Genomic DNA, 60,880 nt, shown 5'->3' with positions numbered 1-60,880 from the left:
TAAAACTTGAATGAATTGATGCGTAATACTTTATCCTTTTTTTTTTCATGACAGACATGGCTGAAGTGGATTAACTGCCACACTCTGCTCTCATTTTGATAAGATACAATCTAACACGATGGTGATCATGAACACTGCACATTATTATTCTTTCTCATCCACTACAATGGCACTTCAGCTCATGAAACAAGAGTCTGCCAAATGTCATGTGAAGATGGATGATTATCGTCAGCTCCACTGTCATGGGAATATGTCTATCTGGTGTAATTTGCAGGCTGGAGCAGCAATGAGCACAGATAAGATCAATATTTAATGAAAGTGTAAGTGAAGCTTAAGGGTTGTCACTTATGCCTCCGCTGTTAATGACATGTCACATTATCATACTTATCAGATCGGGTCAATCTTAACTGCAATTACTGGCCTCATATCTTTTTAATTCTTTACAAATGTTGAATCATTTCAGTCGTCCATTTCTGTGCAAACACACCAGGAATGTACTCTCCGTATTATAGTGTCAGTGGTCTGCACAAACTTTCAACTAAAATCTATTAATGGGAGAGTGGATTGGTATAATTCAATCAACACGCCTTAAATGTGTTTGTAACTTGGAGGAAAAGTGTATTTCATGGCTGAGGAAGCCCCTATGCTTGGTGCCTCACTCTCTCTGGTAATAGTATCCTACAGTGAGCCGCTTGATTGTTTTAGTCCTGGATCACTGGCCGTGGGATAAACCTGAGAGCCCAGCCTGCTTTTCATGTCAAAGTCTTCAAGGGAAAGCGGCCACAATCCAAGAGCAATCACACTTGAGACATCAAAGTGCCAGAGAAAAGAGAGGCGAGAGACGGTCCACATTTTTTCCACGCAAGCCAAGTGCAACTCAAGCGTGGAGGAAGAGGAGATGATCTAAGGCGAGGGTGCCATTGAGAGGAAGACGGAGAGCAGACAGATGTGCATGGGCAGGTAGCGGCACATCGGGGCCCCTCCTCTTGCTGGGAGAGACACCAAGACGACTCTGCTGGTCACATTCCTGCTCACTGCTCCCTCACTGTCCACTCTCATGGGGCAGGACAGATGACCTGACACTCATGACCATGCGTCTGCACTGTGAATGAACAGTGTTCCACATTATCACGGTCAGTCCTGGAAGAACCCCTGCTCAAGTTCAAGCACAACTGATTTTAGTGACTAAAGAAAAACAAGCCACTGTGCAGAGAATGTCTCTTGTAATGGTGATGAAAAATGATATTAAGTGGCATTTAGTGGTTTTAGCTTTTTAGGATGGAGCTAATTTAAACGATTACTGTAGCTACAGTTTGGTGTTTTAGTACAGGGTTTCCCTTCCACATGTTCAGTCCACTTTCAAAAAGCTCAAAATCTTAAGTTTGGGAGATGTTAGGCGATTAATGGGGAAGCAATTAGTTGTTGTATACGACATAGTGACAATATTTAATGTTAGTTAAAAAGAACAACTTTTTGGTTTCTAAACCAAACAATCAGAGGTTTTTAGAGTTGGAATCTTTGTTTGAACTGATGAAAACCCGAAAGAACTAGAAAAGGGGGAAACAAGTGAAACACGATACAGGGCTCATAGACATTGTGTTGGGTATGGCACGCTAAAAGGGTTGAGAACCAGAGACAGCGCTTTTTTTAACAATATTAGCAGTGGTGTAGTGCAGGGTATACACAGATATACAGAGTACACCCACTTATATTTTAGGGTATAATCACTTCTAAATTTCCTCTGATTCCCAATATTCAGACGTATTCTGCAGTTTGTTTTCGCTAGCATGGTTTAAGGGACGATAGTTGTCTCAGCCTCTAGTCTGTTTGCCAGTTAAAATGATCAGACCTCTTCTGTGGTTTATGTTAATGTCATAACAATCCCTACTCCCTTAAGTCAAGCAGAGGAAGTTGAGTGTTTATGTGTAAATACAAAAGGCCCTTTTGGAAAAAATATGCAAGAGTAGTCTTATACAAGTCAGTGTTTATAACAGAGACCGATTATCCTCTGCTGGAAAGGCCTCTTAAAAAAACATTTTTGGGAAAAATTAAGAGTATACCCACTTTTTCAGGCACCGCTACACCACAGTGTTTTAGTATTTTTAAGATGTGTCATTAGCTCATAATGTAAGATTAATATAGAGAAATAAAATGTTTAATATTCCCATTTGAAATCAGAAGAATGGAAGACATGATCACAACAAGAGATACTAAGTTATAATTTTATATCTGCACTTGAATAAACATGTTTGTTTTTTTTCATCTGCTGCCCATGGTTACTTCAATGAATATTTACTTTAAAGGTATTTTATTTTAGTGTGAAGCACGGACAAATTAGCTGATAGCTCTTAGCAGCTGCGTTTGATGGGCATCCAACCTGGTATGATGAATAAAGGCAGAGGTTGTTAACTTGTCAGTGGTCTGTCACACTATTCAGCAAAAGGGGAGCGCCCCCTCCTCTCCCTTCCTCACACCACTTCCTCGTAAGCTGTCATTCATCTCTGTTCCGCCTCACTGCTGCCCAGCCAATAGGATGCTGGCGCCTGACCAAGAGCACCAGGCTGCTTAGACTTGTGTAGTACGTTGATTGATAACCACAAACAGAGCTTTCCACTAGTCATAGGACACCATACAGGTGCAATTAACACATCAGACAGAGGCAGCGGAGAGAAAACAGCAGGTATGACGCATGATGGGTAGGACATGATTGGGTTTGAATATGAAGATGTTAATTATGGGAATGGATGTGTGGATACATATTCATCATATTCATTAAAGGGGATTTGGAGGCATCATGGAGGTCAAGAAGACAAAGGTTAAATATGTAATGAATACACAATGGCTTAGATTTTAAATCAGACCTTGTCACTCAGCTTTTTCTTATCTTTTCTTGCCTAAATAGATGTTTCTATTATGTTTTTTTTTTGTTTGTTTTTGCAGACTGAAACTACAGAGAGACAGTTGAGAGACTTTAACTATTTGTGATTAAAAACAAAAAGCTGCACTGATGTAGTACGAGGCAACGTGCTGTCAGCGATCCAGTGTGTATCTTCCCAAAACGGCTGTTATTTTCTGAGTGACAGATTCAACTTGATGCACCAGTGTGGGCACGTCTCACCCTCACAAAGTATCCTTAACCGTGCTGATACTTCATCTTCATGTCCTCCTATGTAACAAAACACCAGCAGCACTCTGCTCTGTTAAAAAAAAAAAAAAATGTCCTGCCCACATCACATCCTCAAAGCCCCCTTTTGGTCTGTGTGATTGAACAATTACCGCCATGGTTAATTTGCCATCAATAGGGACATACACTTGCATAGTTTACCAGCATGCCTACACAATGTTTACTTTGTCCCTTTGACTCCATCAAGAGGGTTTTCAGATGAAGTCAGTAGCACCGGGCAAAACAACTCACACTTTCATGGCAAAATGGTTTCCATCACAGCATGCGCATCACGCCTTTAATTTGTCTGTTACACGCCAGTGAAGAGCGAGCGTACCTAAGACAGCTGTTTCCATTTTTTTATCAGGATCCACAAATTACTGGAATGGAATGGAAAAGCCACAAAGCTTGCACCATTTCTTTTTCAGAATCCATCTAGTTTTACATGCTGGAATATCATCCTGGAAGGTAATTATTGGTTCTTGTGAAATCTGTTTTTATAACTTTAATGCTCACATGCTTTTTTTTTTTTTTTTAAATCAAACATCGATTAATTGTCTCCATCGAATTCTTCAACTACAGTTGTTCAACGCTGATATGTTCGCCATTTACTTTCCATCAGGAAAAGCCGGGTATACATATATTAAAAAAAAAAAAAAAGAGAGAGATATTACAAAAGTCTTTTTATTCCATTCACATGAAGTTGGCTCACAGATTGTGTTAACAGTAAAGCAATGTGACCTCACCTGAAGTGTCAGGTTCTTTGAAGCTACTGTAAATAAAGCAGTGAAGGGATAACACATTTCATTGGATTTGCCCCCCCGGGACAAATAAAGTTTTTTGAATTGAATTGAATCCTTTTCTCCACCAATGTATAATTAGATTGTATAATGACACATTATTCTGCCATACAAAGTTATTGAAATGTAGCTTGTGTGCATGACAACGTGGCATTACTAAGTTTGAAAACTCAAGATTTAGAGGAACATGACAGTAAAGTTGCTACCACAGAATATTTCTAAGGTTTTAACTAAAAAAAAAAAAAAAAAAACTCAACATAAACAGTCAATTTTTAATGATGTAATGATGTAGATATCTCAATTGAATTTATAATAATAAAATAAGTCAATGTGAGAGTGCTGTTTCTTTTTAAATATGACACGAGCTCTGTATTAGTAATAATAATACACTGAATCATTTAATAACTACTGCAGTGAGAAACTCCCATTGAGGTGTTTGAAAATTAAATAATTGTATGTAATGTGTTTAATTCCTGATGTAATGAATTACTTTTAGATTTATATATATTTTTTGCTTATAATATTAATTTAAAATGAATTGTTTTAATGACCGGAGGTTATATATTCTTTATGACGAGAACGGATTATACATTATCCTCACCTCGTAATATTCCAATTCTTGTTATCTCCCTCCATTATTATTTCATTTATAATTACATCATTGGTTTCAAATAACTTGATAAGTAATTAATGCACTAATTGTGGAATTAATACAATGACAGCAATTTACCACTTTTAATTATGACATTTTCAAGTCTTCAGAGGGAGTTTCATTCTTTGAAGTCACTAAATCATCCTGAAGTTATTACATTACTGGAGGCTGCCAGCTCACTGCAGGACCCTTTGATCTGTTACACTGAAGAGCCAACCACTTCTGCAATCGGCCACAATCTAATTAGAGCGATCTGTGAACTAAAGACAATAGAAAGAAATAATCGTGTAGCTCTGGAATGCAGAAAAAAATGGATGACACTGTTTTCAATCAGTCGTGGGGTTCTGTTTGAGGTTATGTCGTTGCTTCCATGTGTAGGACTTTCATGGACTCTGCGATCATTGAGCTGGTGTCAATCTGTCCGTAGATACCCACTAAAAATGCTTTGTGGAGCAAGATGTCTGCGTGTTCTGTGAGGGGGGAAAAAAACACATTACAGCATGAAGCTGTGCTTCTCTGACTACAGTATGACTGAGCTTTTAAAAATCAGGCTGATAATACTGTGTGGTTATGTGTCAATAGAGAGAAACATGGGCTATAAGTACTATAGTCTTACCTTGACAGAGAAGCACATACTCTGGAAGATTGCGGAGAGCAGTTTGTACCACGTCAAAGTTACCGCTGCCCATACAGTACATGAAAGTTGGCAGGAAGTCTGTTGCTAGGCTGCAGCAAAGAAAACATACACTGTTATACGTCGAAATGTAAAAGGTGACAGATATAGACAGATGTGAAGGAGAGTGACAGGGATAAAGAAGCATTTTTTCCCTCTCAGTTCCAGCATGCTACCTGATGGTCTTTTGTCCCAGAGTTATGGACACTTACCAGGGATTGTTCTGGATGCAGCGCAGGGCCAGACTGAAGGCCATGTTTCGACACAAGTCCTCAGACGAAGCCATGAGCCTCTGCAGGTCGTTCTACAAACAGTGACATGAGGCGGTAACAGACATGACACACACACACACACACTGATAGGTACAAGACTGTTTTTTTTTTTTTTTAAGTTGTTTATGACTCACAATGAAGTACTGGATGATCTCTGGGCTCCTCCTCGACTTCTCATCCACCTCTGTCAACACCTCCAACACATCTACAGCAGACGAGGGGGAAAAACAGCATATTACTCATAATGATGCAGGATTTATACATTTGAAAATTGCTGTAGCGGTATATTACTCACCCTCGACTGCCTCTCCTCTCGACATCTTTTTCAGGTACGTTGTCATGTCAGCAGCGCTCAGGGAAACCGTGGCAGATATGTTGACGAGGGGGAGGGAACCAGTGGCCATGTCGTCTGAAAAAGAACAACATAAATATTTACTGAGATGGAAAAAGTGCAACATTGGCTTTTAACTTAATATGTTACTAAATAACTTCAAGGTTGTTTTCTACACTTTAAATAGCGTGGATGTCATGAAATACTCAAATCCTCATGCACTTACCTTCTCCCTCTTCTGGTGTGACCTCTGCAGACGAACTCCTAACAGGCAGAGTGAGTCCGGCCAGCAGAGACTTTAACTGAACCAGGTCCGGGTTTTCAGCACACAGAGTCCTGGCAGGAAAAAAAACAAACAGCAAGATAAATAAATAAGCATTAATGCTGAAAACACAGTGAGCACAGTTTCCTGGTTGGTAATTTAATTGTCACATTTTTATCCTTATCTATATTTAAAAAAAAAAAAAAAAAAACTTACTGCAAGATGCCAGAGTGCTTCTGTAAAAAGGGAATGGCAGCTGCTGCATCATGGGTAATGTACTTCTGTGTGAACTGCAAAAACTTGTTAATGAAGAGGAACGGAGACCGAGACCTCTGGAAGTTCTAAAAGAGGAAAAATGCGGAAAAATGTGTAAGCATGATGAACCTCTGATTCATTAAATCCACTCATTATAAATCATACTCTGATGTGTGAGGTTCTACCTACCTGCAGGACTTTCATAAAGGACAGAAGGCAGTCTTGAAGCGCCCTCTGGTGGTCGCTGTGGAAAACAAGGGGCTGCAGCAGTTCCAAAATGGCAAGTACATTACTAAAGAACATCATGTGGTTCTGCTGCCGAAACTCCTGCAAGTTGAGGTGAATGCGACCGCGTAACAGCCCTGCAATCATGGGCATGTGTCTGCAAACAAAAGAATGGAAAAATAGTTAGCAAGATGAAAACAGAAGATCTGGTGTTTGTAAAAAAAAAAAAAAAAAAACGAAATGAGAAAATAGTTCCGCATTTTATACCTGAGCAAAAGGACAGGGTGGGACACAGCCAGCTTTCTGCATGCCAGGTTGGCATCAGAGGCTCGGTTCTCAGCAGACTTTGAGTCTCCGATATCAGCGAGGAGTGTGACCAGCCGATGCACCAGGACATCGAGCTGAAGAGAAAAACAATGCAGTAAGAATTATTCTTAGAGTCGTTCTTTAAGTTGTACACATTAGACAAAATTATTTTTGAGAAATCCCAATTTTCAGAATGAGGATTGATTCCTGTGGAGGGTGGATGGATGCAGCTCAGGTCTTTCATTACTTTTCACCTACTTAGTGATGCAATAGAACACTACAGTGTATTTTTACTCCTGCTTTTCCCTAATGGGCTTCACTTTCACATTTCATGTATTTAAAACCAGATATTTAACTTCATATTGGGACACTTTCAACGATTTTCCCTTGGAAGCATGACTTACAAAATGGAATCACATCTGCATGCTAATGGATGGACATGTTTACCTTGCAGCTGCTGCCGTACGCGGCCCCCCCGCTGCTGAAGGTGCCTTCAGGCAGGGTAACGTGCTGGATGACCTCCGGGAAGTGCAGATAGATCTGCAGCAGCAAGTTCTGGCACCGCTTACTCATCGCACTGAAGGACAGAAAGAATGAGCGAAACGAGATGTATGATACGGGATAAAGACGAGGCATCAACTACATGAATTAGATTTTAGGAAATACATTTCATTAATGGCTTAAGAGAGTGTAGCTGTCCATGGTAAAGAGAAAAGCTTAGTGGCAAAATAATCCAGAATGTAAATCCCTGATGTTGTTGAATTGTGTAGTTTGAAGGGATGTAAGTGACAGTGATTGGTTGACCGATTTTGTGTAGCTATAGAAACTTTGTCAGCTCAGTGATTTTAATTCTACAGTCACACTCCTGTTATAAAGCAAACAATGTTCTTAGTTTGGTCAAATTCACTCCCTCCCTCCCTTTGAACAGATTCAAAACACTTCAGATATCACTGAGCTGAGATAAGGGAGCACCATAAAGCACTCCTCTATTGTTACAGCCTCAAAGCAACATCATTAATGTACACTAATACAAACTAAGAACATCAACAGCGTAATGTAATTCACAAGCGTTTTCCTCTCAGTCACTGTGGTTTCATATAATCCTCAGAGGCTCTTGTCAGGCTTCAATGACGCGCTCTTTGCTAACTTTGGAGTTTATTCAAGCTATGAATTAAGAAAATCTGAACGACCTTGACCAAGAGGAGAGAAGCTGCTGGTTGCTCAACAGTTTCTGTGTAATTGGAATAAACACCAGCTTATCTGGGAGCAAGGTTGCACAAGAAGAATGCTAAACATTCAATCAAGTGTGTATTCAACACAAGGCCAAACCCCTTTACTCTCAACATGTTTTTTTTTTATTTTTTATCCCGCCATGTTTTTTTCCGCCAGCAACTATTTTACCAGGCAGCTTAGCTGTACTTAAAATACTGTAATTCGGGAGCTAATTTTGCTTGACCTTGGCCAAAGTTTCCTCATTAAAGTGGTTTAATAACCAGAGACATGTTCATGAAAGGAGGGTTTGACTCCACAAAGAGTTGCACCCTGATCTCTGACAGCTAAGTCAGAGCAGGAATTCACAACACAGGCAAGTTTAGAGCTTCAGCCTTAATCCTCTTGGCTTCATTATAATGCACTGAGCTTTTAAAGAGATCACAGTACAGACGACTTCTGCTGGTTTTAATTTCACACCAATAGACCTAATTATCGAGTTTTCCCTGGTCCACAGCAGTGCGGCTGACAGAGGAAGTCGAAAAAGTTCATCTGCGCGGCGAAAAGGAAATCTACTGCGATCTCCCCCAACTTTATCAGCACATGGTTTAGGAACAAAAAAAAAAAAATTACTTTCTGCTAATTAGAAAGAACAATGCGACGTGTCCGAATGGAATGGTGAGCACTATAGTGAACCTTACATGACAAAATGTGATGAGCATATGTGTGTGAATGAAAGAGGAGTCTTCAATCCATTAATACACTACATGGAAAAAAAAACGCCTTACCTGTCCTCCCATTTCTTTGTGCAGTTGATGAGGTACTCCGAGACTTTCTTGATGTTTTCCAGCTCCCCGCTGCAGTAGGAGTGAAGGAGGGGCAGCCTGGACTGGATGAGGGAGCAGGAGGTCTGGTCCAGGCTGCTTTTGTCATCGTGCGGCGAGTCACGGCTGTGGAGCTCCGACTCCGACAGGATCAGGTCCACCAGGCTGATGAGCTCCTCTGAACTGAGCCGCAACACAAACTTTTCGGTTTTCTTCTGCACAGACAACAACAAAAAAAAAAAAGGAAGAAGAAGAAATAAATCAGAAATGAACTCCCACAGACTTTAATCACACCATAAACACAGGGAAATATTTGTGAACACTCCCATGAGGGATTTGGATCTTACTTGGGGGATCTTCTGGTCACGTCCTTGCCAGATACGCGGGATGTGGCTGCACGCCCACAGAAAATCCAGGGCAGATGACGGGTCAAGTCTGAAAAAACATAAACACACACAGTTCTCATAATCTCTCATGCTAAGAAACAAAATGCTCAATGCACCCTCAAAGGAACTAGAAAATGTTCCTCAACTAAGAACTGCACATTGATCAATTAATGTCATAAAATAACAGCTAAGAATAAAGGTGTTGTACTTGTAGTCTCTGCGTTTGCTGAGTAGAGCGCTGATACACTGCAGGAGGGTGGACCAGTTTGACTGATGTGTAAGCAACGCTAAAAGATAAGGCCTGTATGCAGGGGTCCCCCGTGCCTGGAATAATTGGAAAAGGATGCATCAGAAATGCAGAGCACACGTTTAGTAAGACAAGAGAACAAAACATTATCTGCAGGTGCATGTTTGTCTTACCTTGTTGAGGGCAAACAGAAGTTTCTGCTGAAGGTCTGGACACACTGACGTGACCTCAGGGTCCAGATGCTCCAGCCAGTCCACCAGCAGCCCAGAGCTCAGTCCTGACTTTGTCACCTCAGAGCTGGAGGCAAAGATGAAACCGAGAGGTTACAGATGCAACATCTTTTACATTCTTATTGCATTGATCTAGATCTAAAAACAACACATCCACAACACAGCTGAGCTTCATTTTTCACCCCGCATTCATTAAAACAGGGTCAACAGAAAAAAATGTGACTGTGACTCAGATGTGAATCTCAGCACTGTATGGGTAGGCATGGTAACACAACATGGACAAATGATTCCCCTTCTTGCAAAAACTGAAAATCCCAGAAATGTAAGAGGACCGAATCTAACAAAGGACTCATTATACACCACAAAGTCAGTGAAGTTGCAGTCCTGTTCTCTGTGTGTGCGTTCCCCCGTTGTTAGACTAGAGAAAATTCATTGTGCTGCTATCATACAGTCTTTGGCAGCTACCGGATATTTAAAGGTGGAGTGTTTACTTTCAGCGCATGAGTTAATGTCACTGGATTTATCGAGCCACCTTAAATGTCAAAATAATAACTGACCACTTGTGTTTATTTTTAACGTCTCTCCTGCATGACACCTTCGTGATGGTTGGATTTTCAAGCGCTCAAAAAAGTGTATATATATTTCAGCTGTATTATGATTATTACTGAAAATATTCTATTTGCGTGCTCAGGCCTGATTGGGCCTGCAGGCAAGTGGGGAAGTGGGGATTCAGGAGTGGGGACAATCAGGCTTTCACACGGGAAGGGGCTACTGGGCCTCGTGTGAGTGCATCCTTAGAGTAAGAAACGTATTCTACAAGCATAAACCCTGGTGGAGCATTATTTTAAGGTAAAGCCTTAATAAGGCGCAAATCACAATTCTTAATAAATCACAAATACAGGAAGCAGCTTGTTGAGCTTGTTGCTGAAACACTGAGCCATTAAATACAACACGTTTTGTAAAATCCATTTTGGTTCTACAATTCCAAGTTAAAACTCGTGGAGACATCCACAACTGTTCTAACTTAGGAAACTGGACCTTCCGTGGTGCAGCTGAATGCAGCACTAAGCCAAAAGTTAATGTTCAACAAGTGCTCAATGTTCTGGTTCATCAAAGCAAACAGATGCAAAGATTTGACCAACAACACTGATTCACTTGAAAGCTATCTTAATGATACAAAAGGCTGACATGAGTAGTAACATGGCTTCTACAGTTTAAAGTAAACTCTCTTCTTAGAGTACACAGACAGTGTTGAACACACACACGTGCAATCACTTCGTCTAACTTGTACTTCTTAGAACAGAGCTTGTTTGTGTCACTGAACAGCCTTTCACTATTTACCAGCCTCACTGGCACAATGAAAAGATTCTGTAATCTGTTCTGATTTTCACTGGATATGAAATGAAGTAAAGCTGCAAAACCAATTAAATCTTTCTGAACCAAATCAAATACCAGTTTCTGAGTACACGGCCACAGGCGGCATGCAAAGCTTTGGTATATTTGTCACCAGCAGACCCTCTTTTTTTTTTTTTTTACTTTTTTTTTTTATTCTTTCTGTCCTCTCAAATGTAAATGCTTCTTGCATGACTTGGAAGGGAAATAGAATTGCAGTGCTCACTTGTTAGAATCAGGTTCCTTTTTCACAGCTCGCTCCTCGCTTTCCGGAAGCAGCAAGGAAATCACCGTGGCAACAGGGCCAGCTGTCCCGTTCTGTGTACCAACAGTCATCAACAGAGACAGCAGCTCCTCCAGATATGGTGACCTCACCGCCATCAGGCCCTGTAACACTGGGAGACAGTCAAAACAGCACGGTTAGAAACGGCCCCACTATGACGGATTCTTTTCTAATAAAAGTCAATGATAAGAGTGGCAACATCTGTTTGCTTTAGTGACAGCGAACCTTTTTAATCACAACATTCACAACAGGGTTTTATTTTTAATTCAAGCTACCTCTTCTTTATTATATCAGTTTATTTTGATTGATCAGCACTTTTTGTCTTGTGTTGTTTATGCTGCTGTAAAAAACCCAAAGTGGTGCTGGAAGGAATCAATTGTAGGATTTCAAGTCTCAAAAATATATTCTTAAAAAAAAAATGTGATTTTAAATTTTAAAATTGAGCTTGATTAAAGAATTAAGTATTCTTACATTGAAAAATCGATTTGATTCCCAGACTCTGTCAGTTAATGAACTATTCTCCTAGTGTTTGAAACGTTAAATCTGATCTATAGTTCTATCAAAATCAAAGCACATTCACTTCCACACAATGACTCTTGTGAATACCTTTTCCGATGAGCTCCCCTTCTGCATTACATCGCTCTCCAGCTTTCAGCATTGCAATAATGGCTCTGAGTGGCACTTCAGTGTCTCTGTGATAAGCCAGCGCCTCAGCCAGGTGGAGGAAACCTGAGCGCACTGTATGCAGGGTAGACACAACGTGTCACTCGCTGTGTTTACAAAGGAATCTTCATTTGAGAAGATAAATGGATGAAGTGCTTACCATCGCTGTGCCTGTGTTTCTGAGAGTTCTGACCAGCGAAGGTTTTGAGCAAAGTCTTCAGTGGTCCCGCCTCCACAGTAGGGCTGTCTAACCAGAGCGACAACCCAACAATGACCTTGGAGAATAGCGAGGAGAAAGCAATGTCCTGCGGGACAAGACGCTGGAAGGACATCAAGCAGGAGAAAACAGAACATATGTTTTATATTTCAAGATGGAAGAACAGAAAATAACACATGCACTGACTGTCAGTGAGGCTTACCTGGTAGAGGTGAAGCTGACGCATCAGAGGACAGGACAGGGCGTGGTTGTGGTGCATGGACATGATAATAGGCCCAGCATGAGCGGATGCTAGCAGAGCTGCAATGGCCTGTAGGAGCCTGAAAGCCAACCCGGCCTGCTGGATTTGTCCCTGCTTGGCCCGCATCAACTCTTTAGCCAAGGCTTGCTGCAGGGCCAGAGAGAGCTGGCTGGGAGGGGGGCCATGCCAGTGGGGGTCCACATTTACGGGGAATATCTGTGGAGGCAAGGGTAATAGAAATAAGACGGTTTGACAAAGAAGAGAATGTGAAACAAGAAGAAACTCTTTCCATAATGGAAGTGGGAGAAAAAAAAGAAAGTTAATCTCACCTGAAGCAACATGCCAGTTAGATCATCGTCAGGCCCGACCGCAGGAAGCTGAGCGGCTGTTCTCATCTTCACAGAGCTTTGGGGCGTTTCCACGGTAACTTTGGCCTTACTTGTTTCAGCAGAATCTGTCAGGGAAGATTCAGTCAAAAAAAAGGAAATGGAATCATCAAGATTACGTTTTTGGAAGATTTCCTTTTTAGTTTCTTGAAAAACAAATATCCCTATGGCACAAGAGCTCAAGAGTAAAAATTAAAACCTTTTTTAGTACATTTAAAAAAATAGTGAGTAATACATTTTTTTTTAATTAAAACATTTTACAGAGAAAATGACTCAAATAAACAACAACTTGGAAGCTGAAGTCACCAACCTCTGTCTGGAGGAAGAGAAGAGCTCAGCAATGAATGAAAAGTGTGCCCCCCAGTGGCCCCTCGCTCATGCTGCACTTCAACCAGGTGGGCCATGTAGTCTATTTCAGGATAAATACGAAATGGGATAAATCATTAATATTTTCAAACTGTAAGTCTCAATATGAAACCTTTACAAATGCTTAATATCAGCACTCTTACGCTTGTCCATGATGCAGTCTTCCAGCGTCTGTGGCTCATGGGAGACCGCCTGGTCCAGGTACTGCAGGAGTTTACTCATGCTGGACACGGGAATGCCAAAGGACTGGACAAACAGCAGCAGCTGCTCAGACTCCAGATCGTGCAGAGCTAGGCAGAAACACATGTTTTTTTTCCATTAAAATATAAACATTGATTATAGGGTAATTACTGCAGAAATTCTTGTTCTATGGCAAGTCATACCTGCATCAACCAATCGAGAAACCTCTGATCGGATCATCCTCAGTTTCAACCAATCAGGCAGCAGTAGAGCCTCTTCTGATGTGTCCACCAGGAAGGCGGTGGGCAGAGGTTTTTTGTCGGGAAACCAAATGTCCAAAAGAGCGTAGAAATCACTCTCTCCTTCAAAAAAAAAAAAAAAAAAGAAACACCACAATGGTAAAAAAAAACAAAAAACATGTTCTTAAAGCTCATTTAAAAAAATTTGCAAACATGGATCTGTGATGTAATCAGGACTACCTTTGGGTGGCCCAAGAGTCAGCAGGATGACCATGGCATGGACTACAAGAATGTGCATCGTAGCAGTCTCTCCTGTGGTCCAACGCAGGAACACCTGGTCCTGAGATTCTGACTGAAAAGAGACAGGAAAAGTGCTCGTCGTGTTACAAATATTCTTAAAAGCCTACAGTGATTATCTTGAGTTCAGTTTTTCACCAGCAGATGACATTTCAGTGGAAGGATCAAACTGAGTGAGTCATGTTGTTAATGATACAGTTAAGTCAAGAACCCATCTATGGCCATTGCTCACCCAGCTGTAAAGATCCTCCCCCTCTTTGGTCTTCCTCATCCTTTTGATGTACGTAGAGAAGATGGTGAGAAAGGCACTGAGCACAGCGTCAGACTCGGGCCTGCACGAGTGTCTGGAGAAAAGGCTGTTCATGATGGTGGAGCGCTCGACGATAAGTCTGGCAACATCCTGCGGGGGAGGTGATTTTTAAGATTAACGTCAGGGCCGCTCCACAAAAAGAAAAACAAATTCAAGAAAAGCGCGCCGTGTTAATATCATTTACAACAACTCAGCGTGATTACCAGAGCCAGGTCGTTATGAGAGGACTGCTCCTCCACTGGTGCATGCTGGGATAGGTAGATGAGATAGGCACTTATAGTCTGCGGATCCGTCTCCATGTGGATGGCCTTAAAGAGAGCAGATGTATCTTCATGAATATTTTTTTTTAATCATAACAGCTTTGCATACAGTCACACTTATTGACCGTGTAATCACACACTTACCTGTTGCAGAGCAGTGGACGTCATGCCTCTGACGCTGTCAAACAAAGGGAGCTTGGGCAGGTCTTGTAGCAGCCACTGATATCCCGGCAAGAGTTCGGCATCTGCGGAGTCTTCTTCCATCGGCTGCTCCCGCTCCTCTCCGTCTCTCAAGCCTCCTTCTATCAGCACCAATGACAAACCCTAAAGACACACATTAAATGTAAGTGGATTCTCGCTTTGTAATAATATGGAGCTGAAGAGTTCTGCTTCCAATTTAAATACCTTTATCGCTAGCACTCGTGATGCCACCTGAGAGGAGCTGAGGCGACGAAGAAAGTAGTCCAGCACTTCACACGTCGTCTGCTCGTCAGCCTTAGGACCCAACAAGAGATCCTGCAGCCGCCCGAGCAGCTGCCTCTGTTTTTGTTGTCTCTAACGGCAGCAACAACAACAAAAAAGTCAGGGTTAGTCAAGACTCACTTTAGAACAGATAAAAGCAGCAAATGTGTGTGAATAGATAGCGTATCAGTTTTGCAATGTAAGCAAAACAGCGATCGCAGATTAGTCGTTAAGAAAACAGGACAATTTGAGTAATTAGTGTGAGCAAATGGTAAGGTATTGTCTTCTGTCAACATACTTGTCGCTTCTTTTGTTTCTGCTCTTTGCTCTCTCCCTCTTCATCGTCCTCTATCGGTAAACTGTCATCAGCAGCGTCATGCAAAAGAAATTCGCAAAGGCACTGCACTGGAAGCACATCCAAGGACCCCTCACTGGACTGGACCAAATCAGCCAACCACGGCATGGACTGAGACGAAGCCTGGGAAGAAATCAGAATGTGCTTTAGTTACAGGAAACACACTGCAGGCAATAATAAAGAGGATAAAGGATTTTTTTTTTTCCATCAAAGTTGTTCCCTGTTTTAATCCAAAGTAAATACAGAACAAGCTCAAAGATTTTCGAGACCCAAAAAGGGGGGCCTGAAGAAAAAGTCTCAGAGCAGTGTCGCTGATATTTTGCAGCTTGCGAATTTTAAATGGTACGCAGGAGAAAGATATGCGAGTAGGTTTGAGGCATTACCTGTCTCTGGATGATGTTGAGGAGGAAGTCAGGGTTGCGGCTGCGGCAGAGGAGATGTCCCAGACGCAGGGACTGGTTTAGAGTTTTTACCTGCTCCTGGATCTGAGGAGGAGGTCGGCGAGAAGGACCCCTGAACACAAACACCGAGTCAATCTTCCACTCAAGCAGCTGTTGGCATTGACAGCTTCCTTGCTTTATTCAAAACAGTACTGTGCAAACTCACAAGTTGTATACAGTCTCAATGAAATTGAAGTCAGTTTCCCCCCTTCTATCTAATTTTCTGCTAGAGAGAGTGTGTTCATCTAATAGCTACAAGTTGCATGAAGTCATTGGTCTTTCTCTCTTACTGTGGATCCAGACTGGTAAGCTGAGACAACAGCAGGCTGTTGCTCTCTGTGATGGTCTGTTTGGTGGAGGCTGCAGCCAGGTGGCTCTCAAAGGCCAGGATCTCTTGTTTCTCTCTCTGGGAGATCTGCAGCTCCCTGTTGATCATCTCCGTCTTTGTGTCCTCATCCGCAACCGTGCATGGAGGGTAGGTATAGTTACTGCAGCGGCAACATACAGAGATGTGTGTTAGCTGATCAGCAACGTCCACTTTACTTACTTTATTTACTTGATTGTAAACTAAGATGTTCACCTACTTTGTCATAACCATCTCCATGAGCATCTTCAGTGTAGGATAGCCATCCCATGCAGCCATACCTAAAGGGAAGAAAATGAAATATGGTGTATAAGTACAAAATGATTAATATCTTAGAGCAATTCATTATATAGAAACAATTAAAAGGGATCGTTGTACCTATTTTCTGAGGATTAAACGCAGCCACCACAAGCAGCAGCAGCCATGCCTTCCAATACAGTGTAGATATTGCCAGATTTGGCGGTTGGTACCTTAATATTAAGATCCATTTGTTATTTCAGGTTGTAAACTGTGATTTAAGAGCACTTTCAAAGCCAGAGAAGTCAGATGTGTTACCCTGCAGGCAGCTGGATGTTCTCTGGGTGATGGTATGTACACAGATTCAGCACTGCGTCGATGAGTTGGATCCTCTCCACTTTCACGACCTCCAGATCTGCTCAAACAGCAACAGTCAGCGTTACTCAAATGTATACATCAACAACTCCTGCGAGGGAGTTCATATTAAATATCTAACTTGTGATGAATGACGTTCACAGTTGGGAGCACAATGGTCACACACCGTCAGACTGAACTCCGGCAGCTCTTTTAACCAGGTGATCTGCCAGCTCCATGGCGTCGGCCGGGCCCAGGGGCAAATCACGGGACAGCCCGATCACCAGGATACGCATCAGTGTGTCCTCCAGCAGAGGCACCTCGGAGCAGAGGCGAAGGAAGAAACTGTAGAAGTAAAAAAAAAAAACATAGTAAGGTAACAGTTAAACTGCAGACAGAAAAAAGGACAATTTATTTTGAAGTATGCAAAAAAAAAAAAAAACTCACTTTCTGTCACTCTCTGGAGGCCAGTTGTCCCACTTGTAATATGTCTCAGGTTGCTCGGTGAAAAGCACTTTGTGAAGGCTGAGGACATGGAAAAGAGTGATTATATATAAAGTACCTGGACACATGTTTGACCTGTGCACATTTAACACATCAGAGATTCACAGTAACTGACCAGTGAACGTAGTCTTTTGCGCCGACTTTGCTGATCGTAGGAACGACAGAGTGAAGCCACCATACAGCGTCTCTCTGGATGGAAGCTATTTGATTCTGAAATGACCTCAGGGCCTCCAGATCTGGAACAAACCAATCATGTGTTGAAGGCAAAGCTGATTCTGCTTATTGTGGTTAAAAAAATATATATATTAATAAAAAAAAACAAAAAAAACAGCACTAACTCTTCTTCTCTCCTTTGTCCCAAGCGACGCCAGATTCTTTGACCTGAGCGGTGATGCCCAGCATCATTGAGACGGTCAGTAAATCTGTCACCTGGATGACAAAACGCTCCTGCAGAAGAGACGAGGATGAACAGTTCAAAGTCAAGTAAAAAATCATGAAAGCAAAAGAAAAGAATTGGGATTGCTGTTGAATCTAGATTTACTTTGAACTCCATGTCCACATATGTGGCCTCCTTTCTCTCTTGCATCAAACCAAAGCAGAAGGACTGGAAGTTGATCTCATGTTTGGTCTGTTTGATGATTTCTCTCAGCAATGCTCGGGAGGCGCGGAGGTAATCGTCCTTATTTGTCAGCAGGTCCTGGAACACCATGGCCAAGAACTACACACACGATGGGAGAGGGGGAGAAACAAGTGGTTAAAATCGTAACATCTATTCTTAGCCCTCATTATTCCTCATAACTTCATTCATTTCACCTTTGGGCCCTGCTCGGGGCTGTGCTGCAGCACTGTGTGCAGGACTTGCATGTTGTTTGGATTCCGGGCATTGGACAGCTCGTTGAAGATCACCAGCTTCACCATAGTGCCTAGGTTGTCTCTGTGTGCATTCAGCAGCTCTCTGGAGAATCGACAGCCGAAGCACCAGTTAGTGTGAGTCACTATGAGTCACAGCCAGTTCACGGTCAAAACATGAAAAGCTCCACAGACCTGACACACAGCATGTAGTGGTTGAGGAGGACTTTGGGTTTGAGGCGGATCTTGATCAGGTTGGAGATCACCTCCATGTCGTCCGCTCCGTGGCTGTTGCTGTTCATGCACAAAGACATGAGGAGGTCTTGAGCGGGTCGCGTCAGCTGTTCAAACACAAAAACAAAGAAAGTGAGTCTCAATAGAGTCATCCCAATTCCTCATTATTTCATTAAAATTTACCATCAACATAAAAAAAAAAGACAACGCACAAAATGTTTAAGACAGATTTGAGTGTCTCTTCCTTTTAATCTGTGATTCATAGTTACAAATAATGTAATACAATGTATCACAATGTTGATACCAGTGTAGTAAAAGTATCAAATGCATCTACAATTAAAAACCACTGAAATGTTTAAAAAAATAAGCATTGTGAGTGATTTATTCCAGGACTATCTGGTACTTACCTTTGGGTTCTGGAGCCACATCTCCAGCCTCTGCACGGCCATGAGCCGCGCCTCTTTGTAGCCACACGTGGCCGTGAGCAGACGCAGCAGGTTCCGGGACACGTTGTCCATCGGCTGCCTTCGGTTCAGCTGATCCCTGAGGACATCCAGCACATAGTCCTCCACGCTTTCTGCCAGTTCTTCATACCTACAGCGCGCCAGAGGGGAGAAGAAAAAACATCACCATCCAAGGACACTTAAATAATTAGTTATACTGGTAAGATTATCAAAATATCAAAAATGATTTCTTCTAGAACAAGGAATGCAAGTTGTTGTTTTTTTTTTTCTCAAGAAGGTAAAAGTTTAAAGGTGTTTCAAACTGTAGCATCCCTCGTTTCTATTGGGTAGAGTCCGTACCGAGGCATAACCTGTCCATCATCCTCAGGGCTGAGTTTCTCCTCTGCTATCAGCAATTCAGTTTGGCTGTCGTCCTCATCGGGGGTTGAGGGATGAGGGCTGCTTCCTACAAAAAGACAAAACAGACAACACAAACGTAGTATCAGTAATTGCCTCCATTAAACAATCCTGAGTGTTTTTTACAAAGTGACTGTACCTGCACTGAGATCTCCACCAGAGCGGCCAGTGTCGGCCTGCAGCAACATACTCTTAGGAGGCATCTTTGTCCCAAAAGCTGTCTGAATGTTTTCCACAAAGATTTTACAGTGAGAACTGTCTACCCAGATTCTTTCCCCCAGAGAGTCCTCAATGTACACCTGTAAAAAATTTTAAAAAAAAATTAAAAAATAAAAATAAAAATCAAGATTGATTGATTACAAAAATGTAAAACTTAACAATAGAGGTTTAACAATAGCAGTACAAAAGAATGAATTGATACTACTTTGAGTGTCAGAGAGATTCTTACTTTCACAAAGATCTCTGGCCAGTTCTCGTCCTCCTCGTAGGCCGCCATCAGCAGATTGCATGCAAGAACGGACACAAGGCTGTTCCCCTTTGCTTTGAAGTTGATTGAAGCATCCCGGCGCAGGAGGCTGCACAAGGCCTAGAAAATCAGAAAAAAAAAGTTTAGACTAATTCCAACATTTGTAAGGTTCCCTTTTGAGTAGATATGCAAGGCTGAAAATGTGATTTACTATCAATTCCTCTAGTAGTTAGTTACACAACTTTATAGCAAAGGATTCCTAAAGACATCTGTTGCGAATAGTTTATTGTTATGCACCATTAAAAATAAAGAACGCTCTAAACTGTTAATGAAGCAATGATTGAGTTTCCTTTTATGAAGTGAATCATTTAACAACTTTCTTCACCTTTTACAAAACTGCCAGCTTCAATTGCAAAATAAAAATGAAGATAAGGAAGCATTTTCGCTGCAGTGATATTATATCTGTGTTATACAGCATCCCAAAACACACCTCAATAATTCCTTCAGTTGCAAAAACATTGGGCTTGATTTTGGCCAGGAACATGAGGCTGAGGTACAGAGTGATGTCGGGCTTGGCTCGGTTCAACTTGAGTTGTTTCACTGCTCCACACAGCAGTCCCTCGATGCGATCGTCATTTCCTTCTGACTCCGCAGCTTCAATCTCATCCAGCAACACAGCAGGTGACACTACATATAAAAAAAAAAGAAAAGAAAAAAAGAGAGAGCAACAAAGATGAAATATAAACCTTCTTTGTTGTGATCGTTTCTATGTTTCACAAGTTTTCCGAAATCAAGAGTTTTTTTTTTCCATTTACCTTCGATAGGTACGACTGACGGCTCTTTTATCGAGGGTGATATTGCCCTCTTGTCCACAGCGGCTACATCAGCCAGTCGTCCCAGAGCACTGACCGGAGGGGTGGTTGAGAGTTTGGGTCGCTTCGTGAGGCTCGACAGGCCCGATGAGGAGGGCAGGGCGGAGGAAGTGTCTCTCTTGCGATCAGTAGGTAGACCTGATGCTGCTGGCTTCAGGAGGACAGCGGGGGCTTTGGGCTCTCCACCCTGGCTCTTTGATCCAAGAGCAATAAAATCTCCAGGTGGTGGGTGACCTTGGAAACACAAGATGTCACAGAAAGTTGTAATTTGTTTTCTTATTTACCACTAAACAACACTAAGATGAGGCTGGTGTTGATGTTGTACCTGATGGTTTTGCAGCACTGGGGCGCCTGATAGTTGTAGGCTTTGGGCGATTCATCTTGACTTACAAGCACAGGCTCAAGCACGTTGAAAGGGGGGGGCATTTCCTAACCTTCAATTTTCTGTGTAAGGAAAAAAAAAACAACCAGATAATTCAGAATGAGCAACCAAAGTCAGATCACCGAGGATGAAGTTTGTAGCAGCATTATTCCACTTTCTGAGCTCTTACAATTGAATAACTGATTACATGGCAAGGGAAACAACACTCGCGTTATATGAGTAACAAACACACTTTGTTCAGACTCAGCTGTCAGCATTAATGTTGTTGGTAAAGAAAACAAATACAGCAAGAGCTACGAATGAGGCTGCTAGCTATTTTTTGCTAGCTTTAGCTTTTGTCAAGCGCAGCACTGACAGTTTACAGGCGTTAACAAGCCTAAAAGTTACCCAATTTTAATGAAAAAAGGTGCCTTACATGTTTATTCAGTGACATCCGTTTGATCATTATTGGCGTGGATAAAGCACTTTCAACAAAAATCCACGTTTGCTGGCTCTATGCCTTCAGACAACAATGATGGTTTCTTCTTCTCTGAGTCCATGTAGTTCACTCACAAACACTGAAGTGTGTAGCGCCCTCTAGTGGTCAGATGTAAATATCACCAGACCACTAGAGGGGAAATATCTTCGTTTCGTTTTAGCCCTCCGTTCGTTACAGACTGACTTAGACTTAGACTTTCTTTATTGTCATTCAAACTTGTACTTTACAGTGCAGATAAGAACGAAATTTCGTTGCGTTTGGCTCGTTGTAGTGCAGGATAAAAACAGCAGCATGTATTTACATATAAAAAATAAAAATAAGGTGCAGATATAAATAGATATAAAAAGAAAAGAAACTAAACACCTAAACACCTTCAAACTAAAGTTGTTGCATAATTTCCCTCAAGATACCAAAAACTGATGAGTCATCTTTATTTCTGATTTAAGTTTCTACTTCGCCTCGTCTGTACCTTCCTCTAATATTTCATTTTGTCTATTTAACTTAGGCTATGTCTTGATGTTTCTGCAATTGATGGTTTATTTTAATAGCTAATTGCAATTCCCTGTTGTCAACCAAGACTGCATTGGGCCAACCAGCCTAACTAATTCTTCTTTTATAGGTTATACGTTTTAAATATTGTAGTTTTACGGAAGTATGTTTGACACACAGCCGTTACCTACAGTAATTTAAATAATGTAGGATTAACTGGCGGGTATTTTCTCATTGGAGGCTTGTCACGATTATTATTATTATTATTATTATTATTATTATTATTATTATTATTATTATATCTTGCTAATGTTAATCATTGGCATTATGGCCGATGGCCACTGGGGGGCAGTGTAAGCAGTCACTGAGTAGGCTTAAACTACAAGCGTAGGCCACTTATATTTATTCTAAAGATAGACATAACAGAGCCTAGCATTAGAAACCTACGGAAGCGTATTGCATTCATGTGGAGAATTATTATTTTTTGCCTGGTTTCTTGTTATTACGAGATAAAGATAAGTGATAAAGATAAGTGATACGTTTATGAACAAATTGCACTTTCAAATTCAAAGCGGAACTTTAAGAGGAAGTATTTAGAGCCGGCATAACTGGACCCCCAACTTTAACACTACCTTTAGAGGGTCAATTAATTGAAGGTAGAACGCTCCTGAGCATCGAAATACAATAACGACATGAAGAATAAGTACAAAATCTCTGGCTCCAGTTTCTTCAAAGTGGAACTGTTTTAGTGCAGGGGTGCCCAAACAGTCGATCGCGATCGACAGGTAGATCGCTGACTGATTCTCAGTCGATCGCGAGATGTTTAGTCAATATAAAATACAATTGTAAAATAGAAAAGTGATTTCAATTTCATCTCATTGCAGTGTTTCCCACACACGATACCTGTGTTGGGAGCCCAAGTATACTTCCGACCTGTGTGTATTTAATTTTTCATTTATTCATGAAATTGCTGCGTGCATGAGAGAGCGAGCGAGAGAGAGAGAGAGAGCGCGCAAGAGAGAGAGTGCAGGCATGCGCAATGACGTGCAGGTAAAACCGGGGGGCTAAATGTTTTACAAAAAAGTCATATATAGAAACTATGCAACGAGTATTAAGCGCATTTGATGAAGCTGCAGCTACTTTTCTCTGCTCCTCTCTGCTGTCATGACTGTGAGCATCGCGGGGCACGAGACACACCAACATACAACGCAAACGGAAACGCACACACACACACACACACACACTTGCACTGGAGCGCCAGCCACCACGCGAACCTTTTTACTTTTTACTTTTAGTGCTACAGCACACAGTTGATCCGTGATCCGTACAGACCGAGGCGGGAACACACGTGACCCGGTCAAACGGTCGGTTGGACTTTACTCCGTTCACTCTCACCGTGTCTGCAGCTAATTTAACAAAAGCAACATCATCTCACAGCAGCCTGCTGTAGTCTGTGAACATCTCCACACAGATTAAAGTTGTTTGTTGTAAACTAAATTAAGGGAAAAACATATGTGATATAAATACAAACGTAATATTAAAATGTAGCCTACCCTAAAATAAGAGTTTTAAAAAAAGTATGTCGATATTGCATTATTTTTTACAGAACTCTCATTTATTATATCTGATATTTTGTTGTTTGAGTATTAAATGCGTTTGTAGGCTGTCGGTAAAGGCTATGGCTCACTATGTGGACTGGTAGATCTCTGCAGACTGGCAACTTTAAAAGTAGATCTTGGTTCAAAAAAGGTTGGGCACCCCTGTTTTAGTTTCTCTACCCCTCTATGACAGAAACATGGATATCTTTGAGTTGTGGACAAAGCAAGACATTTGAGGACTTTATCTTTATCTTTAGGAAACCGAGAATGAGGTTTTTCACCATTTTCAGACAAAAAACAACTCATAGATACATTTTTTAAAAAATCAACAGATTAATCATTAATGATAGTAATTGTTAGTTGCAGCCTTAGTGTACTTATTATACTATACTGCCCTGCTACTACCCCAAGTCCTAATCACAAGAAAGAACACCCAGAATTATAGTGACTAACTACAAATTCTGTGCTTTTTTCATAAGCAGCCAACCTACTTATAGCTGAGAGCGTATGTAACCTCGTAGGAAGAGATGAGTTTGGATGGAGGTTGTTTTCTGCCATGGCTAGGCAACAAATGTCAAAGACTGTCTTATCACATGGATATGGGCCTCTCAGAAGGCATTCCTCTCTGCAGATCTGAATCTTTTGTTGAGACACCTCTTTGAGGGAGTGTGTACAGCATCAGTGGACGTCCACCAGGAGACAGCTGTAGCTGTTCCAGAGATGGACAACTTCCTGCAATTCTCTCTGGGAAGGACAAAAAAGGTTATCAACTCAAATATAACTCAAACTCAAATTCTGTATTTGTGGTCCGTAATGTTGGCAGACAAATATCTTACAAAGTTTTTTCTTTGTCCTGTATAGTACACCGTATAACAAACCAGAATGAGGCTTATGCCGAATGGTATTCCTTACTAGGTTATTGAGAGGAATAGTTTGAATCACTTTTTTGACGCTGGTGAAGACGCATGGAGTCAAAATGTTATTATAATGAAAAAGTTTGATGCCTTTAATCCGTGTGCTCCACTATACTTTGGACCAAATATTTAAAGTTTTTCCCGTTATATGAATCCCTTTATTTGTATTGCCAAATTGAAGTAAATCATACTTTATTGATGAAATCAAATCTATGACTGATTTTATTGCTTAATTTAGGTCACACGAGGTAAACACGTTATGGATTACAGAGTAGGCCTACCTGCTTAAATTGTGATGTTCATGTAATAATGTTGATTACTGGAACTCTCTAATGACCTGTGATAACCTGATTAGTTGTAGGCTAGTTGCTTAGTCTCCGAATTGCGCAAAAATCCGCATTCAAAGAACTTAAACTGTAGATCATTCGCCTCCGCAGGAAAATCTGTCTCCCCAGCAATGTAGCCTACTTGTTTGTTTGTTTGTCTGTTGTTGTTAAATAAATATACAATAATAAGAAAATATGGAAGGTTATGCATATCACAGTATAGTAGACTGTAGCCTACTTTCCAAATAAGAAGTCTCCCCTCCTCGATCAGTATTTTCCTTCTTAATGAGACGCGGATACAGGCAAGCAGGTAAGCACATCATTTTGTGGTATTGAAATGTGCGATGCAACATCAGGTGGACAGCGCCTGGTGCTGAAATTATAGACACATCAAGCAACAGAGCATGTTTGTCGAGAGGGTTCATAATCAATGCATGGCATTATGCAATATGGCACTATGGACAAGGGCAAGATAACACTTAAATCATAACATTTGGAGGCCAACTGGTGGCTTCTTAACTCAGTTATCTCAAGACATGAGAATTGTACCAGATTCTTGTCCAAAAAGTCTCCAGAAAAGTTGTCTGAATCTTTGACCTCTTTAAACATGTTCATCCAAAACTGTGCCTGTTGTTTCCTTAAAAATCCCCACCAGTTCTCAATGCGCTGGTTATGATTGCTTGACCCATACAAATAGCACATTGGAGCAAATTCATCAGTATGATCATTTCTCAAGAACATTTGCATCTGCTCCATGTGACCGTTCTCTGTTCCCATGTCCGACCGAATCCTGGTAGCAGTTCCATTTCTTGTTGCCACTTCTTCCATGAAGTATCCAACAACGACCTTGGGATCGCTACTTGTAGAATATGCATGGAGCCATATGACCAAACGTGAAAACCCGTCGATTGCACCGTTAATACAGATCCCATAGGGTTTCAGTTCAGAAATTCGGACCTGGTTTTTGGTATAGGCGCCGTCGCAGGCGATTCCGGCGCCGCAGCTGAACTCCATGGGCATCCAGTATTTTCAGCAAATGCCTAATCGTATTTTGAGTCACCACATAGCCAGCTTGAATGCATTTCAGATGCATTACTTTATATCCATGAAGCATACTGTATTTATTCAACTGATCCAGGAGGAGTAACGCAATGTCAAGTAGGTCAGAGTGTACTTTCCGTCTGAACAACCTTAGCGCCTTCAGATGCCTGCGCAAAGTTGACAAGCTCATGATAATACCATCTATGTTACTCAAAGACACTAATATTTCCCAATGTCTTAACCCAAGATGGAAATAAAATGCAATCATATCAATAACCCTGGTCATCGTTGCCTTTTGATCTTCCTCCCTCCTCTGCCTGCCACAATGCAAACTTCATTACCCCTCTAGTATCTTTTTAGTCTGTTATGTGATCTTCTCTCGTTATAACGAGCTCTTTATATCGTAATAACAAGATCTTTAACTCGTTATAACGAGATCTTTTCTCATTATAACGAGATCTTTATCTCGTAATAACAATATCTCCACATGAATGCAATACGCTTCCGTAGAAACCCCTTTCTGACCCTTCAAAGAAAAACGTTTATATAAAGATGAGTAGTTACGCAATGTGACCGGGAAACAACACCTTTTTTAGGCTATAACAAATTAATGTTTAAAAACATCATAGGTATCATTACAACAAAAAAATTCAAAAAACAATACAAATAGCCTACGTGATAGCCTATTTCATAATGTTTGCAGCCACCGGTGCTTTTTTGATACCTCAAAAGAAAAGAAAACTCAAGTGAAGTGATTCTAACTGTTTTTCTATAAATAAATAAAAAGTAACTAATTAATCTGATAAACTAAAAGTGGAATCATTACCTTTTCTCTTCTGGAGAATACAAAAATAAAAACATTCTGACGAAGGTTGTGACAAAGCCTGCAGGGTTTTTTTTTGTGCTTCTCTCTCTTTCCATTTGAGAACACAAGATTCAATGTATTGCCAAGAAAAACAGTCACTTACCTTTTTTTTCCCCTCAATACCAATAATTTACCACAAGGGGGCAGCATTCTCCATACTGCTTCATTAGGGTGGCCACTGTTTTTCAATGTGCATGGTAGGAGTTTACAATCTACTGTGTGCAAACACATGGACATCAATTCTAACCTAACAAAACAACATTTCCAACTTCCATCCAAACAGAATAGGCAGCTGTGATAAAATAGCATCACTGTGTGGTGAGTTTGTCAAAGACCCACCACACGTTCAAAAAGGCACTGAACTGTTATAAAATGAGAAAAACGTAACATTCATTGGTCACTCTCCCATGCTTCCCACTCTCTCACACAATTCCATTCGACATAAAACACTGACACAAAGTTCACCGTCATATCCAATACACATGGGAAACAAGATGCAGATTTTTTCAGTCTTAAGTCATCAACGAAGTTCATGATGATGATGAGTCACACAATTAAGCAACGCAGAAACAAGGTTTCCTCGGAAATTACAGGGTACATGATTTCATCCCTACGACTGTATTCCCCCATTAAAGTATTCCTTAAAGTCAGAGTATCAAAGTTTAGCCTTAATAATGTTCATTTTTAGCCCTGCCTATGATCACATTCAGCTATTTGTTAAATCATTTTCCATTTCTAAGCACAACCACACTATCATGTAAAGATAGGGTAACTATAGCAACTTAGTCTTAGCTGATTTACAACCTGTGTGGTTCTTGCTTGATAACTTATAGTCTATATACATATAGTCAGTAAACAGTTGACCAGGGCTTCCTCCAGCTGCTACCACTACTACTGTAACTACACCATGTTCCTTTCCATGGAGCGCCGACGTGCCAGCTGGTTACGTAAAGTGTTTTCATATGAAACAGATTCTGGTGAAGTCAGTGGAATGTTCAGTCAATGTTCCAAATTAAATCTTGTCTCAAATGGGAAGTCTTCAAATCTGTAAAAACAATCCTTTCTACTTTTGACATTACGTACTGTGCCACAGGCAGCTGTCTAATGTGTCAGGCCTTCTTAGTTAGAGTTTCCTGATCCATGTGAAAACACTGGGGGGAAGGACAATTAAGGTGTTTTTTTTTTATCTGGTGTGGGGTTTATTTGGTTCATTGGTAACGCTATCCCTTCACTTTAAAAAAAAAAAAAAAAAAAAAATCCTGCATGGTCAATATCAGTCTTTAACTGGCTAATAATTTGGAGCATTTGGGACGAAACATAGGTCCTTTTGCAACAGGGGGCCTCTTTGTGCTAGATCATATTTCTGAGTTCAAGAGTCTGAGTCACAAAGAAGCCAGATTAGTGACTCAAAGTTACTTCCTGTAATCCTAAACGACCTGTGAGAAGCACAGACCCCACAGCTCGCTGATTTCTAACGCGCACCCTGAGCAATCTGCCACACATGCTCCTCTGTTGTTGTTTTGTCCGACACAATGGGTATTTCAGGTCATCCGTGGACACTGTGAGCAGATGGACAGTAATTGGATGGTGTTGCTTCCACTGAACAGCTGGATGTCTGACTGATGGTGGAAATCAACGGGGGTCCTAAAAGAATCTTAATCTCAGCACTTTCTCTTTCTCCATTGTCAGCAGATTGAGAGGCAAATAGACAACAATCAGACAATACAGCAGTTATTGTTTCTGTTCATTGATTTTGTTTGGTTTCTGGTTTTCATTTTCTGCACTGTATTTCCTCTCAACTCAGTTGATCTCACTGCATTCTCATCTGGTTACATGTCATTGGATCTAACTGAATGTAATGAAATCCCATCTCCCCTCTTAAGTAGTTTTAGTATGACTAAAATCTCACTGCTATCATCATCTTCTTTTATCTGTGATGTCATTTCATCCCATGTTACATACTCCCGTCAACTCTCATTTCATCTCATGATGTAATCTCTTATATTATGACAACTAATCTCATTTAAACTCACATCGACTTTCTTCTAATCCACTGCCAAACCATCTCTAATCTCTTTGAATGTCGTTGATCTCAAACATTCTCTCGTTGTTTAAGTGTGTTCATGTCATTCCATCTCTTCTTTTTTTTATCACATTTGTTGTCTAATCAATTCTCACCACATCCTATTCTCACTACTTTTTTTTAAATCTCTGATGTAGGGTTACTTAATGGAACATCATCTTAATTCGTCATCTTTATCAATTTGATCTGAATTCATCTTGACTGAAGAGTAATCTAATAAAATATTCTTCTTAATCCATCTCATGTACCAACTAAACTACTATTTTTTTATTAGTGAAAGTCATAAACCCTTATATGTAGAAATACTCAGTGACAAGCACTGAAGTCCTGAATCAAAAATCTTAATATTAGCATCAGAACATTCTTATAGTAAATACATAAAGTACTTATTACATAGAAAGGCTAGATTTAGAAAATATATTCATAATGTAAGAATAACTGATGTTGCAGCTGGTGAAACTCTGACTGGCTACATCATACAATTCCCACAGAATTGGGAGTTCATCATATTATATAAGTAGTATCATATATGTATAATTTTTTGGGGAAAAAAACCCTGATAGAAGTGTGATGAAAAATAAAATGTATGTAGTTCCTGTACATCCCTGATTCTCAATAAGACCCAATAAGAACAGTTTAACCCAACACAGCCTGTATTCAACTCATTAGAGAAAAGCTGCACACAGGAAGTGATGTGGTGCTGTTGCTTGTGGTCAACATGTTTGTGACACAAGCTAACCAGATAACAAATCCGGTTACTCACCCACTTCAGTTGTTTGACTTTTGATTTGAAACATGCTCCACCTGCAGATGAAAGAACTAACTCCATCATCTCTGGTAACAAAGTGATTCCACATGGGAGTCAGGGGAAGAGCTGGATCTGTTGAGTCATTAGCCGTAAACCACGACACAAAGCCTCCGTCTACGACTGTCTGGGTGTGTGTGGCACAGAGCCGAAAAGAGAATCAAATTCCAGGGAGTCTAAGGTTTTGTTGGAATCGTGCATCATTTCTGTTTTGGACTCAGAGTGTGGTCAATATTTGAGTTGATCTTAAACACCAAGGCTTTGGGACAACAGTGCTAGGAAACAGTGAGATGGGAAACCAGGGAGATATCTACAGCGAATGTTCAAAGTTTCTGTTTCTTTAGCCAAAAAAAAGTCACATTAACAAACTCAATATGAAGCATTTATTCTCGAGTCATTCAGTGGTCACACTTAATCTAAAGGTCACAATGAGCTCATGCATCAGAGACAAAGTGTCTGCCTTTATTAGTGTGTGTGTCTGTTTCCTCTTCTCTGATGAGAGTAACAACAAAGCACAATGAGGACTTTACAAATGTGTTAGTTTTGGCAGAAAACATTCATTTACAGTAAAGTCACAACATTTCAAACTGATGATTTCCCATTTACTCCAACTTTAGTTACAGATATTGTATTGAACTGTGGATGTCGTGAATGTGTATTTCAGATCATTTTACAAAGTTGCTGACACAGACCGCTCAACCAAACTACGAAATAATCAGTGCTGTGCAGTGTGCATTGATTTCCCCCGATACTATCCAGATGACTTTTTGATTGAGACCCAGAACTGTTTGTAGTGGATCGATCCTGCCATGCTGTTGAAATGAGGCACTTTTCTATTTTGGAAATAGATCATTACAAAACATTATGATAGATTTTGTTCTTGGTTTATACTTTTGAAGAAGGTGTCGTTTTCTGTTGCACTTAACGATTCATATCATGGGCTCTAGATCCTGAGTTGAACTCGTGGTTTTAGAATGCCGCCATTATATATCCAAGTTTTTATATTTCTACAATTCCTTCCAACCAACAACATTTGTCAATGAGTCTATTTTTCATTTGAGTGATGCTGAATTGATTTAGTGAAGTTTGGTTGACCAGACAGTTTATCCTGGGAAAAAAAAAAAAAAACTTGTGCTATAACGAGATAATTTAAGCCTTTGGAAATTTGCTCCAAGCCATGTCATCAGAGAAAAAAATGTGAAAGTGCATTTTCCTCCTTTTTTTTTTTTTTTTTTTTTAGCCTTGTTTGAACTATGCAGCCCACAGTGTTTATAGTGTAAACACACTTCATCTGTTTCTAACAGGCAGCACAGTCTAAAGCCACCTCAAAGCTGAGCTCGTCTTATGTAGGATACACGAACAAGTGCTGCGGCCCTTACAAGGCCACTGACTTAACATATTTACATTCAGTACTTAATTACCCAGAATAACCTGTGACGTTACTGGCAGCAGTGCAGTTAAAAGAAGAGAAATCCTGTGACTGCTGGACTACTACACCACATACTTTCCTCGGGAATGGAATGCCATCGCTGCTCCCAAGGCAGACGGAGGGAGGAGGTTTCTGTTTTCTCCGAGCTAACGCACATTTTTGAATACCTTGTAGTGTAGACCATGAAAGAGTCCACTTATAGAAAGGAGGTGGAGGGGGGGGGGATTGTTTACCAAGAGAGCACCAAGCTTAGGGGATTCCATTTGACGCATAAAGTTGAAGTTTTTTTCTTTTTTGCTCTGTCGAAGGCTCCTGCGTGTTAACTCAAGCAACAAGAGCTGACTTTGTGCGGATTCGTTTTGTAAAGTAAGCAAAAGCAGTCGCCAGCCAGTATCTATCTTCTATTTCTGGCCTCCCCCCTGCCCCCCATGCCCCCCCCCCTCCCAGACTGACGTCAGCAGAAAGTTATTTTCATGAATGGAGGGGGCGGTCACGAGGAATCGGTGACGTGAGTGCTTGCGGAAGCAGAGCGTGGAATGTTGGTACATTGTTGTTGTTTTGTAGTTAATTTCGTACGAGGATACACCGCTGCCCCTCTGCTGGACGCCTTATACCAAACTGTGTCAAGGTTCTTCGTCGCCTGTATCGGAAATCTACTCCGCCACTTTTGACATATTCAAGCCTCAGATATCCGCGTTCACAGAGGTGAGTTGTTTCTTTTTTTTTTTTCTTCTTCTTCTTCTTTTTGTTTAGTTTGGGAATATGTTTGGACATTCCTTTCTAAATTGCTCAAGGTGATTGCCACAGTAGCTACTGGTTTTGATTCCAGTTCTGAAAGTTTGATGATGACTTTGTAGATTGTTTCTGTGGACACGTGTTGTGTTGGAGTAACAAAACACAAAAGCCCCCGAAATGTCTCAGGGCGAAGGAAAGGAAGACAAATGGGAAAAACAAAAAACGTTTTTTATTTTCTTAATAACCTTTTATTTTCTCATTTTATTTTTTTTATTTTTTAAGTCTGGATTGGTATAAAGCATATTTCAATTAGGCTAATTGGGTTAGACGACTTCATTTTTTAATCAATAAATCTTAAGAGAAAAATATTTCTTTGACGAAGCCTCGCATGCCACATAAAAAATAATATTCCTCTAATTTAATGAAAAATATTAGTATTTTCCGTATAAAATGCTGTTTATTATTGTTTCTCATTGCGTGTTTAAGCGACACAGAATTCTAGGCAATACGATGAAAACATTTTCGTGTATCTGTGTTGTTTATTTATAGCTTAACGTGTCACACCCTACTTTTAGGGTGAACAAATCCGCCTCTTAATCCAGCTAAAACTACTAAATGTGAAGAAGTGTCACGTAATTTCACTTTGTTCCCCCCCCCCCCCCCCCCCCCACACACCTCGCTCATTTCTACGCGGGAATAAATTCAGGCTGCCATAATACAAAAATACCAGCCTACTTTGACATTGGAAACAACACGTGGTCTGTATTTTAGACATGTGGGACAAAGGGCACGAAGTGAAGCTGGACCACCAGGGCTGACTGCATGGTCTGTTCAGAGGAAACAAACAGTCACTAAACATGCAGGAGGAGCAAATATTTCCAGAAAACATTAATCACTCCTGGAGAAGAAAGGGCTTTATCTTATCTTTCGGTTGTCACTGTTGGTCTAAATATATTCCATGACTTGTGTTAAGAAAAGGAAGCTGGGTCTTTGGAAGTGAAAAAAATGTGATAACTACACAATAATAACAATGAACTTCTACATCAGAATTTGTACATCTTCTGCGTTCGAGTTTTTCCTTTTGCAGAACTGATTTGTGACCTTTCGAGGCCGTTGTGATGATTCTATGGAAAATATTTGTCTTGTTGCACTTCAGTGATCACAGATTTGTGCCCCAGAGGCTTTTTTTTCTGGTTCCCTTGTTTGTTTCTGGTGGGTGCACCATGTCTGCTGCTCTCAGGGAGGCAGTGGGAGCGGGTGCACTCCTCTTGTCATGAGGTTAACATGTGGTTCGATCACAGAAGGGGATGATGTCTTCTTTGGATGGAGAAGTTACAGTGTCTGACTCATTGTATCACCACAAAAGTTTGTGACAGTGACGAAGCACATCATGAGAAATCCCCCTCGAAAAGGATATTGTTCAATCATCACCAGATATGTAAGATTTATTTATTTTACCCGCTGAATGGTGTTGGCTGAGAGAAGCGCAAAATGCAAAGCATTCTTGTGGTTGAGTATTGTGAAAGTAAAAAAAAAAAAAAAAGCTGTGGTTGGTGATGCGATGACTCACAGGGAACACGTTCAGTATGATGTGTTTTTGCTCCCCTAACTGGAAAAAAGACGTCAAGTTTTGCTTGTTGACTCTTGAAGCATGATTTTGTCCACAGCTGAACATGCCAAACAGAGAGTGCACAGGCAATAACAGACCAGCGTGTGAACACGCCTGTTGTGCATCCATCCAAAGGGGTCTCCCTGACAGTTATACAGAGCCTGAGTCTGCCACCCACAGTGCTATATGCATCCTGCTTCCTCCTGCTTTTCTGTTAGAAACCAGCTGCTTTCACCTCATCATGAGGGGGGCAAGTGTCACGTTTACATAGCCTATATATTTTTAGATTTTGTACTTGGGAATACCTTGTTCCTTCTCTAAGGGGCTGACTTCCTGGTTCAATGGTTTATTTAGGCAACTTCCTGATTTCAGTGTGACACAAGTTGTAGTAGCAAAAAAAAAAAAAAGCTTTTTTAAACCCTTTTTATGTCCAGCTGTCAGGCCTCAGTTGTTAAACTGAAAAATGACAGATATGATGCATGCATGTTTCAGATAGATAGATACTTTATTGATCCCGAGGGAAATTAAAAGTTTTATGGAAACATAATCTTAATATTCATCCTATGATACATTTTTGTAGCGACAGGTGAGATACATATTTCCCTTTCTCCCTTTAGCATTCCTGACATTTCTTAGGATCCCAGCTTCCCTGGTCCGAAAAAAAAAAAGAAAGTCTGCTCAGATATTCTGTGCGTTTTCCTCCCATTCCTCACGAAAAAGTTCTGGTGGTCATGCCAACCATTTCCAAGGCTCTCTGTTCTTTCCTTCCTCCCAGTGAAACAACGGGATTTTCCAGGAAACGTCAGATTGGGAGGGTGTGATTCCCTGCCGCTGGTCGTCGCTTTTACCAGTAAACAGCATGACTCACCGCTCTGCTATGCTCTCCATTTCCCTCGCATAATATCCCACCAAATGTGCTGTGCTGGAGAAAGAGCAGAGCGCCGCGCGCAGCAGACTGTGGAGAATTCTCTCCACCAATTCCTGAGAAAAAAAAAAATGCAAGAAAAGCATGAGCTGTCTCAGAGGAAAATATCAGGCTGTCAAAGGCAGCAACAAGTCTTTGCTTTGCACTTCACCTATACTCACAGTTTTAAACAAAAATGAGAAGAAAAACAAAGAGTCCAGACAAGCCGACTCTGCATTTATCACTGGAGCACGTTGCTCTTTGATATGCTGTTTATAAAAGGAGAAGGCTGGGCCCCACACTGACCTGCTGAAACTGAAGGATAGCCTTGAACTTGACCAGAAGCCTGACCTAAAAAACAAACATTTGGCATCAGTTAACAGAAGGAAAAATGTGTTTCAAATATAGACTTTCTTCTTAAAAGCCGTTTGGCTGATTTGTGCCCACACACAAACAAATACAATCTTTGTTTTGTTCTCTGTTTTAAGGAATTCTTAAAAATAGTGCTGTAAGGGGTCACTTCAACTTCAGTGTGTCCAATGAAAGAACAAAGTAAAAGGTTAAATGCTTTCTACTACAAATAAGACAAGGTTTGTTCGAGACATTTAGTTGGGGAGTAACTCTTGCGTCATGCCCTGTGACTCTCCTCCTTAACTAGTGATAACGTCGTTGCAGAATAGTACATTTGGAGCTATTAGTCATCCGAGCGTCATCACCAGGAATAAAACATTACTGAATGTATTCGGAGAGTAAAAGAGGCCGTGAACGTCTGTTTACAATGTCTAGCACAAAAGAAAGTTGGACCTCCACACACGAGCACACATGGCTGCGTTTGATTTGTTTGGGCAAGTAAAAAGATGTGAGACACTCTTGAATTCCAGACATTTTGTGAAATTTTTTGCAGCCGCAGCTTTACAAGCGGGATCGTCGGAGCCCCACCCCCCCCATGGCTGAGTGCATCGCAGGACATATTCAGACAGAGTATTCCCTCTGCAGTCAAGATCTGCCTGCTTTGTGCCTGTGAGGGTTCGCACATGTGTGTTCACTCAGGAATGTGGGGTTTTTGTTCTTTAGCCCGCCATCTGTGGCTCCTCTTAGACGTATTTTTCCCAGACTCCTTTTCCTTCTCTTCTGGAGAGAAAAAAAAAAAATAAGTGTTGTTTTCTTGACTATAAAGAGAAGCCACGGTTTGTTGTGAAATATTCCTGTCCCAATTTTGTCTCGTTTTAGCGGCGACAACTCAATGATTGGATTTAGCTGTGTGCTCAAAAATGATTGTTTTCTTCCTCAGGGCAAACTTTGCCATCTTGATCAGGAAACCATGTCCATCCTCGAGTTGCAAAAACATAAGCACATGCCTAAAGAATTTAAAGGAAACAACCAGGCCTCTTAGTTCAAGCTGGAGGCCTCTTGTATGAAGAGAGGGAGGCCCCACACCACTTTTCCATGATCTTTGTAAGGAATATACCCAGGGACCCCCCCCTCTGACGCAATATCACTTCGATTAGGGTGTTTTTGTAGCCAACTTGTTGTCAGGGAATGCTGCTGTCTGAGTTCTTCGTTTTATACGCTTATTGCGTAATCTCAACAATGCAATACTTTGCTGCATGTTTTGCAGAAAGAATCAGACTGGGCAGCAGATGTTCCCTACATTTAAACATGACTTTATGTGCCTTTGGGTTTAGTGGCTTGGTCTTTATGTTTGTTTCCACGGCAGGACTCCTTGAGGTCAAACTGTGTGTCGGGAAAAAAAAAAAAAACCCCCACCAAAGTATATTCTGTAGGCATTAATGTTGAATTGAAGACATTAAAATGATTAATTTGCAGAGTTGTTTTTCATGTCTACAGCCCTGCTCCCTGCAGTCAGCAGTTCCAAAGTCCTGTATTAGCATCAAAGCCATAGCATGTGAAAATGTGATAAACCTCCCAAAAAAGGAACAGCCACACCCAGAGTATGTTCCTGCATGAAAGCTGCAGCTAACAGGACTGGAGAGAATATTTGCCCTCTTTGAGGTATCATTTATCGCATGCTCACCTAAAGTTGTTTAGTTGGCAGAAATATTGTGTCGGCGCTAGTGGGCTAAATATATCCTTCCAGAGTTAAATAAGGGCATGGTGCTGCTCAGGAAAGCCCAGTGTAAGAGGATCCAAGCAGCGAGACGCAGTCCTGAATCCATAGACTACATTGTCTCAAAGCAAAAATACATCAGTGACTATAAAGGAAACTATGTCTGCGTGACACCCTCTCTCCAGGAATTTTCCACATGCGTATCGAGTGCCGCGTAAAGTTCAGCATCACTGAAAATGTTATGTTGATGCTGTTATAATATCTAATGAGGGGACAGAGTGGCCTCTACATAAAATCAGATTAAAGGGAAATAACAGAATAAATGAGCATGAATGAGGAATCCTTTTCGACTGATCTGCATGAGTTAGTGCTTCTTATTTGTGCTGTGTACTGCGCTGTGGTTATGAATGAGACTTGTTTACCCTTTTGATGACCATGTGACTCACACTCCCACACCCATTTGCAGGGCGTTTCCATGGTAGCCGTTGAGCATGGAACAGTGCACTTGTAGTCAGGCTGGTCTGCAGGTCCTGAAATGGAGCCTTTGGGGGGGGGGGGGGGGGGGGGGGGAGAGAGATGTGTGCCTCTCAGAGCATCACAGCTCAGTGCTCTTGCTTTTTTTGGCCATGGCAGCAGTCTGGGAAGCATGCGGCGCACTGCAACGAGCACAGAGAATTTCTCCAAAGTGCCCCAGCAAAAAAAAACTCTTAGGCCCAGAGCTTTAATGCAAAGTTCTGTGAAGACAGAGGGAGAGCGAATGCCTGTTTTTTAAACTCACCTGGTCTAGTGAACTAGATTGGTCAAGGCAAGGCCCTCCTTCTCAGAAAGTAAACATAGGTACGCTGTAGTGTGTGTGTTTGTAATGGTGTCATGCTGCCCTCTGCTGGCATCTAGGGGGTCTAACATGCGAATGCAAATATTGACACATGACGCAACACTGGAATGTTGTTTTGATGTCTGGAAAGAGGCGCGGAAGGAGTGCCAACATGATGTTGTATAGCCGACTCAGCATCTTCTGCAAAATAAATAAATTATGCATTCGATTCAAAAGTACGCAGATGTGTTTTTAAGACAAAAAGAATCAAGTACAAACATTCAAAAATATTAGCATAGGCCTACTTAATTTTTCCACAATATTAAAATGTACAGCCTGTTAAAACTGTCAAAAAAGTACTCTTCTTTCTTATTCTCAAGTTAAGTAGGCCTTTCTCTAAAATGAAAGCTACCTAACAGTAGGCCAACTTATGTACATTTACTTTTCACAGCTCATGTGTTTTCTTTCACACAAGTGAGCTACGTACACTCATTATTTCCTCTTCACTTTCTTTCAGTGTGTCTTCTGTGAGATTCTGGCCAGTTGTCTGCATGCAGGGAATGACGACTCATTTCAAGACGAGCAAAGCTTTCAGGGTAAGTGAGGGCAGTTTGAGCAGTCAACGGAAACCCCTCTCATACACGCTGCTGTTGTTCATTAACTCTCCATCTCGTTCTGTAGGTCAAGAGGGAGTCGGGCGAGAATGCCCCGGCGCTTAGCGATGATGAGCTGGTGGCCATGTCCGTACGGGAGCTCAACCAGCACCTGCGAGGGCTGACCAAGGACGACGTCGTGCGGCTGAAGCAGCGGCGTCGGACCCTGAAGAACAGGGGCTACGCCGCCAGCTGCCGCATAAAGCGCGTCACCCAGAAAGAGGAGCTGGAGAAACAAAAAATAGAGCTGCAGCACGAGGTGGACAAGCTGGCCCGGGAGAACGCCAGCATGAGGTTGGAGCTGGATTCCCTGCGAGCCAAGTACGAGGCCCTGCAGTGCTTTGCCCGGACTGTGACCCGCGGGCCCCTCTCGCCAGGCAAGGTGGCCACCACCAGCGTCATCACCATTGTCAAGTCCGCCAACCACAACAACTCCAGCCATACGCCTTTCTCAGCTCCCTCCTAGTGCTGACAGGACTGGGCTCTCCTCCTCCTGCCTAGTCCTTCCTGGTTCTGACCCCGCTTGAACCCACTCATCCAGTACTGAGAGGATGCTCAGTAGTTAGACTGAGGGATGGGATTGGGGGGCAAGTTCTATGTGATGTAATGCTGCGTTCACAACTCTCTCCCTCCCTGCATCTCTTTTACACAATCTACGTTGTCTGTGCACTGTGCAAACCCCCTCCCCCCTCCCCTTCTCCCCTCGTTACCCAGCACCAGCAGGGTATCAGGCCTCTGTGACCCTTCTTCTATGACTGACAGCAGAGATTTGCTTTTACTCCAGTGTGAAACCTATGTACCCAAGTCTGGCAGCACCGGCCTAGGACCGCTTGTACACTCAATGCTACAAAGCATGAGGCATCAGCGATTTAAAACATGCGTATGTGAAGTTTTTTGAAAAGCCTATGCCAAATTTCTTATGTAGCAGTGTCTCCGTTTAAATCGAGCCTTCAAAGCTGTTGCCTTAAAAGGTTGTCTGAGTGATCTGAATTCATTATGATCTCATACTTACTTGTAGTTAAACACAAAGAGAATTTATTTCACCAGCTTTGAAGTCAGTGAGACACTTCTCGATTGCCATAGTTACCAGTTGCTTTTAAGAGCCAGCCAAATACAACAACAACAACAACAACAACAACAAATGTTTCCCTGAGTAGTATTTCTTCTGTTTTGGAAGGTGCTAAGCTGTAAAATCACCTGTTGTGTGTTTGGTTGGAGTGACAAACTGCCTGTACATGGATCACATGGAGCCTATTTGAAAAAAGCACTGCATTATGCAATTTGCAAAATTAACTGACCAACGCTAAAGGGCTACACTCACGATACACAAATGCGTCTGTTCGGTTATGCAAAAGGAAAGGGAGACAGTGCGCTCCAGTAAAGGCTTCCATTCATTCTGATGCTGGTCTGATTTGAGGTAACATACATTTATTTGTGTTTAAGAAGTCTCATACTCAATTGCGCCAAGATTAGAGTGAAAGCCTTTTCTGGACCGTGCTGAATTCCCTTGGCAGTTGTATGAAAAGATGGCCACTTGTGCCTTTTATCTAGTTGTATTGGCAACTCATCCATGAGACGCTTGTCATGTTGTTCTGTTGCGGTTGAGAGATTGTTTAATTTGTCAGTTAAGGGCTGAAAACGGTTGTGTGTAGCTTGTAGTAGAGGCTGAGAATGTCTCATTCATTTATTAAGAAATGAGGGAGGTGAGAGGTGAAAACGTATTTTTCCCGGAGACGGATGTGCTTTTTATTGAAATGAAAAATTGGAAAGTTAATGATGGCGCTTTCTTGACCAGATTTGTTTTGATTCAGAAGAGTTAACGTTGCCTTGTGTCTATCATTATAAAGCACTTAAAAGAGAACTGTTAAAGATACAGTATAAAAGAAAACAATTCACAGGGCAACTGATTCATAGAATAAGAAAAGTATGATGGACAGAAACTATTAGCGTTTCTGAAGTTACTGGGACTCGGGATTGCATGATGATTAAATGTGGTGTGACCACCTACTGTGAGGTCGAGCCTATAGTGTAACTAAGGATGGTGTCTGCTACAGCACTGATTAGTTTGTGTTTTTGCCTCTGTCCTTTCTATGCCACTCTTTGGCAGGTAATCCATATTGGATTTAGTGATAATAAGAGAGGTCCTTATGAGTGGAATGCAATCCAACTGAGCTCCTGTATATTACAGATTATGGACACATTAAAGCTGCCACTGCCTCTGTTGTCACTTTACATTGAGAACTCCGTCCGAAATAGAAATCATTCCGATACTGCTGGGTCATGAAAAAAGTGCTGCTGCTGCTGCTGGTGTTGGTAACCCTGAAACAGTTTCTATTTACCTTGCTTTGACACACTCTTCTGCAAGAGAACTCCTGACACCTATCTCTAAAAGGCAGCGGTGTCATGGACACTGAATGCAGTAAACACCTTCCTCCTGTTGTATACATTTATAGATATACTATATATAAACATGAATCTCACTTGAAATCAAGCCTTTTTCTTACAGAGGATCCATTCCTAATTTGGAGTGAAGTCAATAGAGATTGCTCATGTCAGGATTTTCTCTTGGCTAAGAGGACAACGACTGTTCTTCCCATGTTCCATAGCTGCAAAGAACAGTGTGGGGAACTTAGCTGCTGTACAACCTGCTGTGATGTTGAGCAGGGGCATTGCTGTGTTTTACTCTTGTTTTGTATTCTCAATTGGTTTCTTTGTTGATACATCCTATGTTTTTCTTTCTGATACTTAGTTTTATATGCGTATTCAATATATAAATATAAATATATATATATATATTACATATTTTTCTATATTTATGTCTTTTACTATCCTGGGAGTGGGTGTGATTATATAATCATCGTTTGAAGTCTAATTATGACGATGCCGACCTTTTTCTGAAAAAGTTGTATTCACATTTACAATGAGAAAACTCTTCTCGTAACTTAAGTCTTTTGTGTATTGATACCCCATAAATGGCTCTTCTCTGCACATTTTACTATGTTGCATATAAATATGACAGCCAATGACTTGTCACATACAGGCTGCAGCTTATTATCTGTCACAGTCGAGACACAACTGTTTAGAAATGGTCAAACTGCTGGTTGATACTGCTAGTAAAGATCACATGTGCATCAAGCAAATCATATTCACAACAAGTAGGTCATTAATAATAAAGGAGTGTCACAAAATAAATCAAATGTAAGTAAGTAATGGGTTGAAAATCAAACTTTGAATTAAAAATTCTAGTTTTTCTCAAATGTTTAAATAAATTTTATATAGTTCAAAACGAGCATATTGGTCTTTTATGATTAGATTTTAAAATATAATGGAGTATCTGCAGATTGTTCAGCTCTCATCATTAATAATCATTCATAAATAAATGAAAAAAGTTCATTTTAAAATGCTCTTATCTTGGAGTACAAAGGAATCCCTTTTTCTGATTTAATAAAAAAAAACAGAACTGATCTACCTTTTTTCTTTTTTTAAAGATACTGTTTCATATAGGCAACAGTTTCAATTGATGACAGTGACACTTTTGTAACCTCTGAGACCTTACCGGAAAATAATTCCAAAGCTGCTAAAAAAAAAAAACTGTTTAAGGTCTGTTTGAAGCCTGAGTCATAAGAAAATATAGAAACATAGTTCATGTTTACAAAAGTCCTTATGTCACAAGACTACACTGCTTGAAGCATTTTCTGACAAGCCAAACAGTGACCCCTTGTGGTGAAGTCTCAAAACAAATTGCTGTAAGATCAAGCAGCGTTTCATGTTTGTTTAGCACATCTTACTTTATTTTGATCACACCTTCAAAATGACACGTTAAAGTATGTATTTCTGTGTTGTGCCATAAAACAGACAACCTGCTCTTCAAGTGAACAAAGTATTGTGTTGTTAATTTTACATCAAGTGCGACCAAGCAGAAGTCCCATCAAGCTCACATTGCTCATAGACTATTACCACAAACGAATATTTGCTAGACAAAATAAATATACTTTTTTTTTTTTTTTTTTTTTTTTTTTTTACAAGCCAATTTCTTTGTAAAGGAAATACAAATAAAATCATGTTAGGTGGTGTTTTACTGGGGGAAAATAGACAAGTGAATGGTTGAAAAGAGGCATAAACATACTTGCCATGGACGTTTAGCCACCTCGTCCTGAGTATCTTTATTTCTTTCTGCAGCTGAAGCGACTGAAGCTCGTCATACTGAGGAGCTGTAACAGATCTGTTCAAGATGTCATTTTTATATGAACCATTACAATGCTAACGTATGTTTAGACATGGGGTTTCCTGAATATGTTGACGAGGTTATTCATGTAAATTGTCCTTCTGAACATGTCTCTGATAAAATAAGCTGTCCACAAACAAGCCAGTCCTACAAGCTCACGTATTTAATTTACAGTGTAGAACGTCTGTTGTAGTTTTTTAGACTGGAGAGGTTTTTGACTAAAGATGCAGAAAAAGCTCCGCCGTAGAAGTGAGCATGTGTATGAAGATTTGGTTGTTGGTGAAAAATATTAACGTCCGTTCAATAGCAGAGATTTCCATGTTACAAATGGATATCCTCGTTCTAGTCTCGTGGTAACATGTTCAATGAGTAACTGTCAATAATGACTTGAAACGAGGACAGTAATAAGGCAGCATAAACTGTATTAAGTACCCTCCACAACTTGTCATTAGTCTGCTCATATATATTTGATATTTATTTCTTTGAATTGTGTAATTTTATTAAAAAAAACACCTAAATTATTTTTTATTTTACATTCATTTATTTACATGTTTTCTCAATGAACTACCCTCATGTACAAATAAAATCTGTATTTGCTCTACTCTGATTTGAAGTGTGGTCAAATTATTTCGAGAAATAGGTCGGCTGTGTCTCTTTCTGAACTTTCAAAATAAAACGTTTCCTCATTGAGAAGGGTATATTTAGTCAATTCAAGAAATACATGTTACACAAGCAAATCACAATGCTTTACTTATGCACAAGTGCAACACAGACATTTATTTAACCAGGAAAACCTCACTGAGATGAACAATCTCATTGAAAAGTGTCCTGGTGAAGACAGGCAGCAGCACAAAAAACGCCAGTGTATATTTTCTAATAGTAGTTTGAACCCAATGTTAAATTAATTTCTGCTTTCCCTGAAAGGCTGCTATGATTGGCACAAAAGGGTGTCAAAATTAAAACAACCTATGACCTAACACACAGAACTGATCCCTTGATATGTTTGTGTCTTTCAAGACATTTTTAAAAAACAACATTGGAGGAGGAACTAGCTCTTTAATCACACAACTCTATGTTTTTCTCTTGACCATACAGATACCGGTTGGACTATGTCTTACCACACTACACACAATAAATACATTATTATCATCTATGAAATAATGATTGAAACTTATTACAAAAACACAACATGCCAGAATTTACACAAATCAAAACTCTGTTCATGTTTCAGAATCCCTGAAGCAAGGAACTGATAATGATGTGAACACTTTGAACATAACAAGGTTCTGCAAAAAGCATTTACACAAATGCAGAAGCTGCAAAATGAATAACTGTTAGAGCTCGTTGAACGGCTGGCTAGTTGCACTGAATTACACTCTTTACCACACTGGGAAAATTAATGAGAACAATACAACTCCCACATTGTAGGAGACAGGTTGATCCAATTTGTCCATGAAACGACAGATACAAAGGATTGCGTAGTGCTTCACCAGCTTCAGCTGCTCCAAAACGTGTGTGTCTTGAACAAAAACGTCTCCATTTGTCAGGAAACCATGCCGAGGAATCCTCGGTAAAAAAGACTTCAAACAAGCAGAATGCAAGAAACGGTCCATGAAATGTCACTCCAAGCCATCACTGGCTTCCCCTGCTTTCTCCCCTCAAGTCCCAAATGAATCATCTCCTCTTTGAAACCGACAAGAATCAGAGGGGAACACACTTCAGACAGCCGGAGAATAAGCTCTGACATTATGACAGAGACAAAATCAGGATCAGGGACACTGCTGGACAACAGGCAGCTTGATTTGTAGGAAGAGTAGAGCTCCAGACTTCTCTGATACTGTCAAGGTGACACAGCTTTGCGTCTGTGATTTGCAAGCTGAGACGGATCAGTTTCTCTGGTCATTCAGCGAGCTATCAATATGAAAACTAATATTTATTTCATTCTCCTTCTTGTTGCTTAAATAATTAATTGAACTGGGACAGAAGGAAGCAGTCCATCTGAAATACTGGGCGGATGAAAATTAAACACCTAGATTCAATCCAGCTCAGTGGGATACGAGACACATCTGTTTCCCCAGGGGGTTAGAGATAGGGGTGGCGAGGACTCAAACACCTGGATCTTGCTGGAAGCAAAAGCCCTAGAACTCATCATCGGAGGTTATCAACATGATTTTGTCAGACTTGCGGGAGCTCTTGTTGCCTGTGGCCATTTTTCCATTAGCGCTCGGCTGGACCACCTCCTGAGTGGACTGCTGGGTGTACTGCTGGTAGGCCGGAGAGAAGTTGTGGATGGCATCCTGAACCATATCTCCTGGGTTTATGGTCTCCTTCAGACCACTGGAGATGCTTTGCATAGGAGGGATGTTCTCTGTTGGAACAAAAGAGGAAACGGGACATGGGGAGATTAGTGATTAGACACTCCTGAATGCGATTACAGCTATATCTCCTTTTTCAACAAACAGTCTGTTTTAATTTAGGGTTTATATATCTTAAATGAAAAAAGATCTTTACAGCTGGATTCTGTTACCTCAAGGACAGGGAAATGCTTAAGATTACCAAGGCTAACCATTTCAAGTCTTCATGCTAACATGCTAACATGCATTTAGGTTCTCCAACATATTTACCAGTTGAGATATGAGAGTGGTAATCTGTTTGTTTCCCTATGTATCCCCAAGCAAAACATCCAGAACTATTATTTCAGATCTCTCAATGTTGAACAGCATGTTAGCTGTTGAGCATGTTAAACAGAAGTACAGTCTCAGTACTGAAATTGATCATTTATTAAAAAAATGTTATTTTCTGGCAATTTCCTAGTTTCTCTATTCATTCATTAGTCAATTTCAGCTCATTCATGAAACAGGGTCATATAAAACACTTAGTCAGCATATTCTGATTTTCCAGAAGCCTGTAAAACACGTTTTGCATCTTTTTCCGGTTAAATGCTTTAATAGCTTGTCAAGTTCATTTCCTCCTTTGATTCACAGCCCGTTGGTGTCAGTGCTACTGAGAACTGTCCAATTAGAGACAGAAGGTTGTAATATTTGACGACCAGTTTAAAGGAACACTAAAAAGGGATGATTAATGTCTCTCATCCTGGATTTTTTTTCTCTTCTTCCCAGCCTGCAGGCTAAACGGACTGAACAGAGTGCTGCCACAGCCATCGCTGTGGTGTGATGGTCCCTTAGCACCCAGCTGTGAGCCAGGTGGAATTTAACCCAGAACTAAAAGGGTTTCGAGGCAACAAAAAAAAAAAACGAGGCATACATCCACAGCCTTCGGCTTAAGGGTCACTGGCAGTGCTGTCGGGATTGGCTTATGGAGGTGGCAAAGAGAAGGGAAAGGTGTGGAGGGACAGGGGATGGGGTGGGGTTGATGTCGGTGCAGAGCAGTTAGGTACAGTCTGCTGAGTTTCTTGTTACAGCCTGCCCGCTCCACAGGGCTGAAGCAGACGAACGGTAAGCCGAAGGTATGGCAACCTCTGCAATCACACACATCAACACCTGAGGGTGTGGGTGAAGCAGCAGAACTACAGAGTTAATGCTGCTCCTACAACATTCATTCAAAGAAGAGGAAAGGATGGCTGAAACAAACTAAAAGCAAAGTAAAGAAATTAAATAACCATTTGTCAAACATTGACTGACATTTTCATTATTATTAGCAGGGCAGCGGGATGAGGTGTTGATATATTTTTCATTTGGGCAGGAGGATTGGGTGAGGACGACAAACAATTATTTATCCTTTTTGATTTACATCTTTATTAAAAAACAAATAGGCCTTATTTGGTTCAAATAGGAAGGTTTCAGTTTTTATCATCACTATCAGTATGTCTGCATGTTATGAAGCTCAAGGAGAGAGAGCGTTTCCTCTAACAGGACAAAAAAAAAAAACACATGGTCAAATGATTGATATTGCAGTTAAAGGTTTTTCCCATGACTTCTATTTCTCTCTTACTAGAAAACAGACTTGATGTTCATCGTCTAAGAAGTGCAGCACGCTCCATACTAGTTACTCCACTATGGCTTCAAAATCCTCTAAATCATTCTCTACATTGCGATGCTGATAACTGCCCTCTGAGTTTTGAGTAAAAATGTGAGCCCTTAAGTGTATCAAAGCCCCTTCTGACTTCCAACCTGATCATGACAGCACACAGCATTTAATTAAAGTCAAAACTTGTAAATATGGCGATATTAACTCAGACTGAAATAGAAGGAGTGAATCTAGGATGTATCTCTAAAAGTCAGTGTGACTGGGCTAAATGGCTGCAATTATTTTTTACTGCTAACACCTCCAGCTTGTGTGAGTCCTCATTCTGCGGGGGAGAAAGGGCAATTAGCCTGGAACATGTCAACCTGCTTGGAGGGCGAGGGGTAATGATCAGCTTTTGTCCACTCTCACCTGGCACGTCGTTCTTTTTCTCCTGGTAGACGGTGCAGGTGAAAGCGTATCTGAGGGCAATGGCGGCGAAGAACATTTCAATGCAGATAACAAAGTTCTGCCACCCCGCCGCCACAGTGCCAGTGCCGACCTCCTGTCCGTCAATGAAGAGCGCGTTGGGTATGACGCCGCAGCGTTCCAGGATGGCGAGGACCATTCCTGCAGGAAGACAACATTTTCATCTGTAATTTAATCCTTTTTAATACTGGCAAAGAAAAATAGAAAAAAAGCATGGATGGGTTAACTTACCTTGCCAGAAGGATAAGAAGATGACAGATTTGATCGTGAGGAATTTCAGTACTGGCTCGTACGGTCTGAGCAGGTCACTTGTGGCAAAGAAGAAGAGGAAGAGGGCGTAGAGTGCCAGGCTGACTGAGAAGTTGTAGATGATTGTGATATACAGGTATCCTCCGTTTATGCTGCACAGAAACAGTAGAAGCCCCATGGTTACATATTTGATGATCACAGCTGGACAATGTCATGTTCTGCACAAAGCTATTGAGAAAGACAATTTGTTGCAGTTTTGAAACCATTCATTGAGTTTGGCTAAATTCAATTCTAAAGACTCACAGCTTGAGCTTTATTACTTTTTTAGTTATAGCACAGAAACAGATAGAAATAAAAGCGCTGTTGTTCTTCTATTTAAATTAGTTAATAAAGCCTGTTTGTTCTTGGCTTTCTTATTCCAGGATGCAGCTGATAAACAGGCAGATTTGTCTATATTTTATTGGCAGACTTCCTTCCTACCTCTTTTGCATTCTAGAGAGCGTCTCTGAGGACTCGGCTGTGACTGCACTAATTACTCCCATGCAGTATAGAGGGCACGCTTGGCTGAAAGCGTATAAGTAAACAATCTGTGAATCATCACGGCCTTTCTACAGCGCTTAAAGAAAGACATGAAAATGGGGAAGTTATTTCTGACTGCTAATTTTCCTGTTTAAGTGCATGGAGAAATAAGCAGGTAGGGTTTAATTAAGTTCTATCTTTCAGCTCGGCATTAAGAGAGTGATGATAGGAGGCTGATTGAAACGCCTGTCTCAACTCTTTACCTCTTCGGAAGTAGTTTAGAAACAAGTTTTGTCACGGCTGAGTCTTCAGAGTGAGATGCTAGACTGAGAGGGGGAGACGATCACCAGAATAAAAGTCAGGCAGAGTTTATGGACTACAAGTTTTATAGCTTTTTGATTAGATCTATCACCCTCTCTTTATTCTCTTTGGACCTTTATTGGCTCTTCTGGAATAAAAAAAAAAAAATTACACAAATAAAACTTTTCAGCCTGCAATTTATCCCAGTCGTTGTATCCCTTGACATCCAAAGTAAAGTGTGAAAACGGATCACACAGTGCTTCTCCCGTTATGGAGCTGTGCTTCACTGAGTGCAACCTACAATTAGAATGAAGGGTCTTCATTTCAGAGCTCTATAACCGCATTTCGTAGAACTCAATATAACCTGGTATAATTTCTTCAGTTCATATCTCTAAATTATTCCTCCCAATAACAACAACCAGGGGGGCTGAGATTACAGCCTGGATAGTGACACAACTGGGACGGCATGTAGCAGAGTACCTACCACACTCTCTAGGAAACTTTGAACCAGGCACTTTCTGCCTGATATGAAAGCTTTTAATTATACAACTGTTTTATAACACCAATTGAGGAAAAGTAACATCATTATCTCCATTTGCAAATTGTTTCCACGTGAGTAAAAAAAAAACAGCAAACACGCCTGCTGGCCATGACATGGATATGTGAGATATACTCAGAATGAAATGGGGAGAGAGGTGCTGCTCACTTAAAATCTCCATCGTGATATTTGCCAAAGGCCTGCAGGATGATGGTGATGACAGCCATGATGGGTTTGACAACGCAGAACTGGAGAGTCGCCTGGAGAACACATTGCAATTCAGGGTGAGACACTGAAACAAGCACGGACAATATGAAGAGGGGGAAAGAGGATGTAGGATGAAGAAAGACGTCGGGTGATGAAGATCTGAAGACCTGACCTGTCGGATTTTCTCATCTCTCACCAGCTGCACATTGTTTGTTTTACTATATTTACACTCTGCAAAACCAGTGAGGCATATCTTTTTGATTTGTTTCCCAATACCCTTTTTTCTATTCTTTCTTTAAACATTTTGACAGAAAGCTCATGCCCTACACGAGAAGAATGATACTACTAATGCGTTACAGACAGGGGCTGATTAGCTTTGCTTTGCACAATCCATGTGAAGCTCACTAATAGGCAGCTTTAAACCTTTTTGGATAATCAGTTCAAACATCTAAGCAATAAAAAGGACAATTTGCTTTTTTCATGGCCAGTTGTGTGTTGTGTTGTTCCTTGGCTCCGAGCAGTTACTTCCTGGAGGCTCTGCTGTCTGCCTGACAACTGCTAAGAGCGACGGAGAAGTCAAATAACCTCTCGTGTCATTTATAACGTCAGTAAAGATTAAACAAACAGGATAACAAACGGGTTTATTACTAGGGAGCTTTATAGTTCTGGTTGGTGGATTTTGGACAGAGCTGGAATTGTCTTTTCTTCATTTTTCTGTTTTAGTGCTAAACTAACTGACTGCTGGCTGTAGACCCAACCTTAAATTAGATTTGAAAACTTTTTTAATCCCCAGCGGAGAAACTCATTTGCCACCTGGTCAATTCAAACACACAACAAACATTATCGACAGAACAATCACAGTACACAACAACTGATGAGGAAAGTTCTGCTGCTCTTCTCGTCTTACATCAGGCAAAATGTCAAACTAATTCACAACTGTTGTTTTAATTAAAAGATGGAGAAAATCTTATATATACCAACATATCTTTTGTTGTAAAGCTGTCTTTCCTTCAGTCCCACAAAGTTTGGTATACTGATGCTGAAATGTCAATGCTGTGGTGGATAGGAACTGGCAGGGACGACATGATGCAGGAGGATGTGGACCTGCATGGCATATAAAACTGGAGGACAGGTGTCCTCTGTGTTGTGTATCGAAGCCTAAACCAACCACTTTGACAGAAGCTGCTCCAAACTCCCATCACTGTGTCGACACTTGAAAGCAACAGATCACGAGTGTTCGACTTGATTAGCCAGAGGGAGACGTTTGGAAAATGGCTGGAGTCGGGGGTGGGCTTGACAAAATGACATCGATGATCGTTTGTGTTACTGATTTACTTTGAAGCTTTTAGTAGCGACAGTCTTTGCTTCTAACATGCCGCCTCTGGTGCCAGCTCGTCTCTCTAAATATTCTCAAAGCAAATCATTGTGCGTGATACTTCATGACATGCCTGACATTCAAAACACAATGTGCATTAATAATGCTGCTGGATTCAAAGTGTACTGTGGTTTCATCCTAAAATTAATTCCGTTATGAACTGGATCCATGCAAACAGGCAGCTGTATACCCACCAAATAATGACCATTCATTAGAAGCTGTGCAGTAAGTCAACATACTAACTCAGCTCTGTAAAACTCCAACTAACTGCTGCATCATTCATCACAGGACTGTAGGATGTTTTGCACAACTGTAACTTTCAACCATTTTAACTTTCCCATCTTGTGTCGGCAACCTACCAGCAGTTATCATCACAACACCAAATAAAGTTTCATTAAGTAATCACCGCTTGAAAATGATTTTCTTTGTTCAGTGTTAACTGCAATGATTCATGGATCTCCTTCTCCTGAGTCCAATCAACAGCAGCGTCTCTACTTCGTGTACCTAAATACATGCCTTCAAAGTTATCAGTGTCAATTGATTATTGTTAAGACATCTATGTATTGGACAATAAGGCCAAAGCTATTCATGTTATGTTCATGTTCTCACTAATTTCTCCCAGACTCGGCTACTGTCTATACCCCAATTCAGATGTTATTTTAAAAAAAAGTCTGCTGGACTATGTTTTTTTCCATAAACGTCTTGGTATTCTTGCTGCTGTTCTTCCCATAAACCAAAACAAATCATCATAATAACTGAGATGTCACAGGTCATGTTAACATGTGGGTTTTGAAGAACCTAGCAAAGCCAATTGTATTAAGAGAGAGACCATTATGTGTGCTGCTGTTCAAACCAGCTGAAGCACAAACATAGTGGTTGTTCACATTGTCAGCAGAAAGCTGTTTTTTTTCCTTTCTTTCTGTTTGTATTTCATAACGCCTTAGCTATTTGTATATGATTAGTTCTTTAAATGACAACCAAAAAGGCAAACATAAATACATACACACAACTTAGAATACTGTATATTCACCAGGTTAAAAAAAAAAATACTGTAACGTATAGATGGTGACAGCAGGATAAATTCTAACCGACAAAATCATTCTTCACCTCTCTAAATATTGTAAATCTTACTTCTGCTTATTAAATAGAGGGAGAAGAACTCTTATCATTTCTCATTAATAATTCTTATCATCAACTGAACCTGGTTTACTACCAAAATAAAAAAAGAGTAGGTCATAGCTCCTTGCTCTTGCTTTTTAATTTATTGTTGATTTGTTTTGACCCCCAGGTGGTTCCCCTGGACTTTATAGGATTATCATTTGAACCTGTTTCAGGGAAAAAAAGACCCTAAAGTGTCCTACAGTATGATAAATTTCTTAAGACTTAAATGTCAAAAACACAGTTCAAGATGCAAAAGCAGCTTATCCTCCAAGCTTATCTCCAAGAACTACCATAACTCTGGGCTGCTTTTCCCTATGAGTGATTCATTTGTTAAGCACTCTTCTAATCACACACTGAAGCTGTTTTCTAAAACGTGCAGAGAATTGTAACGTTTGTTTTATCACCAATGAAGGAGGGAAAAAAAACAAGGCCTTGTTTTATTTGTCTATGATGAGCTGCTGCACATACAGTATTCCACCGCAGTTCAAGATGAGACTTTCTCATCAGAAGACTAACAAGCGACAACTCGGTGCGATCAATATAATCGAGCGCTTCAGTAATCCATTTTGAAAAAATACATATGTATGACAGCAGTTTATCATTATTCTGAATGCAGTTAGTCTCTCGCTTCGTGGGAGTTGACCTGCAAAAGCAGCTTTTAATCATTCTTTAAGTGCGATGTATTGATTTCTGATATTTTTTTTAATAAGGATGACCTGTTTTAAAACCGTAAAACTCAGCTCTGAGTCCTTGCTCAAAGCAAAAACTCTCAACGCACCCTCTCCGCGGCAAACTCCACCAACACAGATGGGAGTTTTAGAAAATTCCTACAATGTACAATGTTCTTTTTAAAGTCTTCTTTGCTCATTTTCAAAACTCAGAGATACCTAGATTTTTAAAACACTTCACGTAGGATTCCTTTTTGAGTGTTTATCATTGGCCGCTTACAAAAAATGTTCATATCACCCTGTACTTTCTTTTGAAGACATAACTCTCAGTTTCACTTTCCATCAGCGTTAGACTGAGAGCTGCTGCAGCATCCCCGAGACACAGGGAGGGAGCTTTGCGCTGACAGCTCATATCATCTTCCAGTGTTTATTATCAAGCTGCTTTCACCTGGCCTCAATTGTTTTTCTTTTTTAAACCAGGATGTTATCCTCGGAAAAGCACGCACCCAATTATATCAGCTGCCATTTGTAAGCTCTAGAGTCTGTGAATGTTTTATTTTCAAAGTGTGTAAATATATTCCATTGCTCACAAGAAGTATCTCTCCAAGCAGAGATAAGTGGATGATTGAAGCTCACCTGTTTGCAGAATCTTAAGAAGCCGATGGAGTAGCTCGTTCCCACAAGGCAGCAGGTCCCATACAGGCAACTTGACCTGTAATGACAACAGGAAATGATGGGCCATTAGATCATGTCAACACTCATATACACACACATTAGCATCATATTGAAGTATGTTCATGTGACCACTGACAGGTTATGATAAATCACATGTAATATCTCAACCAGAAAAGCCAGACACGTCCCTCTTCCAGCATTAGCCTCTGTCATGATGTGAAGGATTTTCTGTTGTTCAGAATTGTGAACTCATTACATGTTACGATTTTAAACTGTTGGTCAGACAGAACAAGATGTATGAAAACAGTGACAGACATTGTCTGTTACTTTCGGATGTTTTAAAAACACAATATTGTATACCTTAATCCAGACCATGCAGATTGAAAATGAATAGAATCTTGAGGATGTGTGTTTAGAGTCTAAACGTGAGGCTGACTGCATGTTGACTAAGTTCTATTAAGAAAATGTATCCCATGGTGCTGAAATTCACTGCAATATATATATAAAAGATGCTTGTGATGTTTTGTGATTCCCATGTAGACAGAAAAGTCAAAACTACTGTTGTGTTCAAATCAGTCATCTGGTGCTAACAGCTTCGGGGGGGAAAAAAAAAAAAAATAATAATAATAATAATCATACAAAGTTCATGGTAAGCTGCCGACATGGCAAAACTATTTAACTAAAAGATTTTAATTTGGAGCACAACTGAAAACAGAAATGATTCTGCTTTACATGTCAACAGAACTACATATGTTAAAATGTGTTGGTCTTGAGGTGTCAACAACATGTTCTTTCATCACTGAGAACTGGACACAAGAAGGTGGATATGCATTTTCATTGGAGCTGCTCTGAAGTGTGCATTTAATTCAATGTTTGTTTCTTTTCTTTACTGTATTGGTGTTTGAAGACATTGATCTTGCTTTTTGCAGCTTGGACTAGGTGAAGGCAGCTGGTTATAATTAATAAACATGTGAGAAAGACTTCCTCTGCTCTAGCACTGAGCCCAGAGAGGCAGCAGAGAAGATCAAATGAGCTCAGTGGAACTCTGATACAGCTCTATAGCTATTGAACCTAAATGGTTAAGCAATACCTTATGTTGACGAGTATTTTCTTTTTCTATTTTGTGCCCAGTACAGAGAGGTTATCGAGGTTGAAAACTCAAACATATTCTAGTGACTTGCAAATAGGAGCATGGAAAGTCAGTCAAATTTATTTGAAATACAAATCAGGATTTGTCTCAGGGTGTAAATTGTACATGTACATTTGTTGCTTTCTGTTTATTCACAAAGAAGTCCAAGTAGATCTGAGTGATTTTTTTAATAGTTTACACGTAATCTACTTTATAAATGGAAACATTATATTTACATTTTTTATCTTATCTGTGCAATATTGACTAGAATAGAAACAGGCTGCAGATCCATCATGATGAAGATCATTGATAAAAGATGAGGCCTACAAACATAAACTATGTGCTTCTATGCTGCTGAGTAAATCTTACTCAAATTGAACCTCATGTGTTGGTGTGCTATTTCTTCTATTAGGACTGTACTTCCTGTTCCAGGAGGTGATACGATGTAAAATCATTTGGAGTTGGCTGGTTAAATAAAATACAGGACGTCTGACATCATGTAACAGCAAGGCACAGGAGTGTTTTTTCTCAAACACAGAATATAGAATGTATGGCTCCATATGTCTCCAGTGGCTCGTGTTAAGAAATGCTATCATTTATGAGGGCTCAACATGAATGTCTCCACTGTCTTAAGATTGAAACTGGCAGGGAACTGCTGCCCAGTGGCTGACTCAGCAGTAAAACACAGCCTATCAAAGGCTGGTCAAATGCACAAAGATAAAGAGTAACTGTCACAGATTAGCACTTTTTTTTTATTTTTTATTGCTGCTCTTAAGGCTCCTTCCTTGTACGGTCGTCATTAATCTAAATGTTTACAGCAAAACGGACCTTGCACCTTTTGAGGATTGTAAAGATGGAGACAAAATCATATCATAGTTTGCTGCAGAGCTGACCCGAAGAGAAGCTGTGAACTAAACATTTATGAACGACAGAGTTGTACTGCTGCCACACCACTAGAAGAAAAACATGGAGCAGCGTCACACAGGTTCATCAGTGAAGATGTTTGTATGAAACTGGGCTACTAGTGAGCCTACTACCTCGGTATCTCCACCCATGGACTCCACACCCAGACAAGAGCAAAACTTTTGCACAGGTCTGCCATGTTTATTCTTGCTACAGAAGAGTGATGTCTGCCGGGAGAAGTCAGGGGGAGGGGCTCATTGCATTTAAAGAGACACACACCAAAACGGAGCGTTCTGAGAGAGCTGGTTTATGCAGGGTCACAAACCTCCTCTGGTGCTTGATTCATGTTATATTTTGACCAAAGCACAGCACAGATGTTTCATTTAGACCACAGGAGACTGTTTTAAAAAAGGTGGAAAAGGGGAATAATATGTTCTCTTTAAAAGTAGTAAGGAAGAGAAAAACAAGTGTGGTTTTATTTTTTCCAAAGCTGATGATGAAGGTAGCTCAATGTGAGACATCTCAGCAGCGGATCAATGAGAGACAACACTACCTCAAGAGTGTTTGACTCATTCTATGTTTTGTAACAGTCCCATGCATTTTAATATTCCATTTAGTGGAAGAAAATTATCACAATATCATACACTGTGATCATTAACTTCAGAGTATTGTCATGTCTCTACATTTAACATAAAGTAGAAATGAATCGAATCATGAAAATGAGAGATACTCCTCGACAGATGTGTTCAAACCGTTCAAACCAGATTTTTACGTTACAATAATTTATCAATTTAGTTGCATTTAAGTTACCACTTGTTCATTTCAAACAGTCTTGTATCAAAACTAGATAAATAGCAGATTATTACTAAAAAAAACTTTTGTTATGATGTGAAAAAACACATTTTCAGATAAATAAAGCTTCCAGTATATACCGTGATACTGATGTGCTATTCTTTTCTGTTGTGGCTGCAACATTATTCTGTTCTTTAAAAAAAGAAAGGCCACTGATGTATCATTGATTGGAATGAGAGCACTCACTGTATGGGCTTCCCTCGAATCTCGGACATGATTGCACTCTCTCCTCCCAGATACTCAAAGGACAGGCTCAGGAAGTTGTATATGACGAATGCTGCAACAGACAGGACAAATACAACTTGAAAACTGGAACCATACGTTCCATGTTCCATGTTTCATGGCATGATGGGGAAAATTTCTGCAGTCCAAATCATGGACTGCAGAAATTTTCCTCATCATCGTCATCATCATCAAGCAACATTTAAAAAAAAAAAAAAGGTAAAATAATTTGGAGCAGAAAACTTCCACGATAAAAAATTAATTAGACCTACATTTTGGAACAATAACTGTTTCAGTCCTTACATTAAGAAGCTTCCAAGGGGTTCTGTTTCTTGGAAATCCCTGCCTAATCCTTTGTTGCTATTTAAGGAGGGATTAAATGAAGCTAATGCAGATGGTGTCCAGGCAAGAGAAGGTTCATTATGTTTTAGCCATAGCCGCTGGTGCTATTCCGTTCTCCCTGCTTTCTGATGCGCTTCACTATCAATCAGCCACAAAATTGGCCTGCAAACTGGAAACTAATCTCCTGAATTATGTATTTCCTACTTTTACTGTTCTTAAATTGCTTGTAATCCATTTTGCATATGATTCACCTTTGCCAGTACTATATAGCTTTGGTCTAAAATAGGAATACAACACATAATTACAATGTAAAGGCAATAAAATAAAGTGCAGAATAAGGTTTAATATTTTATTTGTATGTAGAAAAATCTTCAAAAATGATCCAACCAAAAAACTAAACTACATCTTCCAGTTGTTTTCTATCTAAAAAGACAGAAACCAGTTCCCAAAGATGGGATCCTCCTTGAAACCTAACACCTCAAATAATGAAGTGTACCAACATGATGACAATGACTGCTGTGAAAAAACTAGTTTGGTCAGTTTCTCGTCTTTCATTTCCTTGGAGCCTTCTCGAATATGATTGCAGGGCAACAACCCTGAGCAGTCATACAACATTAAGGTAAGGGTAAATGCAACTTACCTTCATAGCAGTCTCGAACTGAGTCAAAATAGACATAGTACTGGTCGTTGCTGATGAAGAGCAGGCTGAGCCAGGAATCAAAGGCATAAACTGGCACAATGAACAGTATGCGGATGATGTAGCGCTGCTCATTGGGGACGGTGTAGGACCGTAGGTGTGTATAGATCTGAAACAAAAACACAGACAAAGAAGAACATGAGACAAAAGGGAAAGAAGGGAGAGGGGGGTGTTCTCTGCATTAAATAACCAAGAAATGTACATTTTTGTATGTACATACATAACATCATGTGGCCTCCATTTTAAAATCCTGCCCCAATAACATAGTTTATTGCAATTAACAAATACTTTTATAATTGACAGTTTTTCCTGGATTTATAGTTAGTTAAATTTATGTGATACCAGAAAATGATGAAAAAAGGACACTTGAAACGGGTGCTCAAGGTGACATCTTGACTATTACTTATTGTTGTCTTTCTTTTACTTAGAAAAAAAATCTATTTAATGGACACTTTCGTGAAAACAACAAAGTAAACAAAATGAAAATCTTTCATTTGAGTGGCTGAAATGCGATCATATTTGAGGTAACTGAATTTAAGAACAGTACAGATTGTAGCTGTATGATTTAGAGGCTTTGTGATCTGTGGGTTTTACTTTGTTTTTAAAAATCAACATGCTCAGTTTATTGCAGATAGATACGTTTTACATAAGTACAGTGACACTGAAGCGACGTATAAATAGCATGGGCGTGATCAACATGATGCTCTACTTGGGAGCGGGCAGAAAAAAACAATTTAACTGCTCTACACTTGGATGAAATTATTTACAGCTTACTCGCATATTATCTCACACTGACTGCCCTGAGTAAAAATATGCTACAATGGAATGTGGCTGCTAGTTGACTAAGAATAAAGAGAGATCGCACAACTTCTATTTTAATGACCTTTCAAAATACTTAGGCTTGAAACGTAGTGACTGACTTAAATTATGCAGCTTGAACTTTACACACAAGAGCCGAGAAAAAGAGCAGCACTTATTTCACTGAGCTGATGAACAGTCTTAACTTAGAGTCAACAACAACAACACACAAACCTATAGCAACTCTCCCAAATAAGCATGGGATAAATAAATATATATTGCATTTTGTTGTTTTGTTATTGTTCTTAAGTATGTGACTGCAGGCCAACAGAAAGGCTTCTTTCAATGTGGCGCTAATCAAACGACACTCTTTACAGATGGTTCTTGATGCCTCTAACATCATGACAGTCATTTTCTTATTATGACTGATATCTTATTCTCCATGATGATTTCTTTCTTTGCATCAATTAATCAATCAATTTGACTAGTTCCACTGTATTTTAACTCGTTCTTGAGCTCACTTCCATATGTGTGGACATTATTTCATTGAGTTTTCGTTTTCAAAAACCTCCATTTGTAGGAGCAATCTAAACAGCATGCAGACTCTCACTCGGCCAGACACTTTCAGCTGGATTCAAAGGCCATGAGAGGTTGCATATTAGTGGAGGTGTGTTGCATGTGTTCACCTCTACATGTGAAGTGAACCAGACTGTGGAGTGATGTGAACCCAAAGAAAACCAATGTATTTTCCTGGCTTGACAGTTTGTAATATGTATGCAGTATAATGCCTAAAGCGCAGACTTTTTTCTGTCACGTCTGCTCTGACAGAACAAGGAACACTACGACTGAAACCATACAAAAACTGAACTATGTGCATATTGTGATGACAGAAGCATGTGCGAACCATGATGCAGCCACATCACACTCGACAGCCTGAGTGTAGTCCGCTGCTCTTAATCCCAAATACTAAGTGGCAAAGAGACTATCATCAAGAAATATCAATCCACCCTCCACCAATTACCAGTCTTAAAAGAATTGGCCACTTTACAGCACAGGGGAACTGAGGTCATTGTGTCTTGTGCTTAGTATTCAGAATGTGAGTTTAAGACTCTATAGCAATCCTCTGGAGCCCAGTCAGATGAAACACCACCAGCATTGCAACACTAGCCTCGCAGACCATTTTATTCTCCCTCTGTGACAGATGCTCGCCTGTTGCAATCCAGCTCTATTCTCCCCATGGTATACTTGCTATTTATTTGTTCAATTAGAATGTCTTGCTTGCAAGTACTTGGACAAACAAGTGTTGTATTAAAGCGATAGGAAACCAATTTACTGTATATTGAGTCACAAATCCCTAAACAATGATTGTGTTTGGATCACAGGTTGCAACATGTGGATGCTGTGTGAGGATATTAAAAAGCTCAGAAAGCTTGCCAAATCACAACAACACTTTAGTAAAAAAAAACAAAAAAAAACACTTATAGCCGTATGTGTGCAAAAAGAAATATAATCTTGGCTGGCATACCACTTCCAGCCCAAACGAGCTAGACGGATGCACATTCAATGGACTAAATCTGGGGACTATTAAAACCACAGTGAACACAAAAACAACACGTGCATCCTTTATCATGCTGAAAATGTTATCTCTACATCAATTGATTTCCCTGCTGATATGACACTGCACCCTGCCGCATTCTCTGCGAATGATAAAATCATAATGATAAGCTATCATCTGTGCACAGTGGGTGACTCACCCACCCAAGTGGAAACACTCATTTACCGCAGCGATGAAATGGTTTCTGGGTAAAGGTGGGCTGTGTTGAACCGCGGATTCTTCCTGACCGTCTTTTGCTCCCACACAGAGAGAGCTCACAGTGAATTCATTGTCCTTTAATCAGCTAAAGGATTTCCGTCCATTTTAATCTGATAGTCACTAACAACTCTAAGGGAGGCAAAAACATTCCCACAATGCAGTGGGGCAGTGCAATCACAATACCTGGCTGGAATGACCGGATAAGACAAAGCATCAGTGTGAGCTGAGACAGTATTCACAACACGGGGCCGTGAGTTAATAATCCTTTATGGCCTTTTCCTGTCCTCAGGCGAGGGAGGTACAATCTGTCTCTTACCATCTCTGATTACAAATGAACATCAGAGAGTACGCAGTGCTTTAAAACTGTACTACCCACAGTTGCTGCTATGATTTGAAACACAGATATTACGTTGGGGCTTTTCAGTGAACTCACCTGGTGGCATGTTATGAGCAAGGCAGACCAGACAAATATCCCTGAGAGGATCTGAGCGGTCGCCGTGTTCAAAAACACATCATCTTCTATGATTGACCCATTGACTGTCCGAATGATGGTCATGTTGGAGATGTCAGACTTGTCTGGCAGGATTGGTGCGTCCAGGTGAACAATAGAATAATTGTCAGCTGACGGATCAGCGTCTACTAGAGATACATTCATCTGAAGACAGAGAGAAAACATAAAAAAATGAGTTATGGTCACATATAGGCCCACGTAAAACGATGAAAACACAAGCCCTCTGGACATGACTGTATTTCCCATAATGGATAATATGGTGCATGTTGCTGAATAGAAAAATCCTACAATTTATCATTAGGCCTATTAAATTACCAAATGATTGATAAATTGATTAGAAAAACAACACTAAGTGACAAACTGCCGGACTGTGTTCAAATGATCAGTGTTTTGATAAACATTTGTACCGTCAACAAACAGCTCACCTTGTCCCTCGGAGGGGAGACGCAGTTTTATCCCGTGTTGATAGTAACCACTGTCCACCGGCCACGATTATCCTAACGCTAAAAAAACAAAAACAAATAGAAAATAAAATGGCCTTCTGAAAGAGTCAACCGAGATCATGAAGTGTCATTGACAAAAGGCCCGTCGTCTCTATCGAAGAAGAAGAAGACTGGACTTCCTTGTTTGAGACAGGTATCAGACAGAGGTCGAAGTCCACGCGAGTAACCGGCAAAAAAAGAACCACTCAAAACAAAAATCTGTGACTTATAAAAGCAAAACATACAAACATGCGGTAGCTTGAGGTGTTTGTTCTGTGAAACCAGTCAAAGGCAAACTCTCAGAGTAAACAAAATGGGATTTGAATGTATCCTTAAGCGGCGAGTCAGAGGAGCGGAAGAGATAAACAGGTTGGGCACAGGTGAACTGATCACGTGCCAACTGCTCCACATATGTCGTCATCACGTTGACTCCGTCTGGGAAGGATTAAGGTTAAAGTCTAAAGAACGCAGTGCTGCATACCTTATACCTTTATCTAAATATACAAACGATGTTCTATGTTTCCATTTACTTACATTTAGGGGCTAATACAATGTTATGGTAAATAAAGCAAAACTTTAAATCAACAAAATTAAGCATAGACTAAACACCATGGGTATGCAGGTTATATTTTACATCTCTGCTTTGGTGGTTTCATGTTATTAGAACAGATACAATCCATGTGCTGAGGTTGTTGAAAAACAAAGAAATATAGTCACTTTTTTTTTTTTTACATTATATGATAGTGCTCTTTGTACTGATCCTAAGTGAAATACCTGCAGTAAAACACAATCAGTTGAAATTGTGTGTTAAATGGTTTTTTTTTTTTAGGGTAAGCTCAGCCTGATGAAAAAAGTGAAAGAGAGATTAGAAATACTTCAAATATTTTTTATGACTTGTTTATT

General features: G+C 40.4%; 3 protein-coding genes across 5 annotated transcripts; 1 reads left to right on the top strand and 2 right to left on the bottom strand.

Moving 5' to 3' along the window:
* Nucleotides 1–3,831: 3,831 nt before the first annotated feature.
* Nucleotides 3,832–21,610, bottom strand: ints1 (integrator complex subunit 1). 2 transcript variants are annotated; one of them, XM_065964639.1, is made up of 48 exons: nt 21,464–21,610; nt 20,992–21,110; nt 20,610–20,900; nt 20,285–20,481; nt 19,777–19,914; nt 19,468–19,627; nt 19,247–19,377; nt 18,876–19,064; nt 18,430–18,575; nt 18,199–18,340; nt 17,927–18,103; nt 17,724–17,832; nt 17,501–17,621; nt 17,329–17,406; nt 17,069–17,226; nt 16,846–16,942; nt 16,669–16,760; nt 16,511–16,571; nt 16,217–16,414; nt 15,870–15,999; nt 15,430–15,609; nt 15,075–15,224; nt 14,814–14,993; nt 14,613–14,717; nt 14,332–14,499; nt 14,043–14,154; nt 13,767–13,925; nt 13,527–13,673; nt 13,328–13,426; nt 12,961–13,085; nt 12,593–12,847; nt 12,334–12,493; nt 12,117–12,248; nt 11,454–11,622; nt 9,779–9,902; nt 9,567–9,682; nt 9,320–9,407; nt 8,937–9,187; nt 7,387–7,516; nt 6,901–7,034; nt 6,598–6,790; nt 6,370–6,494; nt 6,118–6,227; nt 5,856–5,969; nt 5,695–5,765; nt 5,501–5,592; nt 5,232–5,341; nt 3,832–5,085 (listed from the first exon to the last, which is right to left on the bottom strand). In XM_065964639.1, exons 2-48 carry the CDS (start codon nt 21,044–21,046, stop codon nt 4,970–4,972), a joined length of 6,585 nt encoding a protein of 2,194 aa, XP_065820711.1. In that variant the 5' UTR covers nt 21,047–21,110; nt 21,464–21,610; the 3' UTR covers nt 3,832–4,969. The 2 variants fall into 2 exon arrangements, with proteins under 2 accessions (XP_065820711.1, XP_020498164.2); XM_020642508.3 differs by having other exon boundaries at nt 18,876–19,062; nt 19,272–19,377.
* A 9,281-nt stretch (nt 21,611–30,891) lies between these two features.
* On the top strand, nt 30,892–41,872 carry mafk (v-maf avian musculoaponeurotic fibrosarcoma oncogene homolog K). Its single transcript, XM_020642524.3, is given in 4 exon segments — nt 30,892–31,687; nt 31,690–31,781; nt 37,724–37,802; nt 37,888–41,872. Coding segments are annotated over 4 exon segments (684 nt in total). The 5' UTR covers nt 30,892–31,612; the 3' UTR covers nt 38,326–41,872.
* Nucleotides 41,873–42,808: 936 nt separating this feature from the next.
* tmem184a (transmembrane protein 184a) lies at nt 42,809–60,366 on the bottom strand. Of its 2 annotated transcripts, XM_020642502.3 has the most exons (10): nt 60,223–60,360; nt 59,921–59,998; nt 59,418–59,639; nt 56,317–56,482; nt 55,299–55,389; nt 52,190–52,265; nt 48,311–48,402; nt 46,768–46,937; nt 46,480–46,677; nt 42,809–44,452 (listed from the first exon to the last, which is right to left on the bottom strand). In XM_020642502.3, exons 3-10 carry the CDS (start codon nt 59,637–59,639, stop codon nt 44,223–44,225), a joined length of 1,245 nt encoding a protein of 414 aa, XP_020498158.1. In that variant the 5' UTR covers nt 59,921–59,998; nt 60,223–60,360; the 3' UTR covers nt 42,809–44,222. The 2 variants fall into 2 exon arrangements, with proteins under 2 accessions (XP_020498158.1, XP_065820533.1); XM_065964461.1 differs by having other exon boundaries at nt 59,921–60,366.
* Between the last annotated feature and the right edge of the window lie 514 nt (nt 60,367–60,880).

Source organism: Labrus bergylta, chromosome 16, assembly GCF_963930695.1.
Source record: "Labrus bergylta chromosome 16, fLabBer1.1, whole genome shotgun sequence".
Taxonomy (NCBI): Eukaryota; Metazoa; Chordata; class Actinopteri; order Labriformes; family Labridae; genus Labrus; species Labrus bergylta.
The sequence above is the reverse complement of the archived record's forward strand: the minus strand, read 5'-3'. Positions and strand labels throughout refer to the sequence as shown.

Bases quoted from the DNA above. Each gene is read 5' to 3' on its own strand.
- tmem184a (XM_065964461.1), bottom strand. From the start codon at position 59,639: ATGAATGTATCTCTAGTAGACGCTGATCCGTCAGCTGACAATTATTCT. The intron at 52,266-55,298 runs GTGAGTGCTCTC...TTGTCATTACAG, and splicing joins ATTCGAGGGAAGCCCATACA to GTCAAGTTGCCTGTATGGGA. The intron at 46,678-46,767 runs GTAAGTTAACCC...GTCTTCCTGCAG, and splicing joins CTTCTTATCCTTCTGGCAAG to GAATGGTCCTCGCCATCCTG.
- ints1 (XM_065964639.1), bottom strand. From the start codon at position 21,046: ATGAATCGCCCAAAGCCTACAACTATCAGGCGCCCCAGTGCTGCAAAA. The intron at 17,622-17,723 runs GTTAGTGCTGTT...GGTTTGTTCCAG, and splicing joins GGACAAAGGAGAGAAGAAGA to ATCTGGAGGCCCTGAGGTCA. The intron at 12,848-12,960 runs GTGAGATTAACT...TTGCCTCCACAG, and splicing joins TAACTGGCATGTTGCTTCAG to ATATTCCCCGTAAATGTGGA.